The 72,089-nt window shown below is 45.4% G+C and overlaps 1 long non-coding RNA gene across 1 annotated transcript; it reads right to left on the bottom strand.

Annotated features, from left to right (window-relative positions):
• Positions 1-26,120: 26,120 nt before the first annotated feature.
• LOC138849835 (uncharacterized) lies at positions 26,121-28,828 on the bottom strand. Its single transcript, XR_011389053.1, has 2 exons — positions 27,022-28,828; positions 26,121-26,472 (listed from the first exon to the last, which is right to left on the bottom strand). It is a non-coding gene; the product is annotated as an uncharacterized lncRNA (long non-coding RNA).
• Positions 28,829-72,089: the final 43,261 nt, after the last annotated feature.

Here is a 72,089-nt window from a genome sequence, read left to right as displayed (position 1 = left end):
AAGGAAAAGAGAAGAAAAGCAGAGGAGGGCGCAAGGCACACACAAGTTCTCCCTTGCCAAGGTGGCCCTGGCATCCTTGCTGTACCATTGGTGGACTCACTTCCCAGGAGACATTTGTTGATGAGCCAAATGGAGGAGGATCCATGTCCAGGAAGATTCCACCTGCTGGAGCAATGGGCTGAAGAAAGAGGGGTTCCAACAGGAAAACAGAAGCTCCGGCACTTGGGTTGAAGATTCAGCCATGCCAATTCACTTAACACTTTGGTTCCTGCACAGTTCTGCAGGAGCAGACAGTAGGAATAGATCCTGAGAGCCAGGGACATGAGTGATCCAAGTGTCCTGGGAGAATCCTCCACAGCTGGGATTTCTGGACTCTAAGCTTGAGCAAGACACACACAAACGAGCACAGTGTGGAGCCATCAGGGCCTGGAGTCTGTGCCCAGAGTGTTGTCTGGGAGAGTGGTGCACACGGGACAACCAGGTGATCCCTCACGACATCCAAGAAAGTGGACAAGATCAGGAAGACATTGCTTCCCCCAGCGCAGTCCAGGGACTGTGAAGAAAGAGAGAAGGGACTCTTGTGAGAGAAATCCCATGCCCCCGTTACCTCCACCTCACAGCAAGGAGTCAATGGGAATCCACAAGTTCAAGTGTAAGTTCCAAGTCACATTTGCCCAGAAACAGGGAGGAGCGTATTTGTCTTCAAGGAAGAAGGCAAGATTGCAAATGTTGCTATTATTCACCCCAATCTGCTACTCTTCACCCCAAATTCTGCTACTATTCACCCCAGTTATTCAACCCTAAGGGTAAGCCAGGAGAGGACAGGCCTGACCATGCCTTCCTCCACTCGGGGCGGGAGCGAGTTCTGAGTGAACACCCCTCCCAAGCACGTGTGCCTTCTGGGGCTGGGATTTGCTCAGGGCAGGCAGGGAGGGGCAGCTGGGCAGAGACCAGGGCTCACATCCACCACCCACCCAAGGAGGAGGACCAACAGACTTCTCTCCTAAAGTCCTGATTGTTCATGTTTCAGTTCCAGCCTTTTAGGCATCCTTAAAGTATGAAGTCTCCGTGTCATTTAACAAATGCTTTCTGATGACTCTGCTGTTGTTCTGAGAGAAGTCAGGGTTATCTCATTCCATCACACCTCCTGGGGCAGTAGGTGTTAAGAGTTCATTTCAGCATGCTGAAGGAGTCTCATTTCAAGGCAGAGGGGCGGGGAGGCAAGCGAGATCAGACCTCCCGTGTGTGGGGCAGGGACTCAGTTTCTGGAGCCATCACTGCAGCCTATCAGGTCTGCATAGCAGGAAGCTGGATCAGGAGCCAGGGCAGGTACTCAAACCCAGATAGCCCGATGTGGGTTGTACTTGTCTTAACTGCTAAGCTAAAGGCCTCCCCCGGGTAAGTTTTCTTTCTTAAACCAACAAGTTACAATTATTAGATTTCAGTTTTGAGATTACACGCAGGTCATGCTCTGTTGGTGTGATAATGTCTTTTCACAGAAAAGGGAGGGGGGTCTTCTATCCTCTCTTTACAACCTAAATGCCCTCAAGAGCAGAGGCTAGGTCAGGCAGACAGGGGCCAAGAATTCAGTCCAGGTCTCCCATATGAGAGAACCCAAGTGTTTGGGTTATCATCAGCTGCCTCCCAGGCTCATTAGCAGACAGAAAATGCAGAGTAGCCAGGACTTGAACCAGGCACTCTGATATGAACCAGGCACTCTGATACGGGGTGTGGGCATCCCAAGAGGAAGTTTATCCCGCTGCTCCACAGTGCCTGCCCTGGTGTGATGGCATTTTATGAACAAATTACATTATATATCATGCAGTATTTTACATTGTAACAAGTACAACAAACCCTGTGGGATATTATCCCCATTTTCTGGTTCAAAAATTATCCAGGGTTACACAGTTAGGTACGTAGTGAGGCTGGGATTTGAAGGGCTGTTTTCTTCTACGCTGCCGTGCTGCTGTTTGTCAATGATTTATGGTAATTGAATCCCTTAATATTCACTTCCATGTGAAAGTCTGTTTAGTATTCATAAAACCTTCCATTACATTTCCTGCAGAAATGAGTGTGTCCAGTGCCATGCGTATTTGTATAGATAATAGATGTTACAACCTTTTTCTATGCCCTTTTCTCACAATTGATATAATAGGAGCCATAAAAAATATTTAGTGGAGAAATATTTAATTTACATAGCAGGAGATAAAAGGACAATCCAAAGTGATGATTCTCATCAAGCAGAAAACTTGTAAATTTCCAAGCACATTAGCTTCCAATTGTTAATCATTATTGAGGAAAATGTCTTTGGTACGTGTCTTTTGATGATACAAGATTGAAAACAAGGAAAGCTGAACATGGATTAACTTTGTTTTGGGTACAGACGTGGTTTGAGCACAGCATAACCTATTATAATAATATCACAAAATCCCTGAGTTTGATCCTTCCAAGAATGCTTCCAAAAAGAAATGGAGCAATTTTCCATTAAAAAATTGATAGGATCATTACTTAAACATATTTCTCCTACAAGAGGAGGCATCAAATTGTACTTCCTTTTAGTGTGCAAGTTGAAATACAATGGAAAGAAAGCAACAACAGGAATTTAGAAGGAAAAGAAGATATTTGTAAATTCTATTTACAAAATGTGATCTACTTAGTCAACAGAGAGCCCTGTCTAGAACTTCACCTATTGTCTTCTAATTCTGGCTTTTGGTTTCTGAAATGTAACACTGAATAATTAAATACATTCTGTGATGTTCAGCTCTGGGTAGGCTTTGAAAAGATATTTCACAAAAACCAACAGACGTGGGTTATCAGTTGGCTTTGCCTGAAACAAAACATCTTTCCTTTTTTGCTTTCGGTAACTTGAAAACCAGTATGTGTAGTTATTTATTTACCTATGAATTTTGCCAAACGGGATCTAAGCACGTTAGGTGAAAGACAACCAGGCTCTACATTCCTGGAAGTCAGTCATGAGGAGAAAAGCTAGCTTTGAGATCAGTCAATTAGCCAGGCATGCTTCGTTTCCTTTGCTAATAGTAAGGCTTATTTTGGCCCAATAGGGTCAAACGTTAAGACTGGTTGGGATCCAGTGCTTGTACCCTCTGACACATTTGCATCTTGTTATTTAGGACACATCTTTATACGTTGTGTAGCAAGACATTTTCTGATATTTCTGCCCTAGGAATTGTTCACAATTTCACATGCCAAGAAAATGCTTATTTATAACCAACCACATACCATCATAACAGTCATCGACTGAAAACTCCAGTCTTCAGTAAGGAAAGTCTGGCTGTTCTCATGAAATAGCTTGCATCATTTCGTGGTCTACATGCTGTAGAACTTTTTGAATTCATAATGTTGACGATAAGAAGCTGAATTTCAAAGAATCATCTGTAAGAAGAAAATTTTTCAAATTGACTTAAGAAAAACAAACAAACAAATATCAGACCCAAATCATGAAAGACTTCTCTTTGCTAATGGCCATGAGGTTAAGTGCTTAATGAAAGATAATGTTCTCAGTCTTAGCCTCTGCTGGGCACAGTTGTAAAACATTCAGCACATGGGACAGCAGCCCCCTTTGATGCTTAAGCCCCTCTGCGTGCCTCCAGCCAGATCTCTGCAAGTCCTTTAAATGGAGATAAAGATCAGAACTGACACAGGGACCCCAGGGACCTATACTAGGGAAATGTTTTGTTTGTTTGGTTTTGTAACTAAACAAATTCCTTGGAACCCTTTGTTGTCATTTTTCTAAATCCTTCAAAAAAAAAAAAAAAGAGAGATTTGAAAGACACAACAGATTCAGGCATCAAAACATTTAGCATGTCTGCTATAGATCAGTCATACGTTCTTGAGAATTTCAGTGGAAATAGATAAAACATTTCCAGGGCAGATTTTTCGTGCTTGTCTCTTAGAGATGTTTAAAACTTTAAAATGTTGTTATTTAAATATCTACCTCATCAGCATGCAGAATAAACACTGGATATATTTATAAATGATTTGCAATGTAAATGATTTATAAAGGAGTGATTTGTAAAAACTTTCCATTCCATTAACTCAGTCCCGAGTTAGGGGTGACCTACGTCTGCTTCCTGGAAGGCAAATGAACTTGAGTCCATCTCTGCCCAAGGCGTCTTTCCATGGCCATAGATAGGATTCCTGTGAAAGCCATCTCACAAATGTATGCCTAAATGGGTGCAGAACAAAACAGAATGGACTTGCAAAAAAAAAAAAAGCCTCAAGGTTTGTAACCTACATATTTCAACAATATTACTAATTATAAGTAGCACTGGTATTCTACAGTTTATCAAAACATAAGCTGAGGCCGGCGCTGTGGTGTAGCAGGTAAGGCCACCACCTGCAGTGCCAGCATGCCACATGGTGCTGGTTCGAGTCCCAGCTGCTCCACTTTCGATTGAGCTCTCCGCTGTGGCCTGGGAAAGCAGTGGAAGATGGCCCAAGTCCTTGGGTCCCTGCACTCGCGTGGGAGACCTGGAAGACGCTCCTGGCTCCTGGCTTTGCATCAGCTCAGCTCAGGCCATCGTGGCCATCTGGGGAGTGAACTCGCAGATGGAAGACCTCTCTCTCTCTCTGTCTCTCCCTCTGCTTATGCCTCTCTGTAACTTGCCTTCAAATAAATTAATGAATCTTTAAAAAAAAAAAAAGCCATAAGCTTAATTTTTAGTTCTTGCTTGAAGCATTGCAGATGGAAACAAATAACACAGGGCTTAAGAACGCGTAGCCTACATTCAAATTGCAGTCCACTGTGTGTGAGCTCATTCTCAAGTTGCCTCCTGGGCTTCAGTGTTTAGGGGAAAAGGCTAATTTTAGGGTGAGGGCTTTTGGGAAGACAAAAGCAGACAATGGATAAAGTGGTTAACACTTCCTGATTCCTAGTAATATCTAAACAAATGTTAGAACTATTAGGGTTTCTCAGTAATTTGGAATGCTTTGCAGTGGAAGTTACTGGAATTCACTCTACAAACACATAGGAACATCAGCCACAGGTGAGACTGTGGAGAGATTTTTATCAGGGACTGTTGGAAATCACTTTCACCCTGCGTTTAAGTGCTGTGCTATGGGGTGGGCATTTGTCCTAGAGGTCAAGGTGCCAGTGAAGAAGCCCTTGTCCCACCTCAGAGTGCCTGGATTCAGTGCTTGCCCCCGGAAACAGACCCTGGCTTCCTGCTAATGCAGACCCTGGCAGTTGGTGGTGTTTGCCCAAGGAACTGGGTCTGGGCCACTTTCGGGAGCGACCTGGACTGCATTCCAGACTCCTGGCTTCTGCTCAGCCCCAGCTGTTGCAGGACTGGGAGTATATAGAACCCATGTCTCGCTTTCTCTCTCTCAAATTTCAAAAACAAAGATTAAGTGATGTGTGTAAAAGTTTTCAAACTGATTTACAAAAACAAACAAACAAAACAAACAAACAAAAAAAACCAGGAAAAGCAGAAGTAAAATGAGTAAACCAGATTGTCTCTAGTACTCTAACAGCTTATGTGAGCTGCTTTCCCTAAACGCTGAAGAAGTGACGTGTTCCTCTGTGTTTTTGCTGGCTGGCAGGAGAGAGTGAGGGATCTGTGCAGACAAGGGCAGGCTCTCAGTGGAACCCAGAAGGGAGCAGTCCTCCCTCGCGGGCAGTCAGACCTGGGCCATTGGTGGGCCCCAGGCTCCCAGGGAGCAGCCAGAGGTAGTCTCCTGGTGCTGGAGGGGCCAGGTCAGCTCACGTGGCCCAGTGCCTGTCTGCACCTCCAGTTACGCTGGAGCTGAGGCTGCTTATCAGCACCCAGGAACTCTGCGGTTACTCCCAACAGAATCTGATTGTTGAACAGAGATTAGAAACAGCTGATTCGTCAGAAAGGCTTAGGGTTGACCCCAGGTCACTTTGTTGTTTTAAGTCTTGGGTGTGTTTTTAAGACTCAGAATTTCAGGCAGAATAGGCAGACTGAAGGTCACTCCTCCAATCTCCTTATTAAATAAGGGAAGAAAGTGATGTCCCAGGAAGGTAGATACTTCCTCCTTCCTTTCAAAAACAGATACAGAGGTGTTAATGGCCCTGATTGGAGCATTAGACATTGTATACACGTACCTGAGATATCATACTGTAGCCCATAGACAGATACAATTATTACTACAAGTCACATTGGAGGTGGCCAAGAGCTCAAGCTCTGGGGAGTGTGGGATGACATCAGTCCTCCACCCATGCGCTTCTCCACTTCCTCATCTAGGCAAGGGGCATCATAACAACCCCAACCTCAGAAATAAGATTAAAGAGGATCTCATCTCGGGCTTTCAGTGAGGGATCTACAAAGCCTGTGGCAAGCATTCACTCAAAGTGACCGCCCATTCTTACTACACTATTGCACCATTTGTTACTAATTGGGGAAACTAAAGATAGGAACTGGGAGCCAGGGTGGACATACAACATCTCTTCATGCTTAGAACTTTTTTTTTTTTAAGATTAATTTGCTCATTTGATTTGGAAGGCATACTGACAGAGAGAGGAGAAGAAAAAGAGAGAGAGAGAGAGAATCTTCCATCTACTGTTTCATTCTCCAAATGGCTAAATGACCAGGGCTGGGCCAGGCAGAACTCAGGAGCCAGGAAGTCCCTCTGGGTCTCTCACACGGATGGCAGGGGCCCGGGGTGCTTGGGCATCACCTGCTGCCTTCCCAGGTGTGTTAGTTCAAACAAGTGCTCCGGTGTGGGAGGTGGGCTTCAAGCAGCAGCATAACCCACTGCACCACAACACCTGCCCCCACGCTGGGAAAGTTTGAGTATAAACCACAATGTGTCATTCCTATGAAGCCAGCGATTGATAGAGATAACTTTTGTGGTTAGGAATATTTGTTTTTGGTTTTGTCTGTCTCCCCTTTCAGTATTCAAAGTACTTGAGAGATCAAATACAAAACATTGATACCTTAATGTAAAATATTTTAAAGAATTTGATTGTTTAAAAACAGTGTTTGAAAGGGTTGATTTGTTGTGTGTATGTTTCTTGTGAGTTTAAATCAGAAGTCTTTCTTATGATAACAAAATGTAAACATGAAAATACAAACACATGTCTATCAGGAAAAATACAGAATACTGCAAGCCACTGAGTTGAGAAACAGCCTTCAGGTAAGAGACAAAAGCAAAAGTCATAAGGCTCATCAATCCAAGTTCATCAAGACGAACTATGCTATTCATAAAACATGAATATGGTTAAAAGCCTAAGGGCCAGTGTTTGGTGCAGCAGTTGATGTTGTTGGGACACCTGTGTCCTTATACAGGTGCGCTGGGTGTGCACGCAGGCTCGGCTCTGCACTCCAGCTCCCTACTGATGCGCACCCTAGAAAGCAGTGGTGATGGCTCAGTCAGCTGGGCCCCTGCCATCCATGTGGGAGGCCCACATTGAATTCCAGGCTCTTGTCTTTGGCCTGGCTAGGCCTTCATCTGGGCCCAGCCTTGGTCTTTGCAGGCATCTGGGGAGTGAACCAGCAGCTGAGAGGTTGTGGACATTTGAGAAGTGAACTAGCAGTTGGAAGATCTCTCTCTCTCTCTCTCCCAATAAATAAATAAGCAAATACAACTTAGCTTGGGAAAAGACATTTGCTTTTTTTTTTTTTTTTTTTTTTTTTGACAGGCAGAGTGGACAGTGAGATAGAGAGAGAAAGGTTTTCCTTTGCTGTTGGTTCACCCTTCAATGGCCGCCACGGCCGGCGCGCTGCAGCTGGCACACCGTGCTGATCCGATGGCAGGAGCCAGGTGCTTCTCCTGGTCTCCCATGGGGTGCAGTGCCCAAGCACTTGGGCCATCCTCCACTGCACTCCCTGGCCACAGCAGAGAGCTGGCCCAGAAGAGGGGCAACCGGGACAGAATCCGGCGCCCCGACCGGGACTAGAACTCAGTGTGCTGGCCCCGCAAGGCGGAGGATTAGCCTAGTGAGCCGCGGCGCCGGCCGACATTTGCTTTATATATCTTGCAGATAATTCTTATCCAACACATATTTACAATATTTTACAAGTCATAAGAGCAAGTCAAACAACCCAGTAAAAAATGTGCAAAAGGTAAGAATAAACCATTTGTGACAGAAAAAAAATTAAAATGGCCAACAAATACATGACAAAAATATACGTCTCCAAGACAAATGAGGGGAATGCCAATCAAACTGAGACATGGTTTTTAAATAAGCAGATAGGCAGATATTGCAAACCTATGCACGTGGGTGTGGGCGGGGCTGTGGAGGAGGCGGTGTCTTGGGGCGCAGCTGGCAGGTACAGGTCTGGGAGGATGGGGCCACCTGGAATTAGTCTGACAGGACTGTGGGAACTCCAAATGCACAGTCTGCGTGCCGTCAATGCCTACTTCTCATCAACCCCAGGGGAACCCTTGCAAGGGGAAATGAACAAAAACATTCAATATGAGATTTGTTTGCTTTTTTAAATGGGACAGTTGTCAACATCCTAAATGGATTTCAATAGAGTTAATAACTGAACAAATATTCACATTTTCCTTCTCTGGGGTAGGAAGTAGGATAAAGAAGGGATGCTTTAGGGGGCCGGCGCTGTGGGGTAGTAGGATAGGCCTCCACCCGCAGTGCTGGCATCCCATATGGGCGCCAATTCACGACCCGGCTGCTCCTCTTCCAATCCAGCTCTCTGCTATAGCCAGGGAAAGCAGTGGAAGATGGCCCAAGTGCTTGGGCCCCTGTACCCATGTGGGAGACCGGAAGAAGCTCCTGGCTCCTGGCTTCAGATAGGGGAGTGAACCAGCAGATGGAAGACCTTTCCATCTCTCCCTCTCTCTGTCTGTAATTCTACCTCTCAAATAAATACATAGAATCTTTTTAAAAAATTTAAAAAGGGATACTTTACATAGATGATCTCTAAGATCATCTTTGAGAAAAATTGAGTTGCAGAAAAATTCATGAACAGGATTCAATGTTTATTAAAAGTATAAACAGAAATAAGCAAATTAGGGAGCCTGTAGTGTTAGGTGGCAGCATGGCAAAGGGCAGTAGAGTCAGCTCACAGCACTGGACATCCCAGGAGAGGCCTTGTGTATTATAAAAAAGGTATTCTGGGTGGTTACATTTTATGGGGCAAACCCTTAATACAAGGATACTTCCAAGGTTCATGGGAAATGAGACTGAAAGATAACGCACTGGGTGGGCATTTAGCTTAGCCTTGAAGATGCTGTGTGGGACACCTGGGATGCTGGGGTCAAGTCCTGGTTCTGCTCCTGATTCTAGCTCCTGCTAATGGGGATCCTGGGAGGCAGCAGGTGATGGCCCAGGACTTGGCTGGGTCCCTGTCTGCCGATGTGGGAGACCCTAATTGAGTTCTTGACTCCTGGCTTCAGCCTGGCCCAAATGTGGTCTTTGCAGGCATTTGGGGAATGGATCAGCAGGTGAGAGAGGTCCCTGTGCTTGGGAGATTCTCTTTCAAATAAATAAAAATAATCAATTAATTTTTAAAAATTTAAAGGAAAGATAATGCACATTTTCCATGCACTTTTTTAGGACTGAGTATAGCTGTTTCTACCCATCTTGAGAACAACTGCACACATGTAGACCAAACTGTCAGCTTTGAAACTGATAAAGGCTGTGAGCTTGCTCCTGTCTCGTCCTTGCTTCCTGTCAGTTATTAATTTTTCTATTTTTTAAAAGATTTATTTATTTTATTTGAAAGGCAGAGTTACAGACAGAAAGAGAGAGAGAGGTCTTCCATCTGCTGGTTCACTCCCCAGATGGCCACAATGGCCGAAGCTGCACTGATCTGAAGCCAGGAGACAGGAGCCTCTTCCCAATCTCCCACATGGGTGCAGAGGCCCAAGGACTTGGGCCATTTCTACTGCTTTCTCAGGCCATTAGCAGAGAGCTGGATCAGAAGTAGAGCAGCCAGGACTCGAACTGGTGCCCCTGTGGGATGCCAGGCACTTCAGGTGGCAGCTTTACCTGCTATGCTACAGTGCCGATCCCCTGTCAGTTTTTTAAAGATTTGTTTATTTGAAAGGCAGGGTTGGGGCCAGAACTGTGATGCAGCGGGTAAAGCTGCCACCTGCGACACTAACATCATGTTTGGGCACCGGTTCAAATGCCAGATGCTCCGTTTCTGATCCAGCTCCCTGCTAATGGCCTGGGAAAGCAGTGGAAGATGGCCAATGGTTGAGCCCCTGCCACTCACATTGGAGACCCAGATGAAGTCCTGGCTCCTGGTTTCAGCCTGGCCCAGCCCTGGCTGTTGCAGCTATCTAGGGAGTGAATCAATGGATGGAAGATTGATCTCTCTCTTTTTTTCCTCTCTCTCTCTTTCAATAAATGAATGAATCTTAAAATTAAGGCAGAGTGACAGAGAGGGAGAGACAAACAGAGAAAGAGGTCTTCCAGCCACTGGTTCACTCCCCAAATTACTGCAACAGCCAGTGTTGTGCCAGGCCAAAGCTAGGAGCCTGGAGCTCCAACCAGGTCTCCCACATGGGTGCAGAGGCCCAGTCACATGGGCCACCCTCCACTGCTTTCCCAGGTACATCAGCAGGGAGCTGGATCACAAACAGAGCAGCTGGGACTCACACCTGCACTCATATGGGATACAGGCAGAGGCGTCCTGGCTGCTCCATGATGCTGGTCCCTTCCCATCATTTCTACCTCTCCTGCATGCCCCTTCTTCTAACCAGGCTGAGGCCTGGGGAAGTCCCCCGTAAGGGGAGTTCACTTCTGCAGGCCGTACACTGCTCAGAGCCAGAAGGAGTCCTATTGCTCAGTCTCATAGCCTTTTATAGATTGGCTCCTCCTGAACTTGACAATAGGGACCAATGGCCTCACTACCAGTAGGTGCTGTACTTCACCTTCTCATCCTTGTGGCAGTGAAGATGGAAGCCAGGGGCACAGGCGTTCAAGGCCCAGATTCACACTATTGTTGCTTTCACTATTGCCATTGTTCCTCACAGACTACGCATGTTTCCCTTAGCAGTATTACTTACAAGGGATGTTTTGATGTTTCTTCTTAAGGGAAATGTGTCCATGCCTTAAAAGTAAGCAAAATCAAAATGTAAAAGAAATCTACACTAATGTTAGGCATTTCTCCCAAATGTAGCTACTTATTCTTTTTTAATTTTTTGAAAATGAGAGAGAGAGAGAGAGAGAGAGAGAGATAGAGATTCTATCCACTGGTTCACTCCCCAAATGCCCACAACAGCCAGGGGTGGGCCAGCCTGATGCCAGGTGCCCAGAACTCCATCTGGGTCTCCCACATGTACTCGAGCCATCACCTGCTGCCTCCCAGGGTGTGCATTTCCAGGGGTCTGGGATCAGAAGCAGAACCAGGAAGCAGGACTTGAACACAGTCACTCCAATATAGGATGGAGACCCCACATCATGTCTTACCCACTGTGTCAAACACCCATGCCCTGTTAAAACATAGAATTGTTTTAATTCTTCCAAAAAGCATTGTGTCTTCATATTAAATTCATGATATTAAACCAAAATTAAGATAGAAAACGTGAGAAGCTAAATAGCTACTTTAAAAAGTTAGAAACCATTTCTGTGAAATTCAATATGTAGAATTTCAATGACCTTTACAATGACAATATGCACTCAAGATACTGAATAGCATTTGTGAAATAATGAAAAATAATAATTATTGAAGTGTATGGCTACTTACTATAGGCCAGGTGTTCTGTAGAATATTTTATATATGTAGTTTGCATTAAATCCTTGAATTCATTGTCCTGTACTACTATAACAGAATGCCTGAGAATGGGTAATTTACAAAGGACAAAGATTTATTACTCACAGTTCTACAGTTTGGGAAGTCAAAGATTGAGGGGCCAGAATTAGTGAGGACCGTCATGCTGTGCTGTGCTAGAAGGCAGAAGGGCAAATGGGCACAAGAGAGCAAGCCAAGCCCTTTTAGAACTGGCATTAATCCATCTACCAAAGTGGAGCCCTCGTGACCCAGACGCCTCCCATTAGGCTTTGCCTCCCCATGCTGTTGCCCTCGGGTTAAGTTTCCAAGACACACTTTTTCAGGGGACACCTTCAAACCACACAACCAATCCTGTGAAGTTAGCATCCCCTTCCAGTTCACTAAACATAGGTCTAAAGTGGGTAAATATTGCTCAGGGTTCCAGAATGTGAGCCCATTTCTACTGTGTACTAACATCCTCTTTTTTTCATTCATGTTCTTTGCCAGGTGCCAGACCTATCATTGGATAGGCTAAATATATGCATTTTATTTTTTTTATTTATTTTTTGAAGACTTATTTATTTGAAAGTCAGAGTTACACAGAAAGAGGAGAGGCAGAGAGAGAGAGAGAGGTCTTCCATCTGCTGGTTCACTCTTCAATTGGCCACAATGGCCAGAGCTGCGCTGATCCAAAGCCAGGAGCCAGGAGCTTCTTCCAGGTCTCCCACATGGGTGCAGGGGCCCAAGGACTTGGGCCATCTTCCACTGCTTTCCCAGGCCATAGCAGAGAGCTGGGTGGGAAGTGGAGCATCCAGGACTCGAACTGGCACCCATATGGGATACAGGCACCGCAGGCAGCAGCTTTACCCACTGCGCCACAGCGCCGGCCCCTAAATATATGCATTTTAAGTGAAAACAAATTCCTTTGCTTTCTTAAGATGTGCATGTGTAATGATTCACCAACTCGAGTCTTCATCTACAGAGAAGCAGCAGTCTTTTCTTCTAATAAACTATAATTATAAGCATTCAATATTCTTAGAGGGAAACATGTATCTGTTTATATCAGGTCTTTAATAATCACCTACAGATTCACTCTAATTGTCAGCTTCTCTGAAATTACTATTATTTCTAAATTTCTGAACAAGTAATTATAAATAGATGTTTTGGTATGAAAAATGAGAAAGACATCGACTGTTTCCTGTGTTCATAATCATCACATAATCTCCTTTCATCAAAGTTTCCATTCAAATACTGAAATCATTTTAGACCACATGCTGGGCTTCAGGCTACATGCGAAGAACCCACATATTACTCCACGTATTATTTCTCTTCTGGATCACCTGAGCTGTTACTCCACAGTGTTAGAAACGTACACATGAGGTTGATACGCCAATACATGAACATATCTGTTTCTGTTTACAGCAAAGGATCGCTTATTGTGGACGCTGTTTTATGCTGCATGGGCTTGAAAGAACATATCCAGTACAGGCATAGACAACATAATGATTCCATTAGGATATACATAACTATGGAGCAAAGATTCATAGGCCGATATGAAGATACCTCAGTTTTTTTTTTGTTTGTTTGTTTTTTTGACAGGCAGAGTGGACAGTGAGAGAGAGAGAGAGAGAAAGGTCTTCCTTTTGCCGCTGGTTCACCCTCCAATGGCTGCTGCGGCCGGCACACTGCGTCCGGCGCACCATGCTGATCCGAAGCCAGGAGCCAGGTGCTTCTTATGGTTTCCCATGGGGTGCAGAGCCCAAGCACCTGGGCCATCCTCCACTGCACTCCCTGGCCACAGCAGAGAGCTGGCCTGGAAGAGGGGCAACCGGGACAGAATCCGGCGCCCCGACCAGGACTAGAACCCGGTGTGCCGGCGCCGCTAGGTGGAGGATTAGCCTAGTGAGCCGCGGCGCTGGCCAATACCTCAGTTTAAGTGGTGACAGCCCAAGGGCACAGAGAACCTTGCTGTTCTAAGCACATGTAAGTTTAGCTGGAGAAGTAGGGTAATCCAAATGAAAAGTATCTGGGGACTCCCAGTAGGTTCTTGAGAAAACATCCCAAAGCCAACGCACTGACTCCCTCGCTGTCTGAACGTGCTCTCTGTTGCTTTGACAAATACTGGAGACTGGGCAGCCTGGAAAGCAGAGAGGCTCATTTAGCTCACAGTGCAAACAGCATGGCGACCTGGGCTATGTCAGGACAGGGCAGGGGCACCGTGGTGGGAGGTGTGCAAGGCAGGAAGCTGGAGAGGGAGGGGCGGTCTTTTTGCTGTGACCACTTGGCTCTCACAAGTGCTAAGTCCTGGAGGGTAGCACGGATCCCTTCCCAGGGCCTCCTGCTGGGCCCACCTGCAAACCATCCACCACTTCTTACGCTGCAGCACCTGGGACGTCTGGGGACACAGACCATAGCCAGACCACAGTGCTCACCAAAGTCAGCATCTTCAGTGGTGAATGGTGTCCCGGAGCCACTGTGTTCATGTGAGTGTGCGAAGGGGAGCGCTTGTGTTTGTCCAAGGGTACATTTAGTTCTCCCCATGTCATAAAACAAAGGAGTGACATCTTGATGAATCACCTTAAATAAAACCCTCTTTTTCTCTCCTGCTGGTGATAATGCATTTTGCAGTGTAGACAAGAGAGGCTACATTTTTATCAGCTAAAAATAGACTGAGATTATGATCAGAACCAAGGTAGAGAAGCCGCACCCTGCCTCATCATTTCTTCTTTCAAAACCTGATTCCCCAGATACCCAAATCCAATTATTCTGTAGTTTATTTTCAGCTCCTAAGACTCAGAAATTCGACAAGCCTGTACTTTCTATGTTAATAACAAGGAGCAAAGATATTATGAAACCAGGGAAAACAATGTAAGATGCTGATTAAAGCAGAGCTCCAGAAATCAGTTTTCAGGAGCTTGTCACGCACAGAAGTCAGGGAAAACAATCCACACATTATGAAGACCTGTTTTGTTTTGTTGTTTTCCCTTTTCTGTTCTTGAAAACCAACATTTCCCTTGTATTTAAATGAAAGGAAAAGTAAGCAAAAGGTGAATTACTCTCCAAAACTGCTTTTGCAACCTCAGGGATGAGAAGCAAAAAAGACTTGAGCAACCAGCACACAGAGGGTAGAGCTAGATTAACAAGTCAGCAAGCGCTGGAGACCCGCTTTTCTAAACGGGAGACTTAATATGAAATCAGAGCGTAGGGTGGTTTCAGATAAAATGACTCAGATGCAGGGAATCACAAAGCCTGCGGGGAGATGGTGTGAGGATGAATGTCAGAATGGCCCTGGGATTGCTGCTGGGGTGGCCCCGTGTATGCGTGTGGGGGATCAGGGTGGGATGTGATGTCACTGTAGAGTGGCTTTTCCCCAGCAACGCTGGGAAGGAAGCTCTTCTTAGCACCAAAGGACACCTGGTATGTTTCAAGGTGAAAATGCGAAAAGGAAGCCAAAGATCAAACCGCTGAATCGTGTTACTAATGGGTGAATCTCTGCCACAGGACATTGAAAAAGAGAAAACTCGTGCACATAAAGAAAGCAAAGAGAGGCCAGCGCTGTGGCGCAGCGGGTAAAGCCTCCGCCTGTAGTGCTGGCATCCCATATGGGCGCCGGTTCGAGTCCCGGGTGCTCCACTTCCTATCCAGCTCTCTGCTGTGGCCTGGGAAAGCAGTAGAAGGTGGCCCAAGTCCTTGGGCCCCTGCAACCATGTGAAGGACTGGGAAGAAGCTCCTGGCTTTGAATTGGCCCAGCTCCAGCCATTGCAGCCAAATGGGGAGTGAATCAGAGGGTGGAAGACCTCTCTCTGTGTCTTTCTCTGCCTCTCCTTCTCTCTCTGTGTAACTCTTTCAAATAAATAAATAAATCTTTTTTTGAAAAAAGCAAGCAAATATACTTTGAATTAGAACAACTAAAAATGATTTAGGACCAATTTTAAGCCAACATGCAACCAGGGAAACTTGAGCATACAAACCCACTCTAGTGCTAATCCTGTTGAAAGCCGGGGCACATGAAAGCCAATGATTTCATACACTGTGTGAAGCCAGGCTGTGTTTCTGCTGGCCTCAACACTGCCTGCAGCGCTGACTGGATGCAGCAAGCACTCAGGAGGGGAGCTGGGAGAGAGGGAGAAAGAAGGGATATTTACACGATGCAGCTCCTTTCCCGTGGGACGCACTCTGGTTTCAGCACCCTCTTGGGTCTAGTAAATATTCTGTGCAAATATCTGGATTGCAGCCACATTATGGAGTTCTTGGAGATAAAAGCCTTTATTTTTTCAGATGAGAAATTGAACAGAGATACCTAAGTGATAATCACGGAATTTCATCCTCCTTAGACTAGAATTCAGTTTTCCTGATTAAACTTTTGCCATCTTTCCTAGCTTCTCACATTTATACGATAAAACTGCTTAATTATTGGACAGTGACTTCAAGCCATGTTTTGGATTCTGTCTAGCCGTCATCACCCAAAATCATATCCAGGACATGTTCCTGGATACACATAGGAATCAAGATGAATTCTATCTTACTCATTTTGTGGTATCCCTTGAGACTGGACATACAAAAACTAAAGGTGGAATCTAGACTATGTTTGTCCATCGTGAATAAAGTGAACTAGAGATAGCTAACAAAAACTGGAATTTCGGATTATTAAGCTTGATGTTACTTTAGGGAACTACAGTGGCAGGAATTCTCGACTCAATCGCCTTTCCACTCACTAATCTATGAATTCGTTGGTGGGTAGAATCCTTCTGTCAGTTCATTTCACGTGGGGAACACCAACAGATCACGTGGGCTTGCCGTTTCTTTTGGCTGCAAGAGCCATAGACAGAGCTTTTTCAAGAGAAGATCCTAATTTTAAATTCCTCAAAGCCTTTGTTTTAAGAGTGCAGCAGATATATTTGTGTCTACATTGGGGGCTGATCTGAAATTTTCTAGAGCATTAGCTACAAAAGGCGTATATATTAATGGCACTAATTAATAACGTTTAGCACAAATGTCAAAAGCTGTTTCTTTATCAACTACTTATAATAATCATCATTCTAAATGCAAGTCAGACAAACTTCATTCTGAAATTCCAGAACTGCACACAAAACAGGAAATCCTGATCTGTATTCATTGCCCTCTATTAACGTGACATCCACAAACAGTGCCGTGTGGGCAGAGTACATTAGCATTTTAATTTCATTAGGATCAGAACAATGAAGCTATTAATTATTTCTTTCATTTCCCCTTGTATTGGCCTCTTCAGTTTGAACCACAGCCCTTTATGAGCACCAATCTGCTGTCACAGATGGACTTTGTTTTAGAATGCACTTTCTCTTTCTTTAAAGCAGTTAGAAAAAAAATCACTTCATATCCACAAGTGTAATTCCCACCAACAAAATAAAAAACTGTTAGAAGTGATTATTTAATGATCCCACACAGTAAAGGGTTTAGCTAAAAGTGAAAAGTCTTACTATTTTATTGCAACATTTAAAATTTTCCTAGGAAAAATCATTGTTCATGTAGAAATGAAAAGCGGTAGGGGCCTTTGTAATGTTCCTATAGATTTTCAGGCTAAAGTTTCATGCATTAGCTTTAGGAACATAAGTATTTAAAGGTGACATTTCTGAGATAAACATTTTAGAATTAAAAAAACAAAGAGGCTTCTGGCAATGGACGTAACTGAGTAGTGATGTTGGATTTATGTTTTTGACAGACCGAGAGACAGAGAGAGAGAGAGAGAGAGAGAGAGCGCTCCCATCTGCTAGTTCACTCCCAAAATGCCCACCAGGGGCCAGGAACTCAGCCTGTGTTTCTCATGGGGGTGACAGGAACAAAGTTACAAGTCAGCACTGCTGGCTGCAGCAGGCTGAGTCAGGAGCCAGAACTCCCCATATGGTCCCCAAGCAGGCAACCAGAAGCTGCACCAGGTCTCCCACATGAGTGACAGGGCCCAAACACTCGGGCCGTTAGTGGGGAGCCTGATGGGAGTGGAGCAGCAGGGACAGAACCAGTGCCCTTATGGGCTGTCAGCGTCACAGATGGCGTCTCTACTCGCTACACCACAACACAGACCCCCAGGGCTGGATTTCAACTGCAAGCACTTTGGTGTGGAATGTGGGCATCCTAACCAGCGGCTTAACTGTGGGGCCAAACGCACATCTCCAGCTGTTATATTTAACTACTCCATCACAATGGACACGATTTTCAAAGTAGCTTTGCTCAGTTACTGGACAATAAACCATACAGATCTGAAATCCTTAGGAGACAAAACACCCATGCATGTAGATGCGTCTCCCGTGGTCTTGCTGGGTTAGAGAAACAGGCATCAGATGGCAGGGCTGCTGACTATAATCTAAAAACCTGAAATCCAAAGTGCTCCAAAATCCAAAAGGACTTTAAATTGAAGATTTATTTATTTGAAAGGCAAAGAGAAAGAGTGGGAGTGGATGGGGTCTCTTCCAATCGATGGTTCACTCCCCCAATGGCCACAACTGTTGAGGCTGGGCCAGGCTGAAGCCAGGAGCCAGGAACTCCATCCGGAGCTCCCACGTGGGTGGCAGGGGTCCAAGTACCATCTACTGCTGCTTCCCAGGCACATTAGCAGGGAGCAGGATTGGAAGTGGAGCAGCTGGGATTCCAACCAACACTCCCTTATGGGATGCTGGCATCACAGGCAGTGCTTAGCCCATTGTGCCGCAACGCCAGGTCCAGCAGCATTATTTTTAATAGCCAAAAGCAAGTAACAATCTAAATGTCTATCAACTTGCTGCCTGGATAAACCACATGGGTACAGCGGCACAATAGAGCTGTTCATTCAGCAATGAAAGAAATGACTACTGACACCTGCTACAAAATGCATTAAGCTAAAAAAAAATACGCTAGATGGAAGAAGCCAGACACACAACAAAAGATTCAATTTATATGCAGTGTCTAAAAGGCAAATTTATAGACAGAAAACAGGTCAGCGGTTGCCTAGGAGACCAGGAGCTGGAATTACAGCATTGAAGAGGTTTTTGGGTGAATGGCAATGCTCCTAAGCAGGCTTGCAGTGAGAAGGACCGAATTCTGTAAATTTTCAAAATTTAGGAAGAAAAAGAAATAGAGCTATATTATACTCCCTAATAAAGACTGTCGACAAATGGATCTGCCAGTAAATTCACCGCCAGCCAGAATGAAACTCAACACAACTTAAAAGAAGGCAACAAAACCCAGACTTTCAGCAACGAGGCAGCTGTGTATCACCCAGGATGTGTCCTACACGTGCTGTATGTGCAAATCAGTGACAGAGACTGATAACCAGGAGAAAGGGAAGGAAGAAGCAGACCCGAGAGGACGCAGTGATGCAATTATGAAATAAAAATGTGTCAAGATTTTTTTTAAACTCTTTTCAGGATTAAAGGGAAAGATGACATTTTTGAGTGAGATAATGAGCTTCCATGGAGAAATTAAAACCAGAAAAAAAATCAAATCCTTGGAAAGTCTAGAACTAGAAAAGTCAGAATTGAAAATTTCACTGGAAGAGCTGAAACAACAGATTGGAAAATAGAGAAAGAAGTTTCAGGAAACTGAAAATTCTTTACACACTTTTCTCCTAATGCATCATTCTTCCATTTCCATGTACTGAAAGCTTTTCACAATCACAATTTTTATGCACCTTAAACACGCTTCCTGATAACTTACTTACCTGTTTCCCATTTTGGACACTAAGAATCTTTTCACCTTTATAAATAATTCTGCACCAAGCGCTCCCATATGAATCTCACAATCAACATCTCTGATCATTTCCATAGGGTTGCTTCTCTGAAGAATAGTTAAGGACCAAATGGAATAAATACTTCTAAAATTATTGACTCATAATCTGAAAATGGTTTCTTGAAAGAGTGTGAAGATATCACCATTAATGTGTAGGAAACAGTTTTCAAGGCTTTATCTTCCCTGGGTGTTGTCATTTGAAAGTAAACTGCCGACTTAATAGGCTAAAATAACTCCCAATTGTTTTTCATTTTGCATTGATTTGCTTATTAATGAGATCAAGCATCTTCAAGTTTGTTTGTTTCCTGGATATCTTTCATGGCTAGATTAATCTACTGTGTTTTTTAATGACAAGCTAAGATTTTGAAGATGAGAAGCAACGGAGGAGGGGAGAAAGGCTTAGTGATGCCCTGCTAGGGTTCTTTAATGTTGTTGGACACTTTCATATGTAAGTTGTGAGGAGAGGAGGCAGAAGCCACAAGGCTCCAGCTCATGATATAGTGAAAATGACTTCAGACAGGCCCAGTTAGAACTCAAGAGACTTTAATCCTTTGTCATAGTTTTTACAAACAAAACCCTTTGATGAGAAATCACTAACTTAGCATAGAAAGGAAATCACGGATAGCAGGAGCAGCTTCGTATGCTGGGCACTGAGCTGGGAGGGCCGATACGGCAGCCCGGAAGGTTCATGTGGGACCCCTGAGCACTTAAATGAGGCTGGCGTGAACTGAGATTGTGCTGTAAGAGCAAAAATACACAGCTGATTTTGAGGACTCCGTTTGAAAAAAATACTAAATATATCATTAACAATTTTTTCTTAATGATAAGATATTGAAATATTAATACTTCGGATATATTGAGTTAAATAAAATGTACTAAAATTAATTTTGCCTGTTTCATGTTACTTTTTTTACAGTATGACTTTCTAAAAAAGGTATTATTGCATACGCGTCTCCCACTGGCCAGCACTGGTCGAAAGAATCATTGAGCTCAGATTTTAGGAAGCCTGTTATAAAATTTCAGTGCTTTGGCCAAAAATCTAAAAGACAGTATGACTTGAGAGAGAACGTACCATGTGATTCAACTGGGCACAGGCAGTGGGACAGCCGTCACCAATATGGCCAGCCAGGAGGTCTCTGAGGAGCTCAGAGACTTGTTCGTAAACTCAGATTTTAAAGGAGCTACTACAAAAGACAAACAGAAAGGAACATGGTCCAGCTATTGTCAGGCCTCTTCTTCCAGAACTTGGTAGAGGAAGCCAAAGGGCCTTTGAAAATGACATGTGTTCAGATCAAAAAATGCATAAGCTAGGAAAGCTGAGAAAACACAAATATATGAGAGGGAGAGAGAGAGAGAGAGAGAGAGAGAGAGAGAATTATGGAACTCTTATTTTGCTTCTGTTCCCTCTAAAAAGAAGAATGATCTTTAAATTGGAAGGGAGAGAAGTCTGCAGAGGAAAATGAGTTCAAGATAGAAGTGGAGATGTAAGAGCCTCTCTAGATGTTATATAAAGACATTTTCATCTCCAGCTCCTGATGAGTTGCATTTCTGGGAAATGAAATTATTGGTAGTCCTTGGGACTTGTTCCAAAATCAAGCTCACGGAGCTCCTAGACGATCGGTTCCCTGAGAACATGGCCCCATTAGCTGCCGCATCCCCAGTGTCTAGGACATCGGCTGACATCTGTCTGGGCAGTCAGTGCTCCATGACTGCATGAAGTCAGAGACCACAGAGCCGGAGGACTGAAATGTGAAAACAACTGGATCTTTAGCAGGGTGCAAATGAGGATTCTGCTCTTTAGTTCCTCAGGAAGGAATCAGCACAACATGAACCTGCCCTATCCAATAGCTACGCACAAAGAGTTCTTTGCCATGGACCAGGCACTCTCCTTGGAAAGTATTCCCGCTCTCCTCTGCAGGTGCCGGATCGGGGTTGTCTCTCTCCCAGGACTCTGAGATACCTCTGCTACGCTGTCACTCTTCCTGCTGGGAGGAATTTACGTGAGAGTGACTGAGGGTTACTGGTTGACTACTTCATTGCTTCCCTCCCTTCACCACTTGCCTCCCCCGTCGTGTCTCTGGATTGCTCTTCCTCTGACTCACTGGGAGAAGCCTTCCCCTTGCCAGGGTTCTAATCTTTCCCAGGGCCCCGGGGAAAGTGGCCTTGTTCTTGTAGTTCATCTTAAGCTTCTCTGAGTGTCACGTTCCATTTATTTCATTCAATTGAGGTTTACTTAGCAGGGCCAGTGTTGTGGTGTAGCTGGTAAAGCTGCCGCCTGTGGCGCCGGCATCCCATATGGGTGCCGGTTCAAGTTCCAGCTGCTCCGCTTCCGATCCAGCTCTCTGCTCTAGCCTGGGAAAGCAGTAGAAGACGGCCCAAGTGCTTGGGCCCCTACACCCGTGTGGGAGACCCGGAAGAAGCTCCCAGCTCCTGGCTTCAAATTGGCGCAGCTCCGGTCGTTGCGGCCAATTGGGGAGCGAACCAGCAGATAGAAAACCTCTCTCTCTCTCTCTCTCTCTCTCTCTCTGCCTCTCCTCTTCTGTGTAACTCTGATTTTCAAGTAAATAAATAAATCTTTTAAAAAAATAGGCTAAAAAAAGATTTACTTAGCTTTGTGCTATGCTAGGAACTGACAAGAAAATCTTTATTGCACTTAAGATTTATTGAACAGTTTTTCTATGCCAGGAACTTAGCTAAGAATGAGGGATTTTAAAAAATGCATAAATACTTATTCCTTGGCCTCATATGCAGGTTGTAAGTATAACTTCAATTCAGGGTAAGAGATGCTAGCACAAGTATATATGTAATGCTGTTGGAACTCCAAGGAAGAGCATCTAATTCACGTTGATAAGAGGATTACACAAGGTGTCTATACGAATAAGTCAATGTTAGGGTGTAAATAAAGATGGAGTTGAGAGTTCCAGGCAGATACAGCGAGAAGCCCTGCAGGAGGAAGTTCTGGGAATCCACATGGGGAAAGAGTACATAGCAGGAGGGATATGGCAAGAAGCAGTATGGATGGGGCTGGTGCTGTGGCTTAGCCAGTAAAGCTGCCGCCTGCAGTGCCAGCATCCCATATGGGTGCTGGTTCGAGCCCCAACTGCTCCTCTTCTGATCCAGCTCTCTGCTGTGGCCTCAGAAAGCAGTAGAAGATGGCCCAAGCTTGGGTCCCTGCACCTGCAAGGGAGACCTAGAAGAAGCTTCCAGCTCCTGGCTTTGGATCAGCACAGCTCCAGCCGTTGCGGCCATCTGGAGAGTGAACCAGTGGATGGAAGACCTCTCTTTCTCTCTCTCTGACTCAGCCTCTCTGTAACTCTGCCTTTCAAATAAATAAATGTCTTTTTATAAAAAAAAAGAAAAAGAAAAGTCAACATGCACGTGGTATACTAGGAGTTGTGATGGGTTGGGTCTGTGATGCTATGGAAACACAGGGAGGAGATGCTTAATCTAGTCTTATGGCCCTTCAGAAAACATCTTAGGATTGTCCAAAGGTCAGGAACACAGAACTTAGTTACGTAATGAACAATGGTACATAAAAGATCTATTTTTCACCTCAGAATCCTCCTGTCAACTGTAAACACTACAGAGAATATACTCTCACTGCTCATTTCCCCAAAGGGTTGACCTGGATTCCTTGCCCTGAATAGATTTGCATAAAGATTGGCTGAAGTCCACTCGGCAGGGTGTGGGAGCCGCCAGACAATGGAGTGAACTGTTCCTGCAGGTGAATGATTGACAGGGATGTTCCAATCCCAGGGGAGCTGACGGGGGCCAAGGGACCACCTGGACAGGACAGCACAGGAGGGATTTCTGTGTCCTGTGAGATGTGGAGGTAAAGGGCCTCCTAAGATTTTATTTTTTTTTTTATCTTTTAAGTCTTATTTGGGAACAAAACAAAAATCAGAATATTAATTTTGGAGAGTCGATCCAGTGTAGGAAGACCAGGTTTTGGACTTTGGAGACTTGGGTTTGAATCTGCTTTGACCTCCAGTTTACTCGCCTGTGAGATGGTGCTGGCAGGAATTCTTTTTGGTATTGTACTATCATGTGAGACATGATGGAGTGCTGAGTTCCTTGCACCGTGCGTGACACATGGTACAAAGGCAGTAGGTGCTCGTTCCCCTCCTACCTTCAGCGGCACTTAAACAGCACTCTATGAAACCCAAAGGAAACTGATATAAATGCTTTCTGGCTCTTTGATTCTAGAAATCATCACTGTTTTGTGTAAAGATGGGTTTAAGTCTGTCTATTATGACAAGTTGACCTATGCTCTGTAGAGTACTTGCATGGAAAACGCAGAAGCTGAATGTCGCACACACACATCTGGCTTCCCTGGTGTGTTTCCCAGTGCAGAGCCCTGACTTTCTCTCACTTAGATGGGGGCTGTGTCTCTTCTCACTGGTCCCAGTAGGCTGGCTGTGATGGGACACAGGAACCCATTCTACGTTCCATACTCAGAGAGTAGAGACAAAGGTCAAAGTTGGAATCAAGAATCTTTTTTTTTTTTTTTTTTTCTTTTTTTTTTTTTTTTTTACAGGCAGAGTGGACAGTGAGAGAAAGAGACAGAGAGAAAGGTCTTCCTTTTCTTCCTTTGCCGTTGGTTCACTCTCCAATGGCCGCCATGGCTGGCGCACTGCGGCCGGCGCACCGCGCTGATCCGAAGCCAGGAGCCAGGTGCTTCTCCTGGTCTCCCATGGGGTGCAGGGCCCAAGCACTTGGGCCATCCTCCACTGCACTCCCTGGTGACAGCAGAGAGCTGGCCTGGAAGAGGGGCAACCGGGACAGAATCTGGCGCCCCGACCAGGACTAGAACCCAGTGTGCTGGCGCTGCTAGGTGGAGAATTAGCCTAGTGAGCCGCAGCGCCAGTGGAATGAAGAATCTTAATTCCAGTTTTGAAGCCCAGGCTTGAGACTGGGAATAAGAGATGGGGAGTTTTACAAAGACAGAGGCCAGGAACCTGGGAGAATTAGAGGGACCATACAAGTGGAGGCAGGCTTTGAGGAAGACTGGAGACAAGAACCTAGACAGCCATTATCTGAGGTAGCCCTCTTCCCCAAGCCCCATGCATTCCACTAGGTACTCCACATCCACTTGAAGGAGCCCAGAGGTATGATTTTTTAAAATTTTTATTTATTTGAAAAGCAGAGAGAGAAAGAGAGAGAGAGAGAGAGAGAGAGATCAATCTTCCATCAGCTGGTTCACTGTTGAAATGTTCTCAGCAGGTGAAGCTGGCCCAGGCTGAAGCCAGTTACTTGGAACTCAATCCAGTTCTCAGTGTGGGAGGAAGGGACCCAAGTGCCTGAGCCATAAGCTGCTGCCTCCCAGGGTGCAGCTTATGGCTGCAGGAAGCTGGAATCAAAAGCAGAGCTGGGACTCAAATCCAGATACTCGGATCTGGGATGCTACTGTCACCAGGGGTGTCAACTACTGACCAGGCATCCAGCCCAGCCCATAGGTTTCCCACCAAAACTTCCTTCAAGCAAAAGAGAATGAGCATTTATCTTCATTTGCCTCCCTATGTCTGGGCTATATTTGAAGTCTTCTTGTTTTAGTGAAAATTTCAACAGAGATCTGTGCTGTACTGTACAGAATCATCAGTGTTTTAATAGACTGTCTCCAAAAAGTCTTTACATAAAATGAGCAATCCAGAAAATTCTCTCGTATTCATTCTTGACCTTATAAGATGCATGGTACACAGCTTAGGGTATGCCTACCCTGGATGGAGAGACAGGAAATCAGAGATCACTACTCATGCAATGATTTAATTAGTTGTCATTCTTTTGAGGCCTTGTCGTTTATAGGGCAGAGATGAACATCTAGTAGGTGATCAATAAATCATGGTTGATTGATAGGCCCACTCATGATCTTAGTCTAGACATTTCCAAGCACATGACTTTTCTATTCTATTTATTTAAAAATCAAACCTGTTTTTGAACATGTAAGAGAAATGAGTTATAAAACTGGAGAATCCTGAGATGAACTAGTTTGAATTTCATGAACATCATTTCCATTTTTACCAATAACATGGGGGAAAATCCCTAAGAATCTATTTTGATAATCTATTTCTTCTAAAAAAATAAAAGATTTATTTATTTGAAAGGCAGAGTTACAAAGAGAGAGAACTTCCATTTGCTGCTTCAACTCCCCAGATGGCTGGAGCTGGAGCCAGAAGCCAGGCGCTTCCTCCGGGTCTCCCACTTGGGTGCAGGGGCCCAAGCACCTGGGCCATCTTCCACTGTTTTCCCAGACACATTAGCAGGGAACTGGATCAGAAATGGAGCAGCCGGGTCTCAAACCAGCGCCCATGTGGGATCCAGCATTGAAGGCAGCAGCTTTACTGGCTATGCCACAGCACTGGCCCCAACCAATTTGTTTTCTTCTTTTCATCTGAACTTGATACTTGCCTATGCTGTTGGATTTATTTTCACTTTATTTTATTTTCATTAAGGGCTGCTTGAAACAAGCTTAGTTGGAGATATAAAAGATAAAATGTTTCCCTAGATCCAAGAGGAAAAGGTCAAGTTTTTCCCAGTTTGCTCTTTGGTAGTTTTAGAGGCTGGTTTTTAAGGCTGTACATGGGCATCTCGTGAGAATGCCCCTAAAACAGGCGTTTGCTGGGGTGCAGGATTAAAGGGAAGTGAGAAGGAATCCAGAGCTCCACCCGTGGGAAACGCCTCCCTCTACGCTGAAGAAACTGTTTCTCCGCAACTCAGTGATTTGGAAAAACACTTTTTATCTGAATCCATCATTTCTGGTCCTGGGAGTAAAAGACTTTTTACAAACAACTTTAGATACTGCAGGGGACATCTTTTCATTGTCCACTGTATTCTGGCATATAGAGTCTTTGCTTCCATACTTTATTATTTTGAGAGGCTTCTTCTGTTCATAATTTAGAGTGCGTTTCTCATTTTCTTGTTATGTTTCCAGCAAGGTAGAATGATTGACTGTTTCAGGTACTGTCCATTCGTAATTATTCCCGGCTACTTGACTTAGAACATTTTTGGGGTCACTTGTCTTCTTTCCACTCCTTCTCTCTTCCTTTCCAGCCCTTTCAGGCAGCAGAGTAAGCTGCAGAGAAATGGCGGTTGCATAAATGAAGGAGGTGCTGCATGACTATAAAACGTACACTCAATTTAAAAACACACCCCACGGAAAGTAGATGCAGCCCTCCACCTCACCACGGCACACGCTGTGGCCACTGCTTCCCTTTCTGTCTTGTCTACTCTCTTTCTTTTCTGAAAAAAAAAATATTTTTTGAAAGGCAGAGTGACAGCTAAAGGTACACACACACACACAGAGAGAGAGAGAGAGAAAGAGAGAGAGAGAGAGAGAGAGAGAGAGAGAGAGAGATTCCATCCACTGGCTCACTCCCTAAATGGCCACAATGTCTGGGGCTGGCCCAGGCCAAACCCATGAGCCAGAAACTCCACCCTGGTCTCCCACATGGGTGTCAGGTGCCCAGATACTGGGGCCATCTCCTGCTGCTTTGCCAGGTACATTAACAAGACACTGGATTGGAAGCGTGGAGTAGCAGGGACTCCAACGAAGCACCCCAATATGGGATGCTGGCATCCCAGGTGGCGGCTTAAGCCATTGAACCACAACACGGGCCCCTACCTTGTCTTCTCCTGACCCATCCTCTGCAGTAGGAAAAGGTCAATGTCAGCAAAGCTGCAGTCACTACAAAGTTACCTAGAAATCAAAAATTCTCTCCTCCTTCAATTTTCCAAAAACCAAGCAACCACAGGGCAAGCCTTCTCTCATCTCTCGGATGAATGTACATACGGAACACGAGGCTGTGACTGAGTTTGCATTCCGGGTTCCATAAAAGGGCGCACATCCTCAGATGCTGAGTGTACACTGCTGTCCGCCGTCATCTTCAGCAGCACATATCTGCAGGCTGTGGTCTGACCGGCCAGCTACGGCCTCCAGGAGGAAGTCTCTGCCTTCCTTCTGCTTGGGCGGGATGGTGATCTAACACAGGAAGTTCTGTCGCTATCGACAGCTGGAAATAACCTTAGATGGTGATGCCGCCTCCCACCCCTGAGCCAGAAAGACCCACATGGAATGTGGGCACCCTCTTGCTGGGAATATTCCCCCGGGAGAGTGTGTGTGTGCCGGCCAGAGCTACGGTCACGATGGAGTGGTTTCCTAAACCTGGGAAGGGGAGCCAGCAGCCCACTTTCATTAGCTATGGACTTCACAGCCTGGGCCTGCCCTGTTTTTCCCTGAGACATTTGGGATGGTGAAGCCAAATTTTTGTACCTCCAAGGGAGGGAGTCCGCCTCCATTAGATGTCCAGTGTGGCTGTTCATTACTGTAGAGGAGACACAAGCTCCCAGTGTCGCTGGCAAGCTATTGTTTTTCTCTTGCTGAGAATAGCAGGAAGAGACAAACTAACCCTTCGCGAGATAATTCATCTGCACTTTTGCAAGGCGATGGGAAAACGAGTTGACACGGGGTTCAGACACTACACCGCGTCACACAATAGAGAACATGTTCCCGAACGTTCCACACGCCCGTGAAGTTCCCTGCTGAGCTGGGTCCACTTGTGGCTCACAGGGTGCAGGTCAGGGGTTCAGAGAAAATCCCTTCCCCTTATAAATGAGGAATGCGAACGCAGGCCCGCAGAGGGCACAGCCATAGCGAAGCCAGGCGCATGCGCACGGCCAAGTGGTTGTGCCGAATTGCGCCATCACCGCTGCTTAGACTCACAGCTCGGGATGTTCTTGGTGTTGCCCGGCGCGTCGCAGCTGTTTGAACTTCCTCCCTTCCCTTTCTTCTTCCTTTGCTCTTCTGTCTTAGTCTGTTTTATGTTGCTGTAAAAGAATATCTGAAATCGAGTTCTTTATGAAACAGGTTTGCATATTTAATTTATTTGAAAAGCAGAGAGATACTTAGAGAAAAACAAACAGGAGTCTCCCGTTCACTAGTTTACTCCCCAAATGTGTGTGATAGCTGGGGCTGGGAACTCAGTCCAGACTTCCCACATGGGTGGCAGGGATCTGAGTTTTTGAGCCATCACCACTGCTTCCCGGGGCCTACATTATAGCAGAAGGCTGGTATCAGGTGTGGAGCTAGGGCTGGAACCCAGGCACTCCAATAGAGGACAAGGGCATCCCTGGCTGTGTCTTGACTGCTGAGTCAAATGCCCGCCCCTAAAGAGATTTACTTAGGTCATGGTTTTGAAGGTTGAAGGTCCACAGCAAATGGGTCTCTGGTGAGGGCTTTCTGGTTGCTTCACAACCCATCAGGGGAGTAGAAAGGGAAATGGTGCTAGGAGAGACCACGTGGTGGGAGGGTCTCTGCTCTTGTGGTAACTCATCCAGTCCCATGAGACCTAAGCCCTCCTGTGAGACAGGCACTAATCCATCTGGAGGGTGGGTTCCCATGATGGAGATATTTCCCCCCAAGCCTCACCTCCTCAAAGCTCCACCTGGAACCAAATAGACAAATCACATCCAAACCATAGCTCTCTGCCTTCTCCCTCCAACGTCGCCCTTCTCTTTCCTTAGCTCTCATGTGCCAGGCACGGTGCCCAAGTACAACGGGGGAAGCCTGATGCACGGTGAATTTCAACAGCATGTGTCACTTCAATGCTATGAAAAACAGTCCCCCTACCACGGAGACTTTGTTCTCAACTCAATTCTGTGCAACTTTCATTCTGCATTTTACAAAATGGCTGTTATTAATATTGAACATGACCTACAGGCCAAGCCTAGTAACTAGCATCCAATTCATTAATTCACTGACCTGTTGAATATTTATGGAGTACCTACCATGGGTTAAACACTGAGATTATAACAGAAAGTAAGTATGAAGAGACTCATGGGCTTATGTCATTACTTATAATATTATTTTCACTATTCATGAACCCTGTGGCTTTCCTGGTGAGGGTGCAGGAGAGAGTCATATGCAAACCAACAATAAGCATGCATAACATCGGTGGTAATGAGTGACGTAAGGAAAAATGGAGTGGTAAAGGCGCATAGAGAGTGGCCAGTGAGAGGGGTGCAGACCTTTTGAGCAAAGAACTGGAGCAAGTCCTGTGGATGCCAGGGGTAGAGCATCACAGCCAGGAGGAATTGAAAGCTAAAGGCCCTGTGGCTTGGCTGGAGCAGAGGTGATGAGGGGAAGTGAGGTTCCTGAACTGGCAGGAATGACTACTCTCAAACTTGAGGGCCACAGAAAGGACCATGGCTCTCTCCCTGGGCCAGCCAGTGAAGAATTCTGAGCAAGAGTGTACAGGCCCTGACCTACCTACTACATGGCCCACTAGGTAAATCCTTAGGTCTCGAGCCAGGTTGCTAGCACGGTATTGTGGCTCAGCTTCTTGCTAGTTGTATGGCTGAGGATAATTTACTTAACTTTTGTGTGCCTGCTGTGTGACAGTTGTACCTACCCCTATGGCTCTTACAAGGGTTATAGAAATTAATATTTGTAATATACTTATTTTATAATACATTTTAAAATATACATTTTATAAATGTACAGGAGGTCTTTAAAACGTTCATAGAAAATATGCATTATCTCTTTAAAGGGAGAGGTGGAAGAGATAGAGAGAGAGAGACAGAGAAAGAAAAAAGTATCTTCCACACACTGGTTCACTCTCCAAATGCCTGCAGCAGACAGGGCTGGATAAGTTGTAAACCAGGAGACACGAAATTCATTTGGGTCTGTCATGTGGGTAGCAGGGACCCAAGCACTTGGGCCGTCGCTGGTTGCCTTCCGGGTGCATTAGCAGGAAGCTGACGTGGAAGCTGAGTAGCCGGCATATGAGCCAGGCACTCAGATGTGGAATTGCGGGCATTCCAGGTGGCAGCTTAACCCACTGCAGTATCATGCCCACCCCATATTATCTCTAACTCCATTTTTTCCACAAACTCTTTGAAGTAGCCTTGTATTTTAATTAGTTAATTATTTTTATTTGACTGGCAGAGAGCCAGGATACAGAGAAAGAGGGAGCCTCAAACGTCTGTAACAGCCAGGGTTGGGCCAGGCTGAAGCTGGGAGCCAGGAACTCAATCCAGGTCCTGATGTGGGTGACAGAGATCCAGCTGCTGGAGCCGTCACAGGCTGCCTCCCAGGGTGCTCATTAGCAGGAATCTGGAATGAGAGAGCAGGGCAGGGATCTGACCCCAGACACGCTGATATGGAATACAGATGTCCCCAGTAGCAGCTTACCAGCTAGGCCAAATGCCCCCCCACCCCGCCATGCTCATGTATTTTAAAAGGATCACTTTAAACATTTTCTAGATGGCTATGAATTATTTTTCAGCAGTTAAGAAAATGACTCCACCGATGCCACGAGGCATCTACGACCAGGTCAGGATTTATGTCTGGATGTGCATGACCCTGGAGTCCACATTCTTATCACACAACATCACACCTGCCTCTTTCCCTCTGCAAGTTGGCTGCTGGAGCGATCCTTGATACGATAGTAATGCTGGACGCTGTGGATTGACCTATGCCTCCAGCAGAATGCATGTGCTGGAGTCCTAGCCTCTGGGACCTCAGAATGTGACTTTATCTGGAGACAGAGTCTTTGCAGGAGTAATTTGGTTGACATGTGGTCCTTTGCATGGGCTTTAATGCAGCTTGATGAGAATCCATATCAAAAGGGGAGATCTGGACTCTCTCTCTCTCTCTCTCTCTCTCTCACACACACACACACACACACACAGAGGCAATGCCATGAGAATATTGGAGCTATGTGTGTCTATAAGTCAAGCAATTGCTGGATGCCCAAAGTGAAGCCTGGAGCAGACCCTGCCCTGGCACCCTTATTCTTACTGGGTTCCACGGCCCTGCCCACCCTTTAATCATGGACGTGAGGCCCCCAGAGCTGTGAGAAAATGCTGAAGTCATGAGTCTGTGGTCCTATCTTACAGCAGCTCACGTGCTGTGTTTATTACCTACCTGTTCATACATTCAAAGAAGTTGGTGCCCAGATGCTGGGCAGACACAGCACTTGACTCTTGGCCAGGGGAAGGGTGTGAAGTTGGTGCAGCTCCTGGGTTGTCCAGATCCTTTGCCCAAGATTGGATGAGAAACGACAGGAAGGTAGTTACCGCCGCAATCAGCCACATCGCCGACACCTGGTAGTTTCCTTCTGTACTTCACCTGTCAGCACCACCTGGGGTTGCCAACACTGATCAACTAAAACGTAAGGGAATTGGCGCCCATGGAAAAATATGTCACATCCGAGTATCAGAAGCATTTAAAAAGATCTGTTCAGATTCTGCTGACTTTTTAAGTGAGATAAATCAGCCCGGATGAGCCGAGTTTGCCGGCACCTGGGGGACCTGTGAAGGTACCTCGTTTTGATTGCCCTGGGTGGTTGCATTTCAGCCTGAGATCTTAATTCCTACAAACGACTTCCCTCACCTCACACCTGCTGCAGATAGATTTAGCCACGTTGAGCCAGCCATTAAAAAGAACTTGTTAGGCTCTGGGTCCTTGTTTCTTTATCAAGCATTTGTGCAATGCAGTGGTATATGAACATGCAAAAAAAATACAATCTTCATGAGCACACTGGATATCTTCCCTAAACCCTAATCTGTTCTCTTAGATGACTTACATTCCCTGTGTTAATCCACCAAGGACTCTATGGAAACACTTGACTATTTCCTGGTCACACCGTGAGACATCATTCCAAGTAGACAGGGCCACAAAGGAAGGTTGCTTAGCAACCTCATTGCTACATCACAATCAGGAATCCAGATTCAAGGATCACAGGTATGGAGCCAGCATTGCGGTGCTGCAGGTTAGGCGCTGCTTGCAGTGCCGACAGCCCATAGGAGCACCCGTTCAAGTTCCAGCTGCTCTGCTTCTGATCCAGCTCCCTGCTAATGTGCCTAGAAAGCAGAAGATGGCCCAAGTGCTTGGGCCCCTGCACCTGTGTGGGAGACCGTGTAGAAGCTCCTGGCTCCTGGCTTTGGCCTGGCCCTGTCCTGGCTATTGCAGCCATTTGGAAAGTGAACCAGCAGAGGGAAGATCTCTCCTCTCTCTCTCTCTCTAACTCTGCCTTTTAAATAAAATAAGTAAATCTTTTTGCTGCTGTTTTGTTTTTAAAAGGAGATTATGGCAGAGAGGGACTGATGTTTACCAATCACCCATGATGGAGCACTTACCCTGTGTGAGCCCAGTCCCTGCCTTCGGGGGCCAGGGAAGGAAGGGATAAAATACCATGCAAAGTAGCAGAGGTGGAAGGAAAATGCGAAGACTGGATTGAAAAGCACAGCTCTGAGCCATGGTGCACATCCTTCTTCCCTTTCTCAGTGCCGCCGTCAGATAAGAAACTGCCTTTGATGAGCGGGCATCCTTTAGAAACAGAACATGTCTTTGCAACACTGAATTTCAGTCCTTGTTGTTTGTGCTTTTCTCTCTTCACTTGTAACCCGTGGTGCATCTTTAGTTTCCCATCACAAAGGTCAGTTCTGATTCGGAGAACACCAGCACCACTGTCAGATTTTTGGAAACAAAGGCATCTACCAAAATGCTGAGTAAATGTGGCAGATGTGGCATGGCCTCCTTTGCTTCTCGTGTTTGTCATCTTGCAGCTTCCAGGCTGCTCCAGACACTGGCAGCTGAATGGAATCATTTGAAGGGGAAAAGGATGTACTTTTGTAAATGAAACACAAACACCAGGAAGATGGATTCCATGCAACTTAGCCGAAACCTCATCATATAGGCAGAAGGAGTTCCTTGTCAGTTTTTCTTCAGAAAAAGAGAGAATAGTTTCCAGCTTTGGATATGATTTTCTCTTGAATAGAGATCCTGGTTGTTAAAGTTTTCCTTGTGTGGTATTCACAGTTGTTTTCCTGCTGCTGTTTAGACATCCAGAAAGGTCTTAGTGCCTGATAAATCGATGCCTCGTTGACAAGATGCACTTCCATGTATGTATGTTTTTCATTAACAGTATCTATCTATCTATCTATCTATCTATCTATCTATATGCCTCTTGGTCCCTAGAGATATGTATCAAGATTATTCATGGAGAACTCACCTGCTTAACTTACGTGAAGCTACGTTTACTATCTCTAAGGGGTCAATAGACCTCTCTCTTCCAAGAATAGGTTGTATCATTTCAATCACTTTTCACTGTGCGCACGCACACACACACACACACACATTTTTGTGTGTCTATACAAATACACGCTAAGGGGCTTCTGTATATTTATATATGTACATACTAAGGAACTTCAGAAAGTTTGTGGAACAATAGAATTGAAAATTAAGTTTATGAGCAAGCAGTTAGCCTCGTATTTGAGACACTCCCAATCCGCTTCAGAGTACCTGGTTTCAATTCCTGTCTCTGGCTCCGGATGGCAGCTTCCTGCTAATGCAGACCCTGGAAAGTAGCAGTGATGGCTCAAGGAAGTGGACAGGGATCCCGCCCCCTATGCGAGACCTGCATTGAGTTCCTGGCTTCTGCCTTCAGCCCAGCCCAGTCCTATCATTGAGGGTGTTGGGGAGTGGGCCACCAGACAGGAGCTCTGGCTATCTGTCTCTGATTCAGTGGTTCTTTATGTCTCTACTAAACAGATTTAATATATATGATTTCTTAAAATAGGACTTGATTTTTATGCAAAAATTTTGAAATCCATGCATACTTTTAATAGTATGCATTTCCATGAACTTTTTGCAGACTGCTTGTATGCATGGATAACAAGATGTTTTGATTCCCAAATGTACTTACCTTTTAATTCCATTTCCATGAACTTTTGAAGTACCCTCATATACATATATATATATATATATATATAGGGAGAGAGACATGTTTAAGTAATGCCTACTTTTTAATAAAAATGATGAATTTTCATCATAAATAAAAATCATACAATGCAACAAACCACAAAAAGGAAAGTAATGGCTCACACAAAATTGCAAACCAAAATGCCTTCAGAAGTCAAAAGGAACCTCAGTGCTTGAGATAGGCTCTGTGTAAGAAAATCCAGTCTCTCAGATGCCTTGGGACTTTCCACATGAATTTGGGGAAATATTTCTCTATTCTAAGAAACCATACAACACCAGTAATATGATGAATAGCAACCAATGCTCTCCTTACTGCTGGGGGCACGGTGAGGTGAGGTGGAGACTGGCACACCAGAGGGCATGTCCACCTAGAGGGGACAGGTGTTTCTCAGGACAGCTGGCCCCCAGCTTGCCAGGCGCTTCTGACTTATTGAACATCTGACTTTTTCTGCACATGTGTCTACAACTTCCTAATTTAAAAATGTTTTCTCAAAATTATCTGAAAGCACCAGGGAGGCTCAGTGAAATATGGAATGTCGCTCACGGACTGCTATTTGTTAGGGACCGTTAGATGGATGGCTGGATAGAGCTGTGGCTAGGTAACCAGCTAATGATGGCTGCACACTGACCCGGTGATTTGCTGAGTGTGGCAGTGGGTTTCATGGCAGGGGGGACTGTATATGTCATCAGACTTGGTAGTGCTATGGCAATTAGGGGAATGGCCTTCAGAAGAGGAATGTTCCTTGATTTAAGGCCATCTGGGAGAATTTTCACATTTAAACACACTTAACCATCATTTGGAGATCAGGACTCCAGACGAGGAAAAGAAACACTTTATTTTATTTCTTCTTCCTACACACAATGCTCGCGAGCGCGCGCGTGTGTGTGTGTGTAGTGCAACAATGATCCACCAACCACTGATACTTTACACTAAAGGAAAAAACAAAAACGAGGCTTGGAATGAATGCATTATCATAAAAAATTCGTTTACTTAAGGACAGTCAGTTCATTTCAATAAGCATCCACTGTAAACGTATTTCCTGCAGGGAATGGTTTTATTGTTTCAGCCCTGTTTTTCCTGCTCTTCGACATCTGCCTGGATTCTCCACCAAGGACTCCGGGTTCTCAGTTCTAAACCCTGCATGTCCATCAAAGGATGTGCTGCTCTACCAGGCCCTTGCCATCCGTTCTCAAGGTCACATCAATGGCCTTTCATTATCATTAGCTGCACCATCTCAAAAACCCCAAGTTCAAGTGGCCCTCTCTTTGATGACCATGTCCAGACTTTATAGCCTACTTCTCTCATACCCCCACTTCAGCAATTTGTTGAATCCCCAGACACTGCCAATCCATTGATTTTCCTTTATTTTTACAATCATTATTATTTAAAAATATGGCAATAGAGCATAATACAACATTCTTAAATCTACCACCCAACTGAAGATATAACATATTGTCAGGAACACTGAACCCCACTCTGTAGTCTTCCTCACAAGTCCTCTTGGATAAGCACTGTCTAGGCTTTGTATCTGGCGTCCATGCATTTCATTTTGTAAAAATTCCTGTACACAAAATTGTTTCATTTTCCATGCCTTTAAATGTGTACCCACTGGGATCATAGAGACTGTGTCCTATGATAGCTTCCTTTTATTTTCTAAGAGCTGTCCTTGTTAGCCCATAACTCTAGCTCATCATCCTCACTGTCTTACGTAGTTCTATGGTGTGACTATGCCATGACTATTTAAAACATCTCCGTTGATGGACCTTTGATTTTCCTGCTTGTTTTCTATTTTGGTTGATGCTGCTCTGGATAGTTTTGTATCTGCCTTTTTTGCATAGGCATATGTGACTTTTGTCTGAGAGAAATGTAATACCATCAGACATGCTTCTGTGCCTCCATACTGACGATGTCAGATTCTGTTCAAAGTGCTTATGCCTGTGAACTTGCTGCCTTTCTCTCAGTAGGTAGTTCTTTCCCTCCCTCTTTTCTTACCCAGTCTAGACTCGCCAGACCATCACTAGTGCTGCTCCTTTCCTTCCACTGTGGCCACCTGCCTTTTCTTACTTCATCCAACTGCCCTTAAAAAGCTCTTTTTTGGCTTAACCAATTACAACAGTCAGAGGCCACTTGAGAATATTTTAGACACAATGGGTTGTATGTACAATTATAATAATCCCATAAAGTTATGCTGAGTTGAAGGGTTGAAAAGCTTATTGCCTAGTGATATCATGGCTCTTTTTTTAAAAAAAAGATTGATTTTATTTATTTGAAAGATAGAGTTAGAGAGAGAGGTAGACACAGAGAGAGAAAGGTCTTCCATCTGTTGGTTCACTCCCCAAATGGCTGCAACAGCTGGAGCTGATCTGAAACCAGGAGCCAGGAGCTTCTTCTGGGTCTCCCACGTGGGTGCAGGAGCCTAAGGACCTGGGCCATCTTCCACTACTATCTCAGGTCATAGAAGAGAGCTGGATTGGAAGAGGAGCAGCCGGGAGTGGAACCGGCACTCATATGGTGCCACAGCGCCAACCCCTACAGCATAGCTCTTCTGATGTCATTCTGCAACCCATTACCCATATGTTTGGGATGATGCTGGTGTAATCACACCTATTGCCACACGGCTCATATGAGGGAGTAGCATTATGTGTACATACTGTGTGAGGGTAATAGTGAATGGTACTGGTTTATGTATTTATTCTATTACACTTTTTATTGCTATTTGATTTGACGCCTTCCTTTAAAAAAGGTTCCCTGTAAAGCCGTGTGTCATGTCATGCTGCAGCCTTGTGCCTCTCATGCTTATTGAGTCTCCTGGTTGCATTGTTTTCTCCTTTGCTTGGTCTTGTGTTGTTTTGCACATCATGACCCCAGAAGCAATAGGCTTTATTATCCATGGCTGTGACAGAGCTGCCCAGGTGTGCAGCAGGCTGTGCTGCCGAGGTTTGTGTATATGCACTCTGTGGTGGTCAAGAATGGTGACACTGGCTGAGGACACCCTTCTCAGAATATCCCCCTGTTATTGAGCAATACAGGACCATATTCTAACCAAATGTAGAATAACATAACTCTGTGACTGGTGCATTTCACCTGTACTCCCAGTGAGCACCCCCCACCCCTGCCTCTAGCAATCCCACCTTGGAATGCCCTCACCAACCCTCTTCCCACGCATCGGCAACGCCTCCCTTCCTTCTCAGATGCTGACCTTGACTTCCCCCACGTACAATGGAACACAATCAGAGAGCCTTGCCTTCCCCTGCCTCAGTCAACCTGCCTGCCTCTCTGTCCCCAGCACTGTGGCGGCCCACCCCTCCACAGAAGTGGACTGTGTGGGACCCTGTCTACTCTGTCCCCAGCACTGTGGCGGCCCACCCCCCTGCACCAGTGGACTGTGCGGGACCCTGTCTACTCTGTCCCCAGCACTGTGGCGGCCCACCCCTCCACACCAGTGGACTGTGCGGGACCCTGTCTACTCTGTCCCCAGCACTGTGGCGGCCCACCCCTCCACACCAGTGGACTGTGCGGGACCCTGTCTACTCTGTCCCCAGCACTGTGGCGGCCCACCCCTCCACACCAGTGGACTGTGCGGGACCCTGTCTACTCTGTCCCCAGTACTGTGGTGGCCCACCCCCTCCCCCGCACCAGTGGACTGTGCGGGACCCTGTCTACTCTGTCCCCAGCACTGTGGCGGCCCACCCCCTCCCCCGCACCAGTGGACTGTGCGGGACCCTGTCTGTCCCCAGCACTGTGGCGGCCCACTCCCCCCACTCCCGCACCAGTGGACTATGCGGGACCCTGTCTATTCTGTCCCCAGCGCTGTGTCGGCCCACCCACCCGCACCAGTGGACTGTGTGTGATCCTGTCTACCACCAATTCCTCTTCTGGGATGTTTATGCCCTCCGGCTGACACAACTACATGTTTTTCCCTCTCCTCTCACATTGCTATATCCCCTCTGCTAGATCTTTCTTGTTAGCCTATGGGCACACTTGAATATTTCCTATGTTAAAACAGAAAATAGATTATTTAAAGATTTATTTTATTTATTTGAGAGGCAGAGTTACAGACACACACACACACACACAAACAGAGAGAGAGAGAGAGAGAGAGATCTGCCATTCATTGGTTCACTCCCCAAATGGCTGTAATGGCCAGGGCTGGGCCAGGCGTAAGCGAGGATCCAGGAGCTTCATCCAGGTCTTCCACATGGGTGCAGGGGCCCCAGGACTTGGACCAGCTTTTGCTCCTTTTCCGGGCACATCAGCAGGGAGCTGGATCGGAAGCAGGGCGCGCACGGTGCCCTTATAAGATGCCGGCACTGCTCTCAGACTTCCTGGCCTTCAGAGTTCTGAGCATTAAAGCTCTGTTGTTCATAAATGACCCAGTCTAGGGCATTTTGTTTTAGCTGCTCAACGGACTAAGATATTACACAAGGACCACCTGTGTGAGGACATGGACGACTTCTAGCACTTCTAATACTCCTGACATTCCCCCGGCCAGTCACCAGATGTAACTGCTCTTGCCACTGCCATCACTTCAGCTGAACTTTGCTTTATAAAACTTCACATGAATGAAGACCTATTGAATGCCCCCTTTCATGTCAGGCTGGTCTCAGCCCTGCATTAGGTCAGTGAGACCCATTCATTCGTATGTGACTGTACAGATGTGCCTCAACTTCGGTGGGATTGCAGCATCCTGATAGGGCCATTGTAAGTTGAAAAACTATCATACATGGAAAGTGCATTGAATGCACCTGACCTTCCGTGCATCTTGGCTCAGTAGCACAGTGCATTGCAGAGCGTTGGGGGTTCCCCCAGAGACCGTGGGGCTGCCTGGGAGAAGATGGTACCACACAGTGCTGTCCCAGGAAGACTCAAATCTAAAATTTCAAGGACGGATTCTACTGAATGTGTACCATTTCTGCTTCATCATAAAGTCAAAAAAGCTGAGACTGAGCCATCTAAAGTCAGGGACTGTCTTCTTTATTAAGTGCTGCCAGGGTGAGGTCCCAGTCTTCTGCCACCTACAAGATTGATGCTTTAGGGGCTGGCTTTATGGCATAGAGGGTACAGCCACCACCTGCAACCACAGCATCCCATATGGATGCCGGTTCATGTCCCAGCTGCTCCACTTCCAACCCAGGTCCCTGCTGATGGCCTGAGAAAAGCAGCAGAGGATGGCCCAGGTGCTTGTGTTCCTACCCATGTGGGAGACCTGAAGGAAGCTCCTGGCTCCGGCTTTGGCCTGGTCCAGTCCTGGCTGTCGCAGTCATCTGGGGGGCTAGCCAGAGGATGGAAGATCTCTCTCTCTCTCTCTCTTTCTCTCTCTCTCTCTGTCTCTCCCTCTCTCTATATATGTCTGACTTACAAATAAATAAATCTTTTAAAAATGATTGACACTACAGTAGGGGAGCTAGCAATGTATTAGGGGTGGGTATTAAATAAATCACCACACAAAAGTTTGCTGTTAATTGTGAGGAGACTATAGGATATTGTGGAAGTGGTACCCGAGTGAAGTGAGAGAATGACACCTTCTGGATAGCTTTGTAATTGTCTAATTTCTTGGCTGCCTCCTTACTGGGTGATAGAATTTTGAGTTCTAATCTCATTTTTTCCTGAGCTGTAGCCTCAGAGCTCAGCACAATGTACCTACCATGCACTCAGTAAATGATGACTATTACTTTTCTGGAAACTTCCTACAAGGCTCTGCATTTGCTCACTGTGACAAAACGGGTTTTGGAGCACCTTGTACACAATTTGTATTTGTCCCTGAATAGGTAGAAATCTCAGGTGCAGGTGTGGAAAGTATCTTTTAAAGCTTGGGGCAATGCTTTGAGAATACTTCTCCCCCCTTCCTCCCTCCCACCTCCCAGGGGCATGAAGACCTCCTCTCCCAGGCTCCAAGCTCCTTTCCTTTTCACCCTTTGTATGAGTGGACTGTCATGATCTATGCCTTGCCTGAAGCTCTGACACACCAAAGTGTCCACTCTCCCTGGCAGCTGAATGGTCAAACAGCTTTGCAACGTCTAGCAGGAACGCTTGTGTGTTCCGTGAAAGGCATTTCTGGCAACTGTGGAAAGTGAGGGAGAGCTGAGATACAGGACCAAGCATGGCCAAGTGAACTCCATGCCCCACAAGCACTGATGCTATCATAATGTGACAAAACCTACCTATGTTACGTTCTCATACATTCTTCTGCATGTCTCCAGCATTACAAGTAATAAAGCTGTTTCAGTGTCAATTTTCATTTCATATACTTTTTTAGCTTTTAATTGAAAGGTAACCATGGGATGCATTAATTGGGTACAATATGACGTCTTGCTACTTGTGTGCAGTCATCTCTTTGTATCCTCAGGTTCTGCATCTACAGATTCAAAAACTACAGATTGAAAATACTCGGGAAAATTTGCAGCTGTACTGAACTTGTACAAACTTGTTATGTCTTGTTATTATTTCCTGAACAGTACTGGAGAGCAACTATTTCTGTAGCATTGACATTACACTAGGTATTGTAAATGATATAGGAAGCTTTAAAGTGTATGACAGGATGTGTGGTGGTTATAGGTAAATACTGTTGTTCTGTGCAATGAACTTGAACATCTGAGAATTTGGGTATCCACCGGGAAGGGGGTATCCTGAAACCAACACACCCATGGATACTGAGGGACAGCTGTACATCACAGAAAGATTCAGAGCTAATTATCTATCCCCTCACCCACTTGGTTCTTTGTGGCAAGAATATTTAAAATCTTCTCCTTCACAGGCAGCTCTTTGTCTGGTGCTAGGATGCGAGTTGAGATGCCTGCATACAGCAGAGGAGTGCCTGGGTGTGAATTCCGTTCTGGCTCCTGACTCCAGAGGAGTGCCTGGGTGTGAATCCCGTTCTGGCTCCTGACTCCAGAGGAGTGCCTGAGTGTGAATCCCGTTCTGGCTCCTGACTCCAGAGGAGTGCCTGGGTGTGAATCCCGTTCTGGCTCTGACTCCAGCTTCCTGGTAATTCAGACCCCAGGAGGCAGTGGTGATGGCTCAGGTGGCTGAGTCCTGGCCACCCACATGGGAGACCTGGTTTGAGTTTCTAGTTCCCAGCTCTCTCTCTCTCCCTCTCTCTCCCCATCTCAAATAAATAAATCTGTCTTTAAAAAAGGAAAATAAAGTCTACTCTTTCAGTTAGGCAGGAGGAATATTTATTGCAAAATGGCAAAGAATAGATTTTCAATAGTCTCACCACAAATAATCAAATATTTAAATAAAAAAATAATGGTTCTGAAGGCAAATTTGGTTCAAATATTTTAAGAGGCTTGGGGGTCCTGAGTTGAAGGTCCTGTAGAATGACTGGATTAGTTCCTCACCATTTCCCTTAACTATTCTCTTCCTCAGTTCTACACTCCCAGGGCGCTGTGCCATTTGTGATTCCGTGTCTGTATCTGTGCTCCTAACTCTGTGCCTGAACCCCACTTCTTCCTGCAGCATAGCAGTTCTGCTTTATGCCCCCAGACTGGCTACTGACAACACCACCTAAATTCCATGGGACTGTGCTCCCCAGAAATGGGGGGAGGAGAGGCGAGAAGTCATGTGAAAGGAAATGGATACGATGGGAGGTTATGAGCAGATGTGAGGGCACTGGGCTCTGAGTCACAGCAGATGGAAGAGTATTTGAGGACTAGGGAGCCCCAACTACTGGGGGAGCAAAAATGAGGGCTCTTAGAACCAATAAAGATTTAGGACATTGGTGTCAAGTGTAGGCATGGGAGGAGAAAATAAAAAGAGAAGAGGAAGCGAGTTTATCACACACACCTATTGTGTGTCAGATGAGACATGTTGCAACTGTATGTGATTAAAACAGTGAATTCTATACTACTCTTGTAATTTACAGAGCAATAAACATATCAAAATTAAACCTGAGTGAGCACGGTAGAAACATGTTTGTTCTGGCCAACATCAGACTTCAAATAGGAACATTTGGCCACAATAGAGAATCTCCCGCCTCTGTTTTGTCTTGTTTCCTGGTGAGATGATATTTCTGGGGAGGCTTTTCTGAGGTGGAGGGTTTGTCTCCTTTCCCTTCTGTCTCCTCAGCCCCTACCCGCTCCTCTCCAATATTTATCACGTGAGAGTCAGCCCACCAGGAATGACTCCAAATGAGGAGTCATGTCGGAGAGCATGAGCTTGCAGTGGGACTGTGGGTGAGAGGTAGGGCTATAGAAGCAGCCCAACTACAGGGAGACAAGGAAAGAGAGCAAAAAGATACATGTGTTTATTATCTTCAGCAGTTGAAGGAAAAAACACAGTAGAAGAAAGAACCTACAATATGGAAAGAAGCCTGTAGCCTGTGCAAAACATGTTTTTACGTGTGCAAGACAAGGGTCATACATTTATGAGAATGCACATATCAGAAAGGATTGAAAAGAGACATGTGATTCATCAGGGCAAATATAATGTTAACTTGAATCCTTTGTAAAACTCCTGAATATTTGTGCTTAAATAACATGTAGCAGAATCCATTTGTTCTTCAACCAGTATTTACTCAGTGCTGATTGTGTGCTGGGCATTGTGCAAGGCACTGCTCTACAGTGATTAGCCATGCAAGGCATGGAGTGCTGACCTCATGGATCTGACAGCCTTGTGAGCGTGACCACGTGGGGAGACTGTGAGGTTGGATTTTTTTTTTTTGACAGGCAGAGTGGACAGTGAGGGAGAGAGACAGAGAGAAAGGTCTTCCTTTTCTGTTGGTTCACCCTCCAATGGCTGCCATGGCTGGTGCGCTGCGGCCGGCACACCGCGCTGATCTGAAGGCAGGAGCCAGGTGCTTCTCCTGTTCTCCCATGTGGGTGCAGGGCCCAAGCACTTGGGCCATCCTCCACTGCACTTCCTGGCCACAGCAGAAAGCTGGCCTGGAAGAGGGGCAACCAGGAAAGAATCCAGCGCCCCGACCGGGACTAAAACCCCGTGCGCCGGTGCCGCAAGGTGGAGGATTAGCCAAGTGAGCCACGGCTCCGGCCCGAGGTTGGATCTTGGATAAAAGGTTTTGTGGCACTTTGACAGGCTCTTGGCATGCACATGTCCCTCTTGGGAGGGTCAGGAACGGGTCTGAGAAAGCTTCCCTGCAGCAAAATTACATTTCTTCAGAAATGAAAACATTGTGATTAGGATTGTCAGCCCTACTGATAACAGTTAGGGTTTGTGCTCCCCTGGACCTCAGTTTGTCCCATTTGCCTGTCATAGCCATAAGCCTGCCAGATGAGCCACAAGCGAGTCAGAAATTCATTGTAAATGCTGGCTTCTGACTTCTTAGACATCAGTAGAGTTTTCAGTGTGAAACACGTGACTTGAGGTCTGTATTTCTCCATCACTTTTTCTATCATGTTTGTTGTTTATCCAGTCATCTACTGATTTACCCACTCAATAAACATGGAGTTTCAGACACGCTCCACACTCTGCACTAAGTATTCAGACCTAGAGACCAGCTGGAGATACCAGCGAACAAAGAAGTGCATACATGAATATATAAATATAAATTGCAGTGAATATTGCTCTATGGAACAGAGTTTTAAATTATAGATAATAGGATACCCTTTGGAACAGTTAAGCAGAAACAAGTATCTTCATACTCTAAAAATCCCTATAGATACAAACTCTGGGCCTAAATTCCAAGATCAACACTTCAAATCATATTGCAGAACTAGGCCATCACGGAAGCTGCTGTCTTTACAAAAAAGACTTACCTGAAAGGGGGAGAGAGAGAAATCTATCTGTTGGTTCACTCTCCTAATTGCCCACAACAGCCAAGGCTAAGCCAGACTGAAGCCAGGGTATTGGAACTCCATTCGAGTCTCCCACATGGGTGGCAGGGACCAAGTAGTTAGGCCACCATCTACTGCCTTCGCCTGTGCATTAGCAAGAAGCTGGATCAAAAGTGGATGAGCTTGGTCTCCAACCCAGTGTTGCAATATGAGTCGCTGGTGCCCCCAGAGGAGGCTTAACCCGCTGCCCCGCAAGGCCCATCCTGAGCTGCTGCCTATGGCAGGTGAGAACCATATCTCCTCTGCCAGCCAGTCAAACGAATGACCTTCCCTCTGTAGCTCTCCCTGCCCAAGCAACCGCATGTGACAACCACCTCCTGGAAGTGCATTTGATGGGCAGAGAGTCAACTGCTTCCAGGACTCAGCAGCAAGGAAGCCTGGGGAAGGCATTTGAGCCCCAGCCTCTGCCTTCTATAAGGAGTGTGGGGTGTATGTGTAGGTAGCCCACCTAGTCTGCTACAGCTGCCAAGGGAAAGTGCAGGGAGCTCTCACGGGGCTAACAGGAGGCTCCTGCTTTAGACTGGGATAGCCCCTGGCTGCTCTGGAAGTAGTATGTAAAGTCAGCGCAGAGGAATGAGTAGACTTTAGTTAGTCTACGTGTGCAAAGCCACAGAGGTGCACTCTGACAATAACCACAAACCAGAAAGTAAAGGACAATGCATGTGGGGAACACAGAGCAAGGTCTGGGAAGACGTGGAGCAGTGGAGGGGCTGACTGGGCAGGGTCCTGTGGGCCAGGGAAGGACTTCATTCTTTATGTCACCTGCAAAGGGAAGCCCAAAGAAGCTTATAAAGATGAATATATGATTACACCTTCACTAGGACATATCAGACTAAACACAGTATAATTTCTTGTTAATGTTCTCTTTTGCAACAAACACAATATTAGACTAACAGAGGCTTAAATAAGATTTTTTTCACCCAACAAGAAGCTTACAAAGAGGCAATTTCAGGTTTGTTTAGCCATCAGCAACGTCTGGCTCAGCTTCCTTTTTTTTTTTTTTTTTTTTTTTTTTTTTTTTTTTTTACAGGCAGAGTGGACAGTGAGAGAGAGAGACAGAGAGAAAGGTCTTCCTTTTCCGTTGGGTCACCCCTAAATGGCCGCTGTGGCCAGTGCACTGCGCTGATCCAAAGCCAGGAGCTGGGTGCTTCTCCTGGTCTCCCATGTGGGTGCAGAGCCCAAGCACTTGGGCCATCCTCCACTGCACTCCCTGGGCCACAGCAGAGAGCTGGCTTGGAAGAGGAGCGACTGGGACAGAATCCGGCGCCCCGACGGGGACTAGAACCCTGGGTGCCGTCGCTGCAGACAGAGGATTAGCCTAGTTAGCTGCAGTGCCGGCCTAGCTCAGCTTCTTGGTCGCTGGAGCTGTCCCCTCCGGATCACAAAACTGCAGCTGCAGCACCACACGCCTCCTCCGTGAAAGGAAGAAACAAGAAGCTCTCTCTCCCTGGAAATCAAGAAAAGAAAAATATTTTCCAGCCATTCTCAAATTCCTTTGCCTAGGAAGGACTGCCATTCCCCTATAGAACTGCAGCATGCACTAGGAAAATGACCAGCTGACAGATTCAAGGGAAACAGCCTTGGCCAAGAAAGGAGGGGGGAGGCGTCATGGACCCTAGCAAAGGCCAGAGCTGCATGTCACTGTTGCAGTAAACTACATACACACACAGCAGCCACCGTGGCTGGGGACAAGGTGAGACACACCACAAGCATGCTCAGTGTTAGCCTGGACTTGCCCTGCTGCAGAAGAAGTTCCCTAAGGCACAGAGTAGGGTGGCTGAGACAAATCCTCACTCGAACCCATCAACCAGCCAATCATTTTCCTGTACAATTATTTTTTTCTTTATGATCAAAGTTTATTGTTGAGGGGGGTCAGTGCCTAACTACCAGGGAGTTTGGCTAGGTGTTAGGATGTGCTATATTAATTGAACAGCCTTTTGCAAAATAGTTGCACTGGGGCTCTGTCAGGCATGGACCTCATTGAATCAGTGGAAGAATGAGCTCAGAAAGACCCTGACAGGAGAGCCTTTACTCTAGGAATGCTCCGGGGCAATGCAACCTGGAAGGCACCATCTCTCAGCTGACGACGAGGCTCCAGGAGGCGTTCATGAAATGACATGGGGGTCCAGCCCATTGCCTGCTCTTCTCAGGACGCTAACTAGGGCTCCCACGCAAAGATCCAAAGTGAAGTCTTACAAAATGTGTTAAACTCCCAAAGCATTACAGTATGACATAAAGAAAGGGTTAGGGACCAAGACGGTGGAGGAAAAATTAAGGGTTCGATAGAATGGAAACTTGTGGAGCGGAAAGTAGCTGGGTGGTTGACACAGTGGTTAAGATACGGCTTGGGACACTTGCAGTGTCTGGTTTGAGTCCAAGCTCTACGTCCAATCCAGCTTCCGGCTGGTGAGCAACCTGGGAGGCAGGGGGTGATGACTCAAGTGCTTGGGTCCCTCTCACCCACATGGACCTGAACTGAGCTCTGGCCATCTGGCTTCTGCCTGTCCCAGCCCTAGATGTTGGGGGCATTTGGGAAGTGAAAAGTAGATGAAAGAGCTCTGTCTCTCTGTCTTTCTGTCTGTCTGTCTGTCTCTCTCTGTCTACCTGCCTTTCAAATAAAATGGGGGAAAACCATTATTTTTTTAAGAAGATAAATTTATTTTGGTACAAAAACTTCTGAAATCCATGCATTATTTTTGAAAGTATGTATTTTTTCATAAACTTTTTGAAGATCCCTTATATGCATGGATTTCAAAATGCTTTTGTGGGGTCAGTGCCATGGCACACTAGGTTAATCCTCCATCTGCAGTGCTGGCATCCCATATGGCCATTGGTTCTAGTCCTGGCTGCTCCTCTTCCAATCCAGCTCTCTGCTGTGGCCTGGGAAAGCAGAAGACGGCTCAAGTCCTTGGGCTCCCGCCCCCATGTAGGAGTCCTGGAAGAAGCTCCTGGCTCCTGACTTCGGATCAGCACAGCTCTGACCACTGAGGCCATTTGGGGAGTGAACCAGAGGATGGAAGACCTTTCTCTCTGTCTCTCCTGTTCACTGTCTGTAACTCTACATCGCAATAAAATAAAATAAAATCTTAAAAAAAAAAACTCTATAAGAAGGTTGGATATGTCAATCAAGGGACAAATGATAAAAATAATTTATTAAAAAATGCTTTTGTGCCAAGATAAACTCATCTTTTTTTTTTTTAAGATTAATTTATTTGAAAGAGTGGCAGAGATTGACAGAGATCTTCCATGCACTGGCTTTAGCCTGGCCCAGCCCTGGGAAGATCTCTGTCCCTGTCTCTTTCTGCCTTTCAAAGAAGTAAAAATAAACAAGCAAACATTTTTAAAAAGAGACATGGGACCTGCCCTGAGGGAATTTACTGCTAAGTGGTGAGGGGATGGACGGTGGGGAGCATGTAAGAGGCAGGAAGCTGACAACAGTTCTGGACCTCGAGAGACGACCTTTACCCGCAGGCGGTGGACGTCAAGATCTGTTTTACAGAGGAAGAAACCAGCGGTAGAGAGGGGGAGTCACCTTCCGGAGACCGCATGGGCCGCTGCAGGCTCCTGTCTGTGGAATTCCAACTCCCACACCCTGGTGCCACAGAGACAAGAACATAATGCTGGCTATTACGTTCCAACATAGAATGGAAACGCGAATACAGAAAAGGTAAATTAGCACTGAAACACACACGCTCAACCCCTAATATTCCACTCCACTCCCTTCTGCATGTACACACCTGCAAAATAAAGTCTAACACCCCTTTCTCTGGGAAACACTGGTGAGAACGTGGCCTTGGCTCAGCTTTAATCCCTACGTGGATTATTAGGCCAGTGAATTCCACCCAGGTCTCCCACATGGGTGGCAGGGGCACAGCATTTGGACCATCTTCCACGATCTTCCCAGGCACATGAACAGAGTTGGATCATATGTGGAGCAGCTGGGACTCGAACCGGGGCCCATATAGGATGCTGGCATCACAAGTGGTGACTTAGCTGGCTGTGCCAAAACCCTGACCTCAAAAGTCACAGCAGATGACTACCATTCATAGGGTTCCACAGCCATCAAGGTAGGCTGGGTCCCTGTTTTGGAACTCTCAAATTCAGGGTAGTAGTTTTGCAAATTAATGTCAGTTAACTCTTCTAGGGATGGAAACTCCATGTTCCCAAATTTCCTTACTTTGACCAGTAAAATATTCTTCCAGGTTCAAACACAACCTCACTTGCTTTAATGGATGATCATTTCCCTGTGTTGAGTCCCCGTTAAAAAGCAGATCTGAAAGACTCTTACTCCTGTTTCTTATGCAAACTCTACAAATGCCAGTTCTCCTGACTCTTAACCCTAGGAGGTATTTTCTCTCTTTATAAATATATGAACATCTCTTTTCTGAACTGTGTCTTTTCTAGTTAACACTTTCTAAAAGTGTTAACTTTTAGAATATGCATTTCAGAGAACAGAAGAGCTACTAAGAGTATTGATCAATTCTCATTATTCACGAAATTCTCATCTTTCTTGCTATTCTCCTGGTTATGTTCCTACATTGCTGTGAACCCTGAATTCAGGAATGCTGGGCAGCATTGTGTCTAGGAGAAACATGGTGTTAGATTCTTGCACCAACATTTTTGTTAATTCATCAGTTATCTTCTTTTACATTTATTTCCGTCTCTTTTAGGAGTCAGGTTTACCTTGGCTTTTTGTTTGTTTTTAAAATTTATTTATTGGAGAGAGAGAGAGAGAGAGAGAGAGTTCCCATCTGCAGGTTCACTCCCCAAATGCCAGAATCAGTTGGAGCTGGAGCAGGATTGGAAAGTCTCCCCCAGGGGTGGCAGGAACCGGATTACTTGAACTATCAGGACCACTTCCCGTGGTCTGCGTTAGCAGGAAGCTGGAGTCAGGAGCCAGAGGTGGATAACAAACACTGGCACTCTGATAAGGAGATGTAGGTGTCTTAACCACTATGCCACACGCCCATTCCTTTGTTTCCTTGTAAAAACACAGCACCTGCTGTATATTGCTGACTCAGCGCTGTAGCTCACGTCTGAGCCAAGCTTACCTAGTGCATCTTTTCTCTGTGAGAGACAGCACAGCCTTATTGCTGTTAAGGACACAAGACAAATAGCACTTCCTCACTGCACTTGGGGCTTATGTGAAACAGTGACATGGCCCACAAACAACGGAAACATTTGAAGAATTACACAGCAAAAGGGACAGCTATTTACAGAGCAAGAACTGAAACAGGAGGGTAGAAAGCCACTGTGATGGATCTCAGCTGGGAACGTGTGTGCTGGTAACACAAATGTTTCAGCTCTCCGTGCAGGCCCGTGAATCACTGGGGAAAGTGTCATGTGCATTGATTCAAGGGTTATAAATAAATGTTAGCAAGTAGGCAAATTGGCAGATACAGAGCTCAGGAATAATGAGAATTGACTGTATTTGTTGCTCTCTATTAAGTTACTGGGTGTGTTGCGGATGATAGAAAGAAAGGGTGCATGATTTCTGGAAACCCAGGCGATTTTAAAAAAATGACCTCCCATGGCACAGAACCAAAATAGTAGTTAAGCTTAAGGTAGTGTAATGCAACTGCTGGCATCGTCGCAATCTGTCTGCAGCTCTCCTCATGTGAAAAATGACCTGCCGTCATCGGCAAGCTTTGTTACCACGTAGAAGTAATTCTATTTTAATAAGAAAATAGATTCATGGCTGGACAATAGCCATGAGATGAAGCAGCTCAGAATGGGCTGTGAACTTGCGGCTGTCTGCCCCCAGCCCTCCTGCCTCCACTGCAGATCCGACTTCTTGCTGGAGTGAGAGGTGGGGCAGCCAGGGCCCACGAGGGCTCCTGAGTGCCACATTCTTTGCTTGGCATTTCAACCGTCCAGACCAATGAGGCCCTGAATTGAAAGTCAAATCCATACTTAATGGAACATAAAAAGCATTGATTGAAAAGAGGGAAACAAATCTGAAAACTGGTGGAAAAGGAAAGCTGTGTGGCATGAAATCCATTCGAGATATGCTTTATTGTTCCAATATGCACCTGCTACTCATGTTTAATGACTGAAACTTATTTTTCTCCTCTACTAGAACTAAACTATAATTTGTCTTCTGGATTCTTCCAGGGTCATGCACCGAGCAGAAGCAAAATGAAAATATTTCAGTGGCTTATTAGACAACCAGTGTGAAAGAAAACACATTAGTTATCTGCAAGTTGAAGGTGAAAGCTATAAATGTATTTCATTACGCAGAAGAGGAATGGGCAACATTTAGACACTGTAACCCTGACCTTGTTTTCTTGGAATAACATTGTTATCTGATTTATTCCTTTAGTTTTATTCAGAGATATCAGTCAAGATACACACAAATGGTAATGTTTTCTTTCTGGTAAGCTTTTATCTTTTGCTTAAATTTAATGTATTTGATAGTGAACGTGGATTAGATCGCCTAATAGTGATTTTCTAAGAGAGGCAAACACTATTGACAGAATTTCCTGGCTGTTGCCTTATCAAAACTTTAATCTTAAAAAACCATAATGAACTCATTAGCATTGGTATTAAATACAAGAAGGAGGGAAATGTTGACATTTTCCCAAAGGGAGCAGTTTTCTATATTTTTATATAATCTGTTAGTATGTAATATATAATGTGCATTTTATACATACATGTATATGTGTACATATATATAAAACTTCTGGTAGCACGAACATAGTCTCTAACCATGATATTTCCAACGTGATAAGATCACCAGATGGGAAAATCTGCATTTTTACTGTTTATTTTTCTCACCAGACAGTATGTTGTCCAGTGTAAAGAAATAAAGATCATGCGATTCCTGAATGATGTAACCAAAGCTTGAAGAAGCTGAGTCAGTCCTCCAAATTCAGCAGCGTGTAGAACACAGCAATCCCTGTACTGTCCATGAACCACGCAACCTGGCACTATGCCGGCCATCTTGCATCCCCTCTGCCCTCCCCCAAAGTGTTAGCGTTTTCATCATTAGAAAAAAAGATGGATAAATCTCTGAATGAAAAGGAAATTGTGTCCATGAGAATGAAACTGGTTCGAGTTGATTCTTTCACTCAAAACAAGACTAGACAAACTAGGGGAAGGTGCAACTCAGTGGCTTAGTTGGTTCACCGGAGCTGTTATGAAGCCTGCATGCAGGGCTTTTTTTTTTTTTTTTTTTTTCTTCAATGAAAGGTTGCGGGGTGCACCATTTAGAGCGCTGAGAAAATCAACAGAATGTTCTTGGAGAGAATGCACCCAACTTTCTTTTATTTTGCTCTGTTCTCATTAGTAGAAAGCGGCGGCAGGTCACTTTCAGAAGGATTAAAAGGTCAAAGAGCTTGCTGAAGGGCCGGCCACGCAAACCTCCAGAAGGCTGTTATCAGAGGATCAGCAAGAAAATAATCTGCGCGCTAATCCTTTGGCTGGGCCCAAAGAAAATCTGCCGGATTTGGGAAGGCCCTTTCTCCCCTGTCCAGAGGCTGTTTCCCACAAAGCCCCTCTCACCTTGCCCCCAGGTCTGATCCTGGGTTACGGGACCTAAATTCCTCTCCCTTCAGCTCTCTCCTTTTTACTCAGGGCCCTGTCTCCCAGCCTTGCCCTCTCTCCTCTTGCCTCTAGCATCTTTGCTGGGCATCATCTGATTTACCCCTTGCAGCATTCCCACCCTCTGTAATGGCCCAAATGTGAACTGGTGCAGGCCCTCTTCTGAATGGGTAAAAACAAAAACAAAACTGACCAGCAGAGTGTTAGAGGGCAAGAGCGCCTTAGAAATCATCTGGTCTACCTCCCTCCTCTCTCCATCATTTTACAGGTAAACAGAATTCATGGAATTGCTCAAAGGACTGCTTACTCCATGTTGTGGCCTTCAAATTGGCCACAAAGTCCTCCAGACAGTCCAGGCAGTCCTAGGAACCTGAGGCAAGGGTGTTGTCATTGGGTGTCATCCCTTGATATCCAAGGGGAGTAGGTTCCCTGACCCCTGGGAACACCAAAACTCATAGCTGCTCAACTCCCTTATATATAGTAACTTGAATTTGCATACCAACACACATCTTCCCATATACTTTTTAAAAAGTTCTAACATTTATTTTGTTTATTGGAAAGGTGGAGAGGCAGAGACCTCCCATCTGATTCACTCTGTATATGCTCTACAATAACCAGGGCTGGCAAGGACAAATCCAGGGGCCAGGACCTTGATCCAGGTCTCCCACCAGGGTGGCAGGGACCCAACCACTTGAGTCATCACCTGCTGCCTCCCAGGGTGCTCATTAGCAGGAAGCTGGAGTCGGGAGTGGTGTTGGGACTTTAACCTTCCATGCGGGATGTGGGTGTTCCAAGCCAGAGTCTTACACATCATGCTAAATATCTAATTCCCATTTCCCCTCCCATATAGTTTAAATGACCTCCACATGACTTAAAATGTTTCATCTATTTAACACAATGTAAACTATATAAATGGCTGTTATCTGTATTGTTTGAGAATATTGACAAGAAATAAAAGCCTACACATGTTCAGTACAGGTGTAATCTTTAAAAGAATATTTTCAATCAGCAGTTGGTTGAGTTGTGGACGTGAAATCCGTGGATAGGGCTCAGGTCGTACACAGAGCTCATGATGGACAAGGATGCTGTGGCTGATACAATGCCCACTCAGTGAGATGCACGACATGCATGTTGGATGTTGGAAAACAAGAGTGGTGAGGAGCTGCTTTCCACACAAACACCTTGGCATGTTCTGATCGGGACATCAGCAGCCGCACCGCATCAGGGAAATGGACTGGACACGGCTCCAGTGTAGACACCCCTTCTCCTCATCACTGCACTCCCCGAACTGTTGTTCAGTGGGGGTCTGAGTAACACAGAGACGGGGGCAACCACACAGAGCAAGGGTAGGTTAGGTAAGAGTTTGTGCAATGCACTAGACAGAGGAACACTTGTATTATCCATTTTCGCAGTTGGCCAAACGGCCCAATACCAAACTTTAGAATAAAGCACCACCTTGTGGTCTCAGGCATTTATTAAAGTAGCAAAATCTGAGAGCTCAGCCTGGAAATGCTCCCTCAGCTGGTGGCAGAGAAGCCAAGAAGCTGTGATCTGAAAAAGGACTCCCAGGTGGCAGAAGCAAGACCCTCCATTCTCCTTGTGCGGATGTCTCTCTACTGCCTCTCGGGGGTCTTGGCTTAGTCAAAAATGGTATCCCTTTCCATGGGGTGAGTCCCACATTTCTGACACTAAATGTGTACTACGTACTATGATAGTAACATGTAGCAACCAATTTAACCCTTTCAAAACTATCGGGATGGACAGGTGCTCTGTGCAGGGGTTAAGATTCCACTTGAGGCACCTTTGTCCCCTAAAGAAGTGCCTGGATTCAAGAACTGGCTCGCTCCCAATTCCAGCTTCTTGCCAGTGTGAGCCCTGGGAGGCAGCAGGTGATAGCTCAAGGATTTAGGTCCCTGCCACCCAGATGGGTGACCCAGATTGAGTTCCTGGCTCCCAGTTGTGGCCAGGCCCAGTCCTGGCTGTTATAGGCATTCAGTGAGTGAACCAGTGAATCAGAGCTCTCTGTCCATCTGTCTCTGTCTTTGTCTCTCTTTCTCTCTCTTTTTTTCCCTAAAGATTCTATTTATTTATTTGAGAGGTAGAGTTACAGACAGTGAGAATGAGAGACAGAGAGAGAGGTCTTCTGTCTGCTGGTTCACTCCCCAAATGGCCGCAACGTCCAGAGCTATGCTGCTCTGAAGCCAGGAGCCAGGAGCTTCTTCCGGGTCTCCCACACAGGTGCAGGGGCCCTAGCACTTGGTCCATCCTCCACTGCTTTCTCAGGCCATAGCAGAGAGCTGGATTGGGAGAGGAGCAGCCAGGACTAGAACCTGCACCCATATGGGATGCTGGCACCACAGGCAAAGGATTAACCTACTGTGCCACTGCGCCGGCCCTTTCTCTTTTTTAAAAAGGATCTATTTATTTATTTGAAAGGCAGAATTACAGAGAGAGAGAGAGAGAGAGAGAGAACTATCATCTGTTGGTTCGTTCCTCATATGGCTGCAACATCCAGGACTGGGCCTGGCCAAAGCCAGAAGCCGGGATTCAGGAAATCCCTCCGGGTCTCCCATATGGAGACCCAAATATTGGGTCATCACCTGCTGCTTTCTCAGGTGCAGATCAGAAGTGGAGCAAGTGGGACATGCACTGGCACCCATATGGGATACTGGCGGCATAGGTGTAGGTGGTGGCGCTTCATCAACTGCACTGCAATGCCTGCCCCTCTCTGCCTTTCATATAAGGTATATATATATATATACACACACATATATATATACACACACACACACACACACACACAGGGAAATGGATATTAAAACCTTCACTTTATAAGTGAGGATACCAAGGCCGAGGTCCCTGCTGGTACAATCCCACGTATGTGAAGGAGCACGGGCTGGAAGTCAGGTCTTTCTGAATCAAAGGTTCTGCCGCTTGTTGGCCTCCATGGCCGATATCAAGGCCAGGGTCCACTTCAGTCTCTTCTGCAAGATTTGGGCTCTGCACTCTAAACCAAACCAGAGCCATCAGAATCCCACCCAAAATTCACTCAGGGTGTGGAATGGAGCCTATTCTCCAAGGTCTGCACCCTAAAGTGTGGACTTGTGCCCGCCCACCTTCCGGGACAGCCAGAGGCTAGGGATATGGTGCTTTGTCCCCCTTAGGAAGTAGTAATTTCATCATATAGGTTGTTTGAAGGGAGGGTTGAAGTATCTGTTCAGCTAGTGTGTAATCCCAAGACACTACCATTGCTGCAGGCTGGGTGAAATGAGTAGGAGGTCTTGCTCCTGGTAACTATCCTGGGATGAGCAACTTTGTCTCCATTTTCTTGTAGAAAGATACACGGTTCTAAAATAGTACACAGAGCAACCACACGGAAACTGAGCGTCAGGACTTTGGTTTCCTCTGTTTCCTTAGAAAGTGTGTTCTGCCCATACTTCCTTCCTACTTTCGGTGGACTCTGGCTAATTTTGGTAGCACAATGATGTGTACACAGTGATGTTCAATAACGTTTTCTAATGACATCGATCTGGGGCAACATGGTTCTCTGTTTTTCCAACGGAGATAAATCCATCTAATTCACGGGTCACCAATCCCTTTTTATACACCAAAAAGAATTGCAAAAAGTACTTTAAGGTACTATAAAAAGAGGAAGCATTGTTTATACATTGTCATTCCTTGGAAGGCAAATATGCAACACCAACACAGTACCTGCTCCTTTCACAAGCTCTCTCAGTCTGTTTCCTTCCTGTACTCTCATTTTTAAATCCTGGATCTTGATCTCTTTGTCAAGCCATTTAAAAAAAATAGATAACATATGTTAGAATCCACACTAGGACAGAGCTGTTCAACTGAATTCATGACACTGAACGTGATATTTGTGCTGTGCAATATCCCCAGGTGGAATCTGAGCATTTGAAATGTGGCTTATAAAACTAACAGGCCAGACGGCGCCGCGGCTCACTAGGCTAATCCTCCACCTAGCGGCGCCGGCACACCAGGTTCTAGTCCCGGTCGGGGCGCCGGATTCTGTCCCGGTTGCCCCTCTTCCAGGCCAGCTCTCTGCTGTGGCCAGGGAGTGCAGTGGAGGATGGCCCAAGTACTTGGGCCCTGCACCCCATGGGAGACCAGGAGAAGTACCTGGCTCCTGCCTTCAGATCAGCGCGGTGCGCTGGCCGCTGGAGGGCAAAGGAGGGCAAAGGAAGACCTTTCTCTCTGTCTCTCTCTCTCTCACTGTCCACTCTGCCTGTCAAAAAAAAAAAAAAAAAAAAAAAAAAAAAAAAAAAAAAAAAAAAAAAAAAAAAACCAAACAAACCTAACAGGCTAAATGTTTGAGTGAATTTGCATCCACTTTAATCTAAGTTTAAATAGCCACATGTGGTCAATGGCTACTATGTTGGACAGTGCAGTCCTATGCCATTGTCATAGCAGGTTTTTGTGGTAAGCACTGTGGTTTCTCCAGGACACAGGGAATGTATCCTAACAGAGTTGTCTTCAGTAGAGACTTTACAAGCACATGGATAAAACGTTGTTCTTCTGTGTTGCTGTTCTTGAAAATAGGATCTCATAAAAATAATGGTGTATTGGTTTTAGTGAAATGTATTCTCTCTTTCAGAGGACTGAATTTTTTCTTAGCTAATTTTACACTGAATGGTAGAAAAAGCAGCCATCTTTGATCCCATGGGAATAAAACCTATTTCTTGGTTGCAAATAGAAAGGAACATGTATTCTCATTCTGTAGATATTTTTTTCAGTCAATAATAGAATAAATTTGAATGCATATATTATAATGCCTTCTAGTTATTATGTATTTTTTTAATGTCAAACAATAATAAAAATGCATTCTCTCCTTAGAACTAGGGCTTTATAAATAAATGATTTTCCCTTTATTTTTTATATAAATAAATAAATTTTAAAATACTACCTAAAGTTATCAGAAAATCAAATTAAGTGCTTCCATTTTGTTGCAGTTTGGTTTTTCAAGAGAGCTTGGACTTGATGCAATATAGAAGTTCCCTATGATAGCACATATGTACTATGATAAAGCCAGTCCCTGTCTTTGTGGGGTCATTTGCCAAGCTGGGTGTGCTAGGGCCTATGTAGACGAAGTGCAAGCCTCCTGGCTCCCTCATTCCCACGTAAGTGGCTGCAGCAGAAGGGATGGCCGGCATGGCAAGCCGGGCAGGAGGTGCCACGGACCCAGTAACATCTGTGGCGTGAGGCTGCACAGAGATCTTCTGTCAGGAGCCACCAGAAAGCAGGCAGAGAAAGAAAGCTCTGTCCAGGGCTAAGCAGTACAGCTCGCCACTGCCAGGCGTCCCATGGGAGGAGAGCAAACCTCCCTGGTTTACACACATGTGCTTAGTGCATGGCCATTTAGCTCTTACAGAGAGAGAGGGACTGAGGATCCTTTCATTGCAATCAGCTTGACAGCCTTGATATGAGGACATCACCCTTATAACCCGCCTCTCCCTCTCCCAACTCCTTCATTATGGTTCATTTTCATTTGATTTTATATACAGAGGACCAACTCCATGCTAAGCACAGAGTTCAACAATTTGCACCCATGCACACACACAGCACATAGAGTACAGTTTGGGAGTAAAATTTGCAGTCAATTCTCATAGTACAACTTGTCAGGGACTGAGGTCCTACATGGGGAGTAAGTGCACAGTGACTCCTGTTGTTCCTTTAACAATTAATACCCTTATTTATGACGTCAGTGATCACCCAAGGCTCTTGCCATGGGCTGCCAAGGCTGCGGAAGCTTTTCGTGACCACAGACTCCATCAGTATGTGGACACGGCCATAAGCAAAGTGGAAGTTCTCTCCTCCCTTCAGAGAAGAGCACCTCTTTCTTTGATGGCCCTTTCTTTCCACTGGGGTCTCACAGAGATCCTCCGTGTGACTCTGCTTTTGCCTGATAAGACTGCCCATTGCTCTGAGGAAAGGAGAGCATGGGTTTAACTGCTCACTGTTTCCCTTGGATGAAACACAGTTTAGAATCGAACCTTTTTTTTTTTTTCTTACTCAGTTTCCTAGGGGACAATTGCACAAGTAACGCTTTGGTGAGAGCTCCGTCATTGTTTCCAGTCTCTCATTCTCCCTAGCAAGAGCTTTATTTTAAGCAGCTTGCTCAAATTGCATCAATATACATGCCTGATACAAATTTAAACCCAATAGACCCAGAAAGCAAGGGTGCGGTGGTGGAAATTTCTCCCGAAACCATGCAACGTGCTCTGTGTAAAGATGGGATGTCCCATCCTCACTGTTTTTCCATGAAAGGCTTGAAGGAAGGAAGTTAACAACCTCATTAGAGTATATGCTACATGTTAAAGCAGTTTATCTGGAATGAGGAAGGGAAAGATCGGGTTTTGAAAGAATTCGCTCAACGTGTATTCCTTTGTTCTGTAGAGCTGTGTATGCAATGCAGATGAGACACAGCCTGGAAGCCCTTGTCCAGCAATGCCAAGAGCTAGTTGAAGGTGTGCAGTGTTTAGGGATATTGAAGGGTTGCTCTACTGGGAGTGCATGATTGCAATTCAGCCTCCCTGGGCTCACTCCAGATTCAGGGAATGGGAATGGTCACACTGAAAAGTGGCAAACAGGTGCAGGGGGCTGCAGCATACCGCAGCAGGTTAGGCTGCTGCCTGCAATACTGCCATCCCACAGCAGCGGAAAATGGCTCAAGGGCTTGGGCTCTTGCCACCCATGTGTGAGACCCGGATGGAGTTCTGGGCTGCTGTTGCTCCTCCTCTTCATGGAGGAACGACACTAAACCCTGCCTAGGCTTCATATCTGAGTCACGGCACCATTATGTTGCTCCCCCTCTTCATGGGGGAACAACACTAAAACCTGCCTAGGTTTCCTATCCGAGTCACGGCACCATTATGTCGCTCCCCCTCTTCGCGGAGGAACGACACAGGACCCTGCACTGTTCTTTTGTCTGCTCGGCCCTCCCCGGGTTTGCTGCTGGTTCTTCCCGGGTTGGCTACCGACCCTTCCACCTCCGTGGAAGGGTGGTTCCCCCTGCCACTTTCCCCACTTCCGCGGGGGAGCGGCACACCGCCGGCCAGCTCTCTCGGGGGCTGCTCAGGTGTTCCTTCAGATAGATGTTCCTGGTGCATGTTGTCTCTCTCCTCCTTTATAGTCCTCTTCCACCAATCCCAACTCTGCTACCCACACACCGAGTATGCTGCTCTCCTCCAATCAGGAGCAGGTCCTGCAGCTTGTTGGTTGAACTGGAGGCAGCTGTGTAGAAGCTGTTTCCTCCTCTCCCAGCGCCATATTGTGGGAGAGCAGATGCATAGAATAAGTCTTCATTCGAGTAACTTAGTCTAGTCCGAGCTGCTCCCCACAGGCTGCTGGCTTTGGTCTGGATCAGCCTCAGCCGTTGTGGTCATTTGGGGAGTGACTCAGCAGATGGAAGTTCTGTTTCTCTGCATTTCCTTCTCTCTCTCTGTCTGCCTTTTAAATAAATAAATAAAAATCCTTCAGAAGAGAAAGAAAGAGAGAGAGAAAGTGAGATAGAGAGAGAGAAAGAAAGATAGAGAGAGAGAAAGCGAGAGAGAGAGAGAGAGAGAGAACGAGCTTAACTTCTGGAATCAGACTGCCTGGGTTCCCATTCTGCTTCTGTTACTTCTTTGTTGTGAAGTCTTGGGCAAGTTATTTTACCTTTCCATGCCACTGTCATTTCATGCGCAAGGTGGGGATTTGTGTGTACCTGATTCATTGGCTTGATGGGAAAGACAGGGCAAAAGTGTAAGTGGGTCGCACGGTGTAGGGCACGCTCTGAGTAGCAAAGTGTCATTCAGTTTTTTTTTTTTTTCAGGGAGGTTAGGAAAGCTGGCTAAACACACTGGGAGGATGTAGATCCCTGTTCGGAATTCACTCTTGCTGGCTGACCTTGGCCTAGCTCTCCTGCCTGTATCATCCTCTGCCTGTGTGTTTCCACCACCCTGCCCTGCCAGTCTCTCTGCCCGCTCCACAGTCTGTACAGAACTCTTTATTAGCCAACCTTGTCCTCGTGACGGCTTCTGTCTTCCCTGTTTAGCGTCCCCCCCCCCATTTCAGGGCACCTGCAGCAGTTGTGAGTTCTCACACGCGTGAGCATTCCTGTTTTCATTGAGAGATTACATCCTCCAAGAGGGGCTAACAGGCCCCGTGTCTGCTAACCCAGTGGCTGCACACAGTAGGTGCTCAATAATTCCTACCAAATGAGTCTGTACTTAGGAAACTTGAATATGAGGAGTTTATTTTTCTGCTGGTTTTGACCTCCTTGAGAATAGACCCTATTTCATTACTCTTGTATCCCCAAGAACCTAAAACAGTGGCAATTAGCAGGAACTCAGTGTATTTCCTATGTGAATGGATAAATTGTATATAGCAATCCAAATCCAGTTCACCAAAATGCAACATTCTGATTTGAAAACAGACATCATAATCCAGAGATTCTTGGTGACTGGAACCTAATCTGTATGCAGATCGGATTTCTTTCCTTTCTCAATTAGAAAGTGTTCACTCACGATGAAAATTCCATTTTCTAATAGGAGTGTTGCTTCATGACAAAGTGTAAGCCAAGCCTTGTAGGACGGTGATTGTGAAATAATTTGTCTTCATGTTCCTTTTTTCATATTTTTTAGATTTGTTTTGTATTTATTTGAAAGGCAGAGTTACAGAGAGAGAGAGAGACATCTTCCATTCACTGGTTCACTCTCCCGAATGGCTGCAATGACCAGGCCTGGGCCAGGCTGAAGCCAGGAGCCAGGAGCTTCTTCCAGGTCTCCGACATGGGTGCAGGAGCCCAAGCACTTGGGTCATCCTCCACTGCTTTCTCAGGCACATGAGCAGGGAGCTGGATTGTAAATGGAGCAGCAGGTTCTGGAACCAGCGCCCAGATGAGATGCCAGCATCGCACACCGCCTACTATGCCACAACGCTGTCCCTGGCCTCACATTCTTAAATATCATTAAATATCTCAAGAAATTCTGTTTACCTGGGTCATATTTACAACATTAGAAAATAGAACTGAAAAAAATTTAAAATATTTATTTCTTTAAAATAACAATGATAAACTCAATATAATAACTAAAACTACTTAACTTGGTTAAGCTAATTATATTTTCCTTAATGGGTCTTTTGCCCAAGTGTGATTTTGCATCTAATATGTCAGTCATTTGGAAAATGTTGATTTACTGAGTGAATATTTGACCTTTCAAATATTTTTACCCAAACATCACATTCGTTGATAGCATGGATTTCATTAGAAAAGTCTTTAAAACATTGGAAGAATGCAGAGTATTTTATCTTTAGCAACAAATGATATCTGTGATCACAGACAATACTAGAAAGACACGTAGTCAAGAGAATAGACTGATGACAGTGAATCGTTTTTATTGTTGCACTGAGGGCATAAATCCCTTTTGCCCCCTTTTTGCTACCAGTGCGTTGATGAAGAGTACAGTGATTGTTGGCTTGATTAGTACTAAGACTCTATCCATTTTATTTATTTAATTATTTTTTAAATATTTATTTTATTTATTTGAAAGACAGAGTTAGAGAGTGAGTTAGAGACAGAGAGAGAGGTCTTCCATCCACTGGTTCACTCCCCAGATGGCTGCAACAACCGGAGCTGCGCTGATCTGAAGCCAGGAGCCAGGAGCTTCCTCCAGTTCTCCCACATGGGTGCAGGGTCCCAAGGACTTGGGCCATCTTATACTGCTTTCCCAGGCCACAGCAGAGAGCTGGATCGGAAGTGGAGCAGCCAGGACTAGAACCAGCACTCATATGGGATGCCTGCGCTTCAGGCCAGGGCTTTAACCCGCTGCACCTCAGCACTGGCCCCCACTTTATTTATTTATTAAAGAGGCAGGAAGAGCTCCTATTCAGCCACTCATCCCCTACTCAAATGTTCACAAAGACTGAGACTCGGCTGGACCAAAGTCAGGAGACAGGAAGTCAATCCAGGTGGTAGGAACCCAAACACTTGAGATATCACCACTTCCTCCCAGGGTCTACACTGGTAGGAAGCTGGAAACAGGAGCTGCAGCTGAGATTTGCACCCAGGCACTGTGGGATGCAGGCGTTTTACCCAATTATGGCAAATATCAACATTGTGGAAAAGGCAATTAACATCTTAGTATTATTTAAAAATAATTTGAATTGCATGGACCCATCAAAGAATCTCAGAGATGCCTGGGAGTCCACAGACCCCACTTGGAGATTCACTGCTGCAGAGCACTGTAATTTTAAACTAAAAAACTCCTTGGCCTAACATTGACAACAGTTATAAGAGGGTCTTTTAATAAGTGTCTTATTCTGGGGCCAGCACTGTAGCATAGTGGGTAAAGCTGTGGCCTGCAGTGCCGACGTCCCATACAGGCACCAGTTCGAGTCCCGCCTGCTCCACTTCCCATCCTCTGCTGTGGCCTAGGAAAGCAGTAGAAGATGGTCCAAGTCCTTGGGTCCCTGCACCCATGTGGCAGACCCAGAAAAAAGCTCCTGGCTCCTGGCTTGGATCTTGGCACAGCTCTGGCCATTGTGGCCAATTGGGGAGTAAACCAGCAGATAGAAGACCTCTATCTCTCTCTCTCTGCCTCTCCCCCTCTCTCTGTGTAACTCGGACTTCCAAATAAATAAACAAATCTTTAAAAAAAAAACCAGTCTTTTTCTACATTCCCTATCCCAACAGGAGCAAGTAAGTCAAGAGCAAAATATTAAATATTACAAGAATTTGTGAGATCTGTGAGTTTTAGATCAACATACAAGACATATCTTACCACAACTATTAAAGTAAGAAAGAAGTCTCAAATGGTTTTTTAAAAGTTCTACCATTCTAAACATTTCAGAATTTATGAAGCAGCAATAATTGTTATGAAACATTACAAAGCCTATTTTTGAGTACACTTTGAGCAGCTTTTTTCCTAAAGTTTTATCCCGTGTTTCTTTATTTGACCATAATACATCTCTGGGTTACACTTGCACAGGCCTTGATATCATCCCATTTCACAGACGGTAAAACAGGAAAATGGCTTCACCCATAATCACCTAGGACAGTGTCAGTTGCTTAAGATATGGGAGATGGAACCGGGGAAGCCCTCCTGATTAACTTTCCAACGTCTGCTCTTTTTCACCCAGCTGAATCCCTACCTTGCTTGGCTGGCCAGCCCCAGAGAACATGTCCCATTGTAACAATAACAGAAGACTTCAAAGAACGCAGTGACTTTGAAAATTCCTTAGGTGGAGTTTTCCAAATAACTGGAGGCTGACAGAGAAAGTGTGACTTCCATGAACTTTTCATTCCTGCTGATAGGTGGAAGGAAGTTGAGGCAAAGGAAGAAACTCGCTCAGCATGGATCATATCACTTGCTAAATTTAGAATTCCAGATTACAGAATCACCCTTGCGTGGCAGAGCCTTCTACCCCGATTTCCTGGAGGTACTCATTCTGAAAGTACGAATACACTGTTCCTTCCCCTTTTGGGACCAGAGGAGAGGCTTGGGAGAGAAGCCCATGGCTGTTGGCCCAGTGTAAGTTAGGGTATTATTTGGAGATTTGGGCAGCATGTCTTGGAGGGGAAGAAGATGTAGATGGGGATGGTGGATGAGCTGAAGGGAAGGGACATAGGAGCCTCTCTTCCTGTTACGGTGGAAGCAGGTTTTTTTTTTTTTTTTTTTTTTACAGGCAGAGTGGACAGTGAGAGAGAGAGAAACAGAGAGAAAGGTCTTCCTTTGGCCGTTGGTTCACCCTCCAATGGCGGCCATGGCCGGCGTGCTGCGGCCGGCGCACTGCCCTGATCCGAAGGCAGGAGCTAGGTGCTTATCCTGGTCTCCCATGGGGTGCAGGGCCCAAGCACTTGGGCCATCCTCCACTGCACTCCCTGGTGACAGCAGAGAGCTGGCCTGGAAGAGGGGCAACCGGGACAGAATCTGGTGCCCCATCCGAGGCTAGAACCCAGTGTGCCGGCGCCGCTAGGTGGAGGATTAGCCTAGTGAGCCGTGGCGCCGGCCAGAAGCAGTTTTAAAGCTTGAGTCTGTATGTAGTTTGTAGGTGATAAACTCTCCACCTGTCACTGCTGTCTGATTGCCATAACAATGCTGTATTTAGGGGAGCCATATTTTTAGCACCCAAAGGTGGAGGAAAATCCTGGAATGGACATGAGTACCTCTCACCGTGTGCAGAAAAGGGCACCTGCCTTCTCCCCTCGTCCTAGGCACCTGAGCCCTCTCTCTTGAAAATGCTCTTGTCTTCTTCCTCTGTTGTTTCCATCATGCTCTCTGTTCTTCAAATCCTGGCTCAGGATTTACGTGATTGATAGGTGCTATGTTTCTGGGTGGAACCTGTCTGACCCAAGCCACCTGGTGGGCATGAGGCAGCATTGACAGGCCTCCATCTGTACCCCATGTCTCAAGGTCTAAGAGAGACCACAACAACACACGTGGTTCAGATGCATTCACTCCTTAGTACTTGAAGACACTTGCCTAGGTGGAAAATCATTTTCTCAGACAGTGATTTGCTTAGGAATGGCAATGACATTGTCTTTCTGTGCCAAGAATAGCAATCAGTGCAAAACGTCCCTCGCCCAAGAGCCAGTGGGGAGATCCCGAGCATGCTTGTGCATGCAATTTGTAAACCTGCTGTCCGGGGCCATGGAAACGTCAAGGCTGGGGACTGGAATTCATCCTCCGTTCTGCTACTCTCTGGCTTTCCTATCTTTCCCCTCCCTTTTATGCAATCTTTTTGACTTCTGTCTTTCTCTCTTGGTCCCATTGTTTCTAGCCTTACTATTCCCTGAGTTGAAAGCACGTGGAGCAGACAGTTAAAGCAGTGGCTGAGATGCTTCTCGGGATGCACAGATCCCACGGTGGAGTGACTGGACAAAGTGCTGGCTCCGTTCTGCATTCCAGCACCCTAATAACACACACCCTGGGAGGCAGCAGGTGATGGTTCACATAGTTGGGTCCTAGCTGCACATGTAGGAGACCCAGGTTGAGTTCCTGGCTCCCAGTTTCAGCCGGGTCCAACCCTGGCTGTTGTGAGCATTTGGGGAGTGAATCAGCAGATGGAAGGTCTCTACCTGTGTATCTCTCCTTCACTTTGCCTTTCAAATAAATAAATAAAAATTACAAAAGGTTAAAAAACATGTGAGTACTCAGAGACCAAAAGGACCCTCAACTCTGGAGCAGGAAAGAGCCCTGGATCGAGGGTCCAATGACCAACACCTCAGTTTGCATTGTCACTGATGATCCTACACCACAACACTCTTTTCTCTGCCTCAGTTTCCATTTCAAGCTGAAGATAATAATATATATTCTGATTGCTTTACAAGATCCTTGTAAGAGTCAATTATTATGTAACACTGTTTGACGTTGTATTTACTTTCATTCCAGTAGCCAGCACAGCTACTGGTGCATAATATGTACTCAATAAACATTTGTTGAATGAGTGGTTGTAATAGGAAATGTTTCCTAAGATGTGAAACTATTGCTCAAATACTTTTATTATAGTTTTCATGATGACTCTAGAAGCCAGCAATGCTCTTGGTACTTCCTTCTGCTCTGGGTGGTATAGGAGCAGGCTGACTTCTACCATGCCGGCATTGCCATCATCTTTTTCCAGGATGTAGCATCTGCTTGGTTTCTGGGATTCTGCCTCCTTGTTTGGAGCCAACCCTTGCCCAGCAGACAGCACTAAATGAATATTGGTGTGTAAATGTGGTAGCTGGAGGGAGAATGTGGGTCCCCAGCATGGCTGGTCTTACCAGTGCATAATGTGCCTTCGTGATGTGGAATGGTACAGAAGCTAGCATTAAGTCTTACAGTCCAGAGAATTCCAAGGAAATTCTACATCGAATAAGACAACAAGGTACCAGGATTACGGCAAGGAGAAGACATTTAGAAACATTCTCACAGAGGATTCCTATTTGCACTCTTGCTATAGAATCAACTGTGTCCCCCTAAAATTCTTAACTCTACACTGTCTTTGGAGACAGGGACTAAAAGGAGGCAATAAAGGTTAAGTGAGATCATCAGGGTGGGTCTTCAATCCAGTGGGGCTGGTGTTCTTACAATACAAGGACAGGACACCAAAGCTGCTCCTCTGTGTTCAACAAAGGACAAGCCATGTGAGGATGAGCAAGGCGGCTGTCTGCAGGCAGGAAGAGAGCCCTCCCCAGCAACTCCATGGGCCATCGCCTTGCTCTGGGACTTCCAACCACCCAGCCATGTGTGAGCATGAATTGACGCTGTTTACACCACTCTACCTGTGCTATTTTGTTATTGCAGCCCAAGTTCACTCGAGTATATGCACATCCTCATTGCTTTACCAGGGCTGTTATGGACCAATAAACCCATTCTAAGTTGAAAATACCCTAAATTGAAAATGCACGAATGCACTAACCTACTGTGTGTCCTAGCTCAGCAACCCAGGGCACTGCAGAGCTGCTTTCCCACTGTGCCCACAAGGCTGACTGGGAGCTGGGTCACTGCTGCTGCCCAGCATTGCCAGAGAACACAGAACTGCACACAGCTAGCCCAGCCCAGGAGAAGATCCAAATGCAAAATCTGAAGCATGATTTCTACAGGATGCTTTTGCGCCATTGTAAAAAACCTTATATGGCAAACAGTCATCAAATCTGGGAATGTCTGTACAACTCTGGTGCCCATGGGCTCCGCCAGCTCACTTCTGGGTAGCTCTCCTGACATCCATAGCTCTGTCCTCATCCTGTGTGCAAAGGACACTAGGGCAAAGAGCAGACTGAATATATATTTATGAATTCCTTGTGATCCAAGCCTGATGGAAGAGAGGACTAAGAACAGCGACAACCCACTGAACAACAAGTCAAAAAATAACTGTAGGAGGCCACTAACTCTTGTACCTGCCTGGCCTGAGATAATATTGGAATACTGCATGAAACTCCAAGTGGGGGGAAAAGGGTGTCGGTCATTTCAGTGGAGCTGGTGAATGTGCAAATCACATGATTGGACCCATGACATTCTCTAGCATCAGGTTTCATCGTAACGGTATTTCCTAAGTTAGTTTTGACAAATCACCTCTGCTCACTCCAATGCTTTTCCCTCTTGGGAAGCTGTATTGTCACCCACAGTGGAAGAGAAATGATCATTTGGGAGGGTGAGGAACTGTGTATCAGTGCAGTGAAACAGCAAGTGTGGAGGCAGAGTATGGGAATTTCAGATGCACTCCCCAGGTTCTAATATTTTGGAAGATTTGTGCTGATAGCTCATTATTTAGCACAAAATTTAAAGTATGTAAACATATGTGAATTGAAGCTAAACTCTTATAATCATTTTTTTAAAAAATTAATGATTTATTTTATTTATTTGAAAGACAGAGTTACAGAGAGAGGTAGAGCCAGAGAGACAGAGAGAAGTCTCCCATCTGGTGGTTCACTCCCCAAATGACCGCAACAGCCAGAGCTGAGCTGATCTGAAGCCAGAAGCCAGGAGCTTCCTCTGGGTCTCCTATATGGGTGCAGGGGCCCAAGCACTTGGGCCGTCTTCTACTGCTTTCCCAGGCCACAGCAGAGAGCTGGATCAGAAGTGGAGCAGCTGGGACTGGAACTGGCGCCCATATGGGATGCCGGCACTGCAGGCCAGGGCTTTAACCCACTGTGCCACAGCACTGGGCCTTATACTCATTCTTGATAATGTTTTTATGAAGCACTTGAAGAGCTTGTTAAGATACAGGTTCTGGTCTAGTTTCAGGGAGAGCCCCAGAGTTTGTATTTCTTGACAAGTTTCAGGTTATGTCAATGCTGCTGATGCATGGAGCACAGTTGGGGTAGCAAGGTTGCAGCATACAGTGAATTAGGCTGGAAGATGAAGCATTGGGTTTTCTGCACAAATGAATTACTACACAGGATCCAGTTGCCACTCTGTTTTGTGATTCACACATCTAGACGAAGTTTCAAAACCTTGCATTTGGAAGAACTCCATTATGAAGACTGTGAGATGATTTAAACAGGAAGTGCTTGACATGAGTGTGTGCTTAAGAGCTATTGATTGATCGATTTTGGAAAGCACATCTTCAGAGATGCATGACAGAATCTTTCCGTGATACAGCACCATCCAGCCCTATTTAGGATTGGATCTGTGCATTTGGAACTGAGACAGAGTTGAGTGTCAGGCCCGCAAGAAAGCTTGGCTCAGCTGAGACTAGCAATGCCCTAACTTTGCAAACAGCTGCTCCTCTGGGGTGAGCAATTGCTGTAGGATGTAGTAAGGAAATTTTTTTCAGCCTGTTTATGACTGTACCGCTTGGAGTGAAGGAAGGGCATTGAGAAGTTTGGCAAGAGTTGGGAAAGTGGGAGCAAGGCTTGGTAAGTATGTGGGTGTGCTATTGTTTGTCTCACGGAGGTTTATGACATGCAAATTCCTGCTGTTGATTATACCTCCCTGGCCCACTCAAGGTTGACTTCAGGGTTGCTTAGATCCCACCTCTCTCTCCCAGACAACAGAGACTTCCAGAGCCAGGCTCACCTGTGGGGGAAATAAGGAAATTCTCTGGGGTCAAGAGGAGGGTAAAACTCCTACCTGGGGCAACCTTTTGTCCATTCTTGGTGTATGTGTGAATTCACTTACTCATATATGATGGGAATTAGGTAAGACATCGTAATTAATAAAGTAAAACTGAAATTAATTCGAGCTTTTGACTTGTAAAAAAATCAGCTTTATCCACTCTCACCTAAGCAGCTCTCCCAGCAGCATATCAAAGACATGAGATTCATCAAGTTAAGTAAGAATGCTCGTAGCAGACAGTGTTGTGGTACAGCACTGCCTACAATGCCAGTGTCACTTATGGGCACCAGTTTGAGTTAATGCTGCTCCACTTCTGATCCAACTCCCTGCTGGTGCACCTGGGAAAGTAGTGGAAGTTGGCCCACATGGACCTGGATGGAGTTCCAGGCTCCCGGATTCAATCCTCATATGGCCGCTGTAGCCATTTGGGGATTGAACCAGTGGGTGAGAAATTCTCTTTTTCTCTACCCCACCCCATCACTTTGCCTTTCAGATAAATAAATCTTATAAAAGGGAGTGTTTGTGGAATGTTGGAAATATTGTGTCATATTCGTTGTTAATGGCTTCAGTGAGCACATACTCATGTCAAGAACTTCTTGCTGAAATAATTTTACAATCTTTATAATAATGGAGTTCTTCAAAGTGCAGGGTGTGTTTGTTCTTTCCTTTTTTTTTCTTTTTCAAAGTTAGATTTGACCTTGGAATTGATGCTCTGTCAGCAAGGTAGCTACCTCTAGCCCTGTTGCCAGTGGTAAAAATAGCTAAAAGTTTTACCAGATAATTGAATGGGAGTAGGAATCTCCAGGATCTACTGGTTAACACTTTTCCTCATGCAATTAAAATTCCCTGGTCCTCTTGCCATTATCAGAGTATAAATTTTCAGATGCTAAAATTTGTGATGTTCCATGTGAGAAATTTTGGGTAAGGTTGAGCTTTGAAAATATTTTGCTTCATAACCTGGGTAAGGGCCTGTTTTGCCCGTATCTAAGCGAACTTTGTTGTTGTTTATAAAGGCAAAAAGATGCCAAGTTCCAAAATGTGGCAATTAGGATCACCCCTAATGACGTCTATATCCAGCTCTCCCCTTATCATAAAAGCATTTCTTTAATCTCATCATAAATGTGCTCCTTTAAGGAAGAGAGAAATATTCCTATAAAAGGTTTCTTTCAGCAGATATGAAAGAATGAAGTCAATTTCACTCTTGGGGGGAGAAGTTAGGAGTTCCCTCTACACACATTTTAGTGCCTCTTGGCACGTTTGTATCTAACAACTGGAGGTCACCAGCATGTTCATTCCTATAGCACTATTCAAGTGTATAATAAAACCCCATAAGTCATTTCTGCTTGGCTTAAGTAATAGATTACGCCATACAATCTGAGCCTGGAAAGTTTGCATGAATCTCTGAGTCTGTTTTGTGCTGCTACGACAGAATATCTGAGATTGGCTAATGTATAAAAGAAAAAAACATTTCCTCGGGATTCTAGAGGCAGAGAAGTCCAAGGTCAAAGTGCTGGCATCTGCGAGGGACATTGTGCTCTATGATCCCATGGTGGAAGGGCAGAGAGAGGGTGGGAGGGTGGAGAGTGAATCATCGGAACTATCCTCTCGTAAGGAGTCCACTCCCACGAGAATGGCGTTAATCCATTCGTGAGCACAGACCCTCTTGACCTAAGCACCTCCTACAGGTCTTGTCTCTTAATACAGGTACCACGGTGGTAAAGCTCCCACCATGTGCACTTTGGAGGACACATTCAAATCATAGGAACCTGGCTATGGAAAATGCCTCTAAAACTGCTGTGCCATTCCTCAGAGAAGACATAGAAATGGCCAACGGGAACATGAAACCATGCTTAGCATCACTAACCATGAGGGAGATGTAAGTCAAAATTTCAATGAGATACGGCCCCACTCCAGTTAGATTGGCTATCATCAAAAAGACCAAAGATGACAAATGGTAGCAAAGATACTGAGAAAAGAGAACAATTGTACATAGTTGATTGGAATGTAAATTAGGACAGCCATTGTGGAAAACAGGTTAGAGTCTCCTCAAAAATTAAAACTAGAACTTCCTTGTGATCCAGCAGTCCCTCTATTGGGTATATGCACAAAAGAAATGAAAGCAGTCTGTCCCAGAGATGTCTGTATTTCCATGTTTATTGCAGCACTATTCACAATAGCCAAGACCACCTAAATGCCCCCTGATGAGTGGGTATGTGATGGAACACTCAGCCACAGAAAGGATGCAGTCTTGCCATTTGCAACCACACAGATAGAGGTGAGATCATTATGTTAAGTGAAATAAGCCAAGCACAGAAAGACACATAGCACACAGTCTCACTCATATAAGGAAGCTGAAAAAAAAAAGGTGACCTCACAGAGTTTACTACCATAATGGTTGTTACTAAAGGTTGGGGGAAAAGGGGGCAGGGGTGATGTGGAAGCACTTACTACTGCTACTAGGTAATAGCTAAATGGGAGTAAGAAGTTCTGGGGTTCTATTCCATAGTAGAGTGACTGTAGATAACGCTAATGTGCTTTATATTAATGTGCTTTATATTTCACCATGAAAAAGCTAGAAGATAGCATTTAGGATGCTTGGTTATAAAGAAATATTAAAATTTGAAGAGATAAATAGATCTGCTTTGATTGGACATTACACAATGCATACATGTATCTCACAATGACACCCCACAAATATGGGCAATTTTTATTCCCCGTGAAAAGTTTTTAAAAATAGAAAAATGCAAACATAGAAAGGAAAAAAATCAAATGAAAAATCAAGCCAGATGTTGGAAGGAAATATCTGCAAAAGATTTTGAAAATAAAGGACTTACATCAAGAAAAATAAATTTCAAAAATTACTGCACTATAAAAGATACTGAGCAGATGAAAGCCACAGACTAGCAAAATACTGTAAATGCAGGAGACGCTATAGCCGTCTTGCCTCAAAATTGAAGTTAGGTGTTCACTGACCAGGGCTGCATCACAACTCTCATATGTAACATATATTAAAATCCAAACACAACCAAAGACCAGTAAATATGAATTGGGCCACAGCCAACAAAACCTGGCAAGCTGATTGGCAATTTTACCATATGATAAAATGCACACATCATTGGTATATTTCTCCTTCATAAAAATATTGCAAAGTCTTGTACAATGAAAGCAAGAAATGACCTAGACTTTGCTGAAAAGTCAATCAGACAAACAAAGCGATGATCATACTGTCTTCTGTGGATCGCATGCCTTTGATGGACAGCTCACCAAACTTGAGATGTCACTCAAATAGAAATAGTTACCATTTCTGTTTCCTGAATTTCAAAGACGTCATTGCTAAAATGTGTCTAGAATGAGCACATTCGTAGGGGGCTCTGATAGCTGTCTGCTTTATGCTTACTGAGTGTAAATGTGCATGGATAAGAACCCAGTAGCAGACTCGTTTTAAGTTTCTGCATTCATATTAAGTCAAATTGACATACTTCCTTGGTATAGTTTGACTTGGATTCAGTTTGTTTTGTCCTCCATTTTATTTGCTTTGAAAATCTACTTGTAATAAAACAGTTATTGGTGTCTTTTTTTTTTAAAAAGATTTATTTATTTATTTGAAAGGTAGAGTTACAGAGAGGCAGAGGCAAAGAGAGGGAGGGGGAGGGAGAGAGGGAAGGGGAGGGGGAGGGAGGGGGAGGGGGAGAGGGAGAGGGGGAGGGGGAGGGAGGGGGAGGGGGAGAGGGAAAGGGAGAGGTCTTCCATTTGCTGGTTAACTTCCCAAAAGGCTGCAATGGCTGGAGCTGGGCCCATCTGAACCAAGGCGTAAAGTTCCTCCGGGTCTCCTACGTGGGTGCAGGGGTCCAAGGACTTGGGCCATCTTCAGCTTCTTTCCCAGATACACTGGCAGGGGAGCTGGATCAGAAGTGGAGCAGCCGGGACTCGAACCGGTGCCCATATAGGTTGCCGGTGCTGCAGACCCTTTACCCACGACACCACAGCCCCACTGGTGTCTTTTGTAAGCATAAATGATTGCTGCTGGAGTTCTGTCTTCGTACCGACAGCGGTAGCAAA

The sequence above is a fragment of the Oryctolagus cuniculus genome, chromosome 5, assembly GCF_964237555.1.
Source record: "Oryctolagus cuniculus chromosome 5, mOryCun1.1, whole genome shotgun sequence".
Lineage (NCBI taxonomy): Eukaryota > Metazoa > Chordata > Mammalia > Lagomorpha > Leporidae > Oryctolagus > Oryctolagus cuniculus.
The sequence above is the reverse complement of the archived record's forward strand: the minus strand, read 5'-3'. Positions and strand labels throughout refer to the sequence as shown.